The sequence below is a fragment of the Xyrauchen texanus genome, chromosome 10 (genome assembly GCF_025860055.1).
Source record: "Xyrauchen texanus isolate HMW12.3.18 chromosome 10, RBS_HiC_50CHRs, whole genome shotgun sequence".
Classification (NCBI taxonomy): Eukaryota; Metazoa; Chordata; class Actinopteri; order Cypriniformes; family Catostomidae; genus Xyrauchen; species Xyrauchen texanus.
The window spans coordinates 15,000,827-15,066,189 of record NC_068285.1 but is presented as its reverse complement, the minus strand read 5'-3'; the positions used below and the strand labels follow the sequence as shown (position 1 = coordinate 15,066,189).

The 65,363-nt window shown below is 43.6% G+C and overlaps 1 protein-coding gene across 2 annotated transcripts; it reads left to right on the top strand.

The window, feature by feature from the left end:
• Nucleotides 1–14,169: 14,169 nt before the first annotated feature.
• Nucleotides 14,170–55,054, top strand: LOC127651012 (uncharacterized). 2 transcript variants are annotated; one of them, XM_052136710.1, is made up of 2 exons: nucleotides 14,170–14,661; nucleotides 52,546–55,054. In XM_052136710.1, the coding sequence occupies exon 2, from the start codon at nucleotides 52,692–52,694 to the stop codon at nucleotides 54,198–54,200; it is 1,509 nt and encodes a 502-aa protein (XP_051992670.1). In that variant the 5' UTR covers nucleotides 14,170–14,661; nucleotides 52,546–52,691; the 3' UTR covers nucleotides 54,201–55,054. The 2 variants fall into 2 exon arrangements, with proteins under 2 accessions (XP_051992670.1, XP_051992669.1); XM_052136709.1 differs by lacking the exon at nucleotides 14,170–14,661 and adding an exon at nucleotides 51,231–51,359.
• Nucleotides 55,055–65,363: the final 10,309 nt, after the last annotated feature.

Below are 65,363 nucleotides of genomic sequence, written 5' to 3'. Positions count from 1 at the left end.
ACACACACCTTTAAAAATGGTTGGAGAAGCATAGTTCAATGAGACTCCATTTCAGAAAACCGTATTTTATGAAAAACGGTTCACACAAAGACTAAAAAACAATCAGTCATTAAAAAGCAGCCTTTCGTGGAGTCCAAGGGGAGCATCTAATACACCAACAGCCCAGTCTGTCTTGTGTCAATGCATGACATGTCGCACAGTTCAGCTGGTAGTTCAAGACAACCAGTATCCAGTGCCACAGCAGATATAGAAGAAAGCTTGGGTCTCCAATTGAACTAGTGTCCCCTTATGGTCTCACAGCACTCACCCATAAACCAGGTGTAGACAAATATATCTCACAGTATTTCGGTAGAGTACATCAGAAGAGTATTTCTAAGCAAACCAGTCAACAATCGCCACAGTAGGGAGGAAGCAACCACATCAATCAGAGAAAAGAAAGGACAGTATAGCAATAGCATTGGGTGCAGCGTGTCTGGAAACACATCAATGCTCAACCTGTCAATTGGAAGAGCAGTTTTGTGTGTGTTCCTGAAGGTCCTATTTAAAAGGCTGAGAGCAAATAACTGCCACCTGCCCTAAGGTGCTCCAGGAGAGATGCTTATTGGAAGTCTGCTGTCATTGGGGTTGAGGTGACAAGTATTAACAGTCAGTTATCAGCTCAATTGAGCCCTAATTAGAGTGGAAAACACACCACAGCAAATCAGTGCACACCACAAACATCACACGTGAAACACAAAATAAACACAAAAAGAAAAAATACACGCACAACATACAAAAATGTAACTTAGAATAAATGGGATTTCACCCATATGACATATAGAGCGCAACAGTGCCCATCCATTTTTTTAGCCATTTGAGTTCCGGAAGTATTTTTCCCATACATTTTTTCTAGTCCTTTCATTATGTAGTATTATACATACAGAAGAATTGAAACAATATGACTTGAATCTAGGATTTTCAACCTTTGCAATCCTGGAATTTTTCACTGTCATAAATCAAACGGGGTTAAAGCAGACTACTCTTTGAAAGGCTTACAAAAGACCATCAGACTCGAATACCAAGACATTTCATCTTAATCCAGGAACATTTTACACAAAGTCACAATACTTTACCGATTTAGCCCTCTAGAATGTACAGAATGCATTTAAATCCACGATTTAAACAAGACCTAGGCTTGCTAGGTAATTCTGAAATAGCTTTGAACTGTGGTAACTTGTATAACTGACAAATTAATGATTATAGGCTGATGTACCTCTTTAAAATGTGTGTAATATGTCATCCATGTTGTATAACCAATTAATTAACCAGTATTATTTTGTAACCAGGGATTTTCATGTTTTGTTACCAACACGTATAACATCCATGAACAAAATGTAATGTTTAGTATGTAAGCGTTCGCTGGCATATGCAGAGAAAGCTGATGACAATGAATATCATGTCTCTTGTACCATTCTCAAGATATAAAAGCTCATGATTAAATATGCACTATTTTTGAGCAGGAGATTTTTAAGACTCTGGAACAAAGGACCATAAATCGACTGTCGGAAAAGACAGCCCAGTGGACCATGTGACTCTGAAAAGTCACTTCTGATTGGCACAGGACACCTTTGGGGATGCGGCCAATTTCAGTTCAAATATTTCCAAACAGGAAGAAGACGGTCTCTTCTTCCTCTCTTCTCTTCTGATCTTGAGGCTCTTTGCTCTTCCTCTCTTCTGCCTGCACATGCTTCGTCTGGTCGCTCCGCTGACAGCCAGGTCCTCGCCATGTGAGGTCCAAGGAAGCTCGGACTCGACGTCCCGAGAAAGCTCGTCACTCTCTATGGTCCACAAACCCATGAGAAGGCCTCACTTCAAAGCCAAAATTATCATTCATACAGCCAATAACTTCGATCATACAGAGATTAAAAACATTGACGGAAAGAACTTTCAAACAAGCACCAAGAACCAAGCAACACAAAGAATGCAAGGAAACACCACAAAGACACGCAAGTACATCTCCAATATTGTGCTCAAAGTGCTGGTGTATTAATTAAATAATTTGGGTAATCCGATAGCAAATCAATGTAGACTCAAAGGATAAATGGCTCTTAAGGTATCGTCAAAAATAAAGATAATTTTCACTGTATTGATCATTTATTTCACATTCTGTCAATCTTTTCACCAACCTGTCTCATGTATGTATGTGTTAGATTAGATTTATGTTTAGAATAGTAATAATTTGCATACATATTTCGTGACCCTAAATTCCCTTCTAAATTTAGCATACCAGATATCCTTACATATAATGGTGTGAGAATGAGATCAATTTAAAGTTCCCTCCTAAATGTCCCATACCAAATATTCTACAATTATATCCTTTATTACAGAGTATTAAACTACAGTATATGAACCAAACCAACCTGTTCATGACCTCAAGACTAGATTCATGAAATGCATTACTAAGTGGATATCCTGTAGGCAGGGCCGGTCAATCCATTAGGCATCATAGACAACCGCCTAGGGCGTCTCCATATTTGGGGCGCCGCCCCACCGCCTCCCACAGAACCCGATTAACAGTACTGAGCCACGTTTAATGTTCCCCGTGTCTTTTATTACCTCAGAAATGTTTGTTTGGTCAAATTGGTTTGTTGGCGCCCCCTAGTGCTGGTGTAAATATGCGGCAGTGTGTGTGTGTTTGTTTTTTATGTATTTTTTTATAAAATTCATACTTAGCAGTCATCACCGTTGGTGTGTGTGTGATTTTTTTTATTTTTTTTATGGTATTATGGACTTTTTTGCTAATGCTGCTGACGTATTACCGGCAGTAGCAATCAATATTGTTAGTTGAGATGCAAAATGAAGCACCAAAAACCATCGGGAGCTCAATTTCGAAAAAAGCGTAAAAAAACAAAAGTAAGCTTATTACAATTTCTATATCATTTGTCATTTTTGTGGTGTTAAATTATTTAGATTATGGATTTACAATGAAATAACAATGAAGTAAACGTGCCATGCCTGCCATGGTTAACGAGCCAGTGCCAATGCCTGCCACATTTAAAGAGCCAGCGCCATTGCCATTAGCCTCGACCATCCCAGAGCCAGTGCCTGTAGCCACGAACGTCCCCATAACCATGCTCCCAGCTGTCCAGAAAAGGACATCTTTTCCCCTGTCTCTGCAAAGGAAATGTGTTATAACATGAACATGGAGGCAGTCCTTTCACAGAAGAGGCAGAGGTCTACAAGGAGGCACTTTTCATATGAGGCTCCTGATGAGCCAATCCAGGATGCTTTAAAAAGTGTGGAGGTGACATTCTTTAACCAGGTTGTTGATGTTGGCTCAAAGTTTGGAGTGATCTTTAACTTCCAAAGTCTACCAGATAATGATGTGATTAAGCAAGCAGAATCCCTTGGACAAACCTTTGAAGCTTTGACGGTCAGTCTGATATTGATGGGAAGGAGCATGCTCATGAATTGAAAAGCCTACCTGACTTGCCATCAAGCAACATGACCACCTTGGAGATGCTGAACTTCATAAAAGAGAAGCAGCTATCAGAAATGTACCCAAACCTGTGGGTTGCTCTTCGGATAGCAGTGACTCGTTTGTATTTATATTTATGTTTATTATAAATAAAAAAATAAAAATGTCATAAATAAACTTCAGTTGGTTTCAAATGCAGCAGCGAGAGTGCTAACTATACCCAAGAGATATGATCATATTAGCCCATTTTATCTGTTACATTGGCTAACTGTTTAGTTTATTATTAATTTTTAAATTCTGTTCATTACTTGCAAATCTATGAAAGGTTTAGCTCCAAAGTACATTTGTGACTTCTATCATGCTATAATCAGTGGCGGAACTAGAGTTTTATATTTGGGGTGGCCAGGGGGTGGCCACTGCTACTTTCGGGGGTCCACACACACAAACACGTGCACGCACACACACACACAATGTTGGTTTTCCATGTTTTATAGGGAATTTCCATAATGATTTTTATACTGTTCAAACTGTATTTTCTATCCCCTAAACCTATCCATCACTTAAATATATAAATGTAAAAAAATGTGGTATGTATGATTTACAAGCTGTTATTGATAGTAATACACACACACACACACACACACACACACACATGTTTGTTTTCCTATCCTTATGAGGACTTTCCATAGACATAATGATTTTTATACCGTGCAAACTATAGATTCTATCCCCTAAACCTAACATAACCCCTAACCCTAATCATCACAGGAAACTTTCTGCATTTTTACATTTTCAATAAAACATTGTTTAGTATGATTTTTAAGCGATTTGAAATATGGGGACACTAGTCTATGTCCTCATAAAGCACATTTATAGCATAATAACCTTGTAATTACCAGTTTATAACTTACAAAATTGTCCTGGTATATCACAAAAACGCACACACACACACACACACACACACACACACACACACACACACACACACACACACACACACACACACACACACACACACTCACACAGTACTCACATAGAGGAAAGTATTGGGTCACTCTGTTTGTGTCTACAAGTGTTGAACATCCTAAATATTTTCAGAAAATAAAGCTTAAGTACCAAGGAGACAAGATACAGTGTGTCTGTTACATTAAATGCTGAGTTTATGAACAAAAAACCTCACATTTACAAAAAAATACATAAAAGAATTTCACACAGTACTTACAGAGAGGAAAGAATTTACAAGTGTTTATAAGTGTTGAACATCTCCTGGCAGCTCTGGCTCACTGTCTATCTCAGAACAAGAGGTCTCTGTGTCATCCCTTGATATATCTTTTTATAACACAAGAACAATTTGTGTATAATCACAATATAAATGCCACAGCCATCAACAACAAGAACACACATGAACCAACATTTTAAACGTCCAAACCTGTATGACTGACTTTCTTCTGCTGAACACAAAATATTATATTTTGAAGCATGCTGGTAACCAAACAGTTTTGGTTCCCAATCACTTCCATAGTATAGAAAAAATAATACAATGGAATTTGACGGGAACCCAAAACTATTTGGTTACCAACATGCTTCAAAATATCTTCTTTGTGTTCTGCAGAAGAAGGTCATACAGGTTTGGAATGGCATGAGGGTGAGTAAATGATTATTATATTATTTTGGGTGAACTATCATTTTAATCTGACATAATACAGGGAACCCATGATTATTTAATACAGAATTACTAGATAATCGTTCATTAATGGGGTTCCCTGTATTTTCACTTTAGAATACTGTTCCAGGTTGTAAGTAATTCCCTCATAATTATGTGGTAATTCTTTATTAGTTGAAGTAGTTCATCAGGAGGATGACTGAATTCAATAGTTATTGATTAGTTAATTGTTACTTAACACAACTACAAAATGCTATTACATACTGATTAGTTAACACATCTTCCTTAGTAGTTAATAGTAGTGACTTAAGTGTTAATGAAGAATTGCCTATTAGTTCTGCAGTAATTCCTTATTAGTTATGCATTAAGTAAGATACAGTATTCTAAAGTGTTACCGGGTCGGTTTGTACCTGATCTCTTTAAAAATAACTCTCCCTTTAAAAATATATCTCTCCCTTTCTTTTCATGTTTAATTGATCCTGTGCAAAAATATTACCAATTACCAAAAATGTTATCTTATTTACAAATCCTCATTTTCACAACTACCAGTCTAAGTTACCAGTTTGATTATTGCCAGCCCTCCTCTGAACTGAAGTAACTGAACTAGCTAATCGATTTCAAACTGCTAAATGTTTACTCGCTGAAGCTGTATCCTACTTCCCCACATTAGCTAAACATTTGTATACTGTAACTTCCATACTGCACGATATATGCATGTATTACTAGCGCAGATGTAATTGTAAGGATTGTTATGCTAAATTGCGAAACGATCTCTCTAATTTGATTAACCTGTAGCCTATTGGGACCTAATTAACTCTCACAGCGTCTCATAAAATGTATTCAGCAAACAAACATGATGCTAAACCTTAACTTACTTCAAATATGACGTTTTCTTATTCTTCTGTATCTTGCAACTATATTCTCTCATCCTCGGCTCTTCGTTCGTTTGAAAACTGCGCGCGCTGCCAGCGAACGTTAAAAAAAAAAAAGTCTTCTTTTGTCAAGAGGTTAAATGAAATGTCAATCAGCATCAGCAACTGCCAGTAGCGAATAAAAGTTGGGGTGGCACCCGGGGTGGCGAATCAGATGTCAGGGGTGTCCAGTGCCATCCCGGACACCCCTCTGGCTCCGCCTCTGGCTATAATCCATTGCACTCACTACGATTGCAAAACTCTTGTCTGTTAACAATATCAAAATCCACAAAAGGAGGGAGATCATTTTCATATTTGGCTCCTTAACTCTGGAATAATCTTCATTGCACTGTTCAGAACTCAGACACACTCTCTCAGTTTAAGTCTAGACTAACTACTAATCGATTCAGCCAGGCATACACCTAATGTATCCCTCAATTCATAGTTATGCTGCTTTAGTTAGTTCTGCCAGAACCGAAAAACACTTCTCTTATTCTTTAACCCTGCTTAAAAGTGAATGGCACCTGTAATTTTATTACATTTCTTTACCTGCCTAAACCTCGGGATTATATCAAGGTTACCAGAGCCTGCCAAATCCATTAAATTTATTATATTCATGATGTTAGCCAGAGGGGAACTGGCCCCCACAGAGAGTCTGGTTTCTCCAAAGGTTATTTTTCTCCATTAACCAACATATTATGGAGTTTTGTGATCCTTGCCACAGTCGCCTTCAGCTTGCTCACTGGGGTTATTAATACAATTATTATTTAATTACTTATTTTTAAACACGATTAACAATCCAATTGTATCAAGACATTATAGAAATTACAGTTTTATCTTCTGTTGAAACGATGTATGTTGTGAAAGGCTCTATACAAATACAATTTACTTGACTTCTTAATCTTAATTATGTATACATTTATTTATTTATTTATTTATTTATTTATTTATTTATTTATTTTCCTTCACCTGTACTCATCTTTATGATTGTTTTCAAACATTGTTTGATCTTATTGGACATTTATATAGAAAAATCTCCACAGTTTTACCACAAAATTGTGGACTTTCAGACGGTTCCTTACCCACCGTAAGCAAATTTTCCAACTTATATTAATGTTAAATTGCAGATCTGGACCGATTTCACCATGACGCCATCTGACCAGCTTAAATACGGGACATATCGCAATATGGGATGCATCAGTTTATCTTTAAATACAGGACGATCCCGTATTTTACAGGGCGGACGCTGTCTTGTTTGTGCTGACGTTCGGTCACTTAGGTAAGGTGTAGGGATTGTGTGTGGCCGAACTCTCACACAAGTGTCTGTTCTCATCTTGTTTTTCGATTGGCTTGAGTGTATATCACCTCATTGTCTCTGCTATGTGCACTTATGCCAATCGGTTGTTTTGCCTGCTTGTGAGAGCACAGCTTTGTAATTTGCTTCTGTAGTGTTGCGTGCTTCTCGGTCTGATGTCACACCCCACCACCTGTTTGTTTGTGATTGTTTCATTGTTAACACCTGCCCTGGATTAACCCTCTTGTTTTCTCTCCCTATATTAGTCTCCACGTAATTGCTGTCTAGTACCAGTTCGTCTAGTTCTCTAGTCAGTTCTGCATGTGTGCTAGAATCCTTTTTATCCTGATCACCTTCCAATTTGGTTCGCCCCGTTTCCCTCTGCCATTCCCTGGATTACTTTTGCCCTTTGGGGTAGTTTATGTTTTTCCTGTCATGGGATTTTGTTTCATTAAAGTGTTTTATTTTTATTTTTTTTTACTCTGTATTTTGGTTCTTCCAACGAGTTTGCTTATTGTTGCGTCTCATTTGTGTTTGTGTGTGTGTATGTGTGTGTATGTGTGTGTGTGTGTGTGTGTGTGTGTGTGTGTGTGTGTGTGTGTGTGTGTGTGTGTGTGCACCTTTTATAGCCCCTTCCTCCGGCTGGGAGGTGAGCAGTGCGACCCTAAATAGGGCTGTTCAGTCAATCAGGGTGCTGCCGAACTCCGCTGCTGCTTCAAATCCATCGGAGAGCGACCACTTGCCCTGGGCCTCCTACGTGCATGTCGGTCAAGCTACCCAGCGTCTTTACAATGTTGAAACAAATTCAGCTGCGCTGAAGTGGACACGTCACACGCACGTCGGACGAGCGATTACCAAAGCGCATCTTCTATGGAGAACTGGAGAATGGAGCTCGATCACGCTGCGGGCAAAAGAGACGTTACAAGGATACGCTGAATACAACACTCAAGGATTTCAGGATTGACCCCAACAACTGGGAAGCAAACACGCAGGATTGCAACGCCTGGAGGACTGCTGTAAAATCAGGAGCCACCAACTTCGAGCCAGTCGGATTGCTGCAGCCAAAGAAAAATGACAAAAATTAAAAGGAGGAACCCGAATCCCAATCGCCACTGCAGCTGCACCACATCCGGTTGTGGTGCAGCTCGCAGCGCCGGCGTCGAGCTCCCCGCAGAAGATGGACGCCCCCTCATCTCACGGACCCCCTCGAGGACCTGGAAGGCTCCCAGGCGCTCCTGAGATGACCGACCCAGAGACCGAGACGTTACCTCCGGAGCTGGTAAGACCACTCCGTTCCCCGGTGGGGGGCCGGGAGGAAAATCTTTAGTTGAATTAATTTCATTTGCCGCACCCCTAACTGGGGCTGCGGTACTCACATTCTCAATAATAGAGCTATTTCCTTTTTTGTCTCTGGGTCACCTGGCCCGTAAATGCCGTTCTCACTTTGGCGCACTTTGCCGCCAGGCCTCAACAGTCCCGGCATGCTGGACGAGGCCACAGTCCGCCTTCAGCCCCACGACTGTCCCCCGGCCGGCCGGTTCTGACGAGTCTAGAGGACGCCTACAACCGGACCTCCTCCTCCAGTCACGAACCCACCCACTGCCTGGTGCGGAGCAAGGTAAGTGCTTTGAGTTTGTTCTCAGCACGTCCAAAATACTCGTCCCCTTGGTACCCCCAGCATGGAGTTTGGAGGCGTGGCTTTCACAGATCTATAATCTAGCACCAATCTTCCTCCAGTTGAGCCGAGTGAACCTCCCTTTAATTGAATACTCACGTATGTTTTGCACCATTGCCAGATGCACTGGATATGCGGACAGACACCTAAAGTCCATCTACCAGATCGGCCTCGTTGCCCATGGATGGGAGGAGTTGCCGGAGACTGGTGAGTACACTTGGATGGAGTACGTGGATATGATTTTGGAGAGGTTTGCTCCTGAGGGTACTCTCAATGAGCCAACGCCCACGCCTGCCACGGCCAACAAGCTGGAAGTCTCGTCCGTCCCAGAGCCAGCGTTGCCAGCCTCGTCTGTCCCAGAGCCGGCGTTGCCAGCTTCGTCCATCCCAGAGTCTGCGTTCTCAGCCTCGTCCGCCCGGAAGAGGAGGAGAAGAGGAAAGGCTTCTGCTCCCCAGTCTCCACCTGCCACGGTCAGCGAGCCAGAGCCCACGCCTGCCACGGTCAGCGAGCCAGAGCCCCCGCCTGCCATGGTCAGCGAGCCAGAGCCCACGCCTGCCACAGTCAGCGAGCCAGAGCCCACGCCTTCCACGGTCAGCGAGCCACCGCCTGTAGCCCCGACTGTCCCAGAGCCAGCGCCGGTAGCCCCGACTGTCCCAAAGCCAGCGCCTGTAGCCCCGACCGTCCCAGAGACAGCGCCTGTGGCCTCCTCCCAGGCCACCTGACCCGGTCCCTGTCCTGTGGCCTCATCCCAGGCTCTGTTTGCCCCTTGTGCCCTATTGGACTGCTCTGTTTGCCCCTTGTGCCCCCTTGGACTGCCTGTCTGCCCCTTGTGCCCCCTTTGCCTTCCGGCTCAGCTCTCTTTTCGTGACAACAGTGTGATAGAGCGAGTGCAATACCGCCCCTGCTGCCCCGATTCTCCAGCCAACCTCCCGCTCCATTGTTCCCTCACTCGTGAACAAGACCCCGAGGTACTTGAACTCCTTCACTTGGGGCAATACCTCCTTCCCCACCCGGAGTATGCACTCCATCGGTTTCCTGCTGAGAACCATGGCCTCAGATTTAGAGGTGCTAATCCTCATCCCAGCCGCTTCACACTCGACTGCCAAGTGAGAGCTGAAGGTCACGGACCAATGATGACATGAAGACCACATGTATTTGACTGTATTTGAACACGGTTATTGAATATTTCTGAGTAATATTCTGTTAGTGTACATTTTTTTCTGAATTTAATTATTTAGATGTGTATCTCACCAGTAGTTTATTTTAATTGTAGTTTCACTAGACGTTTAATAAGAGCCAGATCATCAGAGAGAGTGTTACGTGTCTATTTATTTATTTTTATGCACGCTTTGAGGCATCTAACAGCACCCCAGCCACGAACAATACACAATACACTCTTCGTACTGCAGTTTATGCTTGCTCAATAAAAAATCCCACAATGCACCATAAAAACCAGGGAGCATTGTTGCTCACTATGTTCCCTTACCGGAAACATCCTTGTGTCTTCTGAAGTCTCTCAAGTCCTTATATGATGAGTAAAACTATGAAGTCCAAGCATTATTTTCTCTTAAAAAGAGATGTTGTTTGTAATGTAATTAATGAATAATTACCATGAAAATTAAACAATCTTTTAAATATTTGAGTCGTTAAAAGAAGGTTTGAAATACACTCCTTTATATTTTTATTTCTTTATGCTTTTTATCTGTTATAATAACACTACGTTTGAATATCTGTCACGAAAATGAATGATAGTGTCATTTATAAAGGGATGGTGCTGATTAATAACAGTTGCGCTTCAATACGCAAGCTTGTTAATGTGTCACGGGTGATTGAGTCATAAGTGTCCCAATGTTCAGTGGATCAGTACCCTTACCGGTGCCCAAATTCGTGTTCACCATATACTGATTCATGACATAGGGAGCTGATTGAGACACAGAGCAAGTCCTCTTTGGCAGTGTGGACTTGCGCTATGTCTCCCTCCATGTTGCTGGAGAACTTGTGAGCGAGGGAGGGAAATGGCTATAAACCACTAGACTTGACTTCAACAAGACATGATAAAAACTGTAGATACAGACAGGGTATACAGTAAATATACATAGGTTGTCAGACTTATAATTGCACTAACAAGTACATTTAAAGACTTTCATGACACACAAAATGGAAACAAGCAACCTGGGACAATAAGTCCAATAATTTCAAGATAAAACTGACATTACTATCAGAAAACACTTTACACTTGAGAACAGTGGCCTCTTGTGGCCACTAAAGGTCTAACACATATTACACTCCTTGCAAGAAGCAGATTACAGTCAGACAGAGGTATAAAAAGTACTCAGAAATTATACTTAATGAAAGTATGGATACTGAGAGAAGATTGTACTCAATTAAAAGTCCAAGTATCTAGCCAAAAATATACTTGAGTGAAAAATTATTCACATTAAATTGTACTTAAGTATTAAAATAAAAGTCACTTTTTCCCTAATTAGAATGAAATCAAGAGTGGAGCGAGGATGTTGTTAAATTCGATTGATTTTAAAGTTGCTTTTATTTACTATCTCCAACTACTGTTATATTTCTACCCCAGCGGCATTTGCAACCTGGTCAAAGAATCATGTTGCAAAATTATTTTCATGTGGCCGGTTGTATGTAACATGGCAATTTCCTGGTAGAATGAACATTGAGGTGCTAAAACAACAATGTCTTTTATCCCATTTCACACAAATCACAAGTAAAACGGCAGATTATCAGTTCATAAACACTTAATTTTCAACTGTTCTTCACATAATGCAATCTAATGACATATAATCACTTTTACTATAGCACATGACTAATTTTAACCTTTGCATTACATATCCAACTACATTTACAAGCTTGTTTATGTGGGATAAAATTGTGTGTTTGCTCAACTGATAGAGTGTTGCGTATGCAATACAAAGGACTGGGGTACGAATTTAATTTTTCATCTCACATTTGCTTTTTATGACTCTATCGGTTTAGTTTAGGTTTAATGTTTAGTGTTGGGAGGCAGGTTTTGTTGATATAAATCTTGAGAGACCATTAACATTAAAACCTCATCTGTTCGGTAGAACATTTTACTTGCTTTTAGCACCACACAGTGGACATTTAATTTTTGAACTGCCCTGAGACATGTAATGAAACAGATACATTTTTTTGCAAAAACTTTGCCACAGTCATGCAGTGTTCTTTGCGTGGGAGTAGGGATTCACGAACTGCAATGTCAGAGCGTCCAGCCCATTGAGACATAGAGAAAGTCATCTTGGACTTACAGTGACACCTAGTGGTGTGGATGCTGTTCACAATTCACAATCAGCCATGATTCATTTAATACAAGACTGAAAGTGTCCAATAACAAGACGGTTACTAAGATTAAGCAACTAGTTTTCAGCTGGTCATGTGATTCTTTAATGGCAGCTCCCATGAGAGTTCACCTGTCCCATGTTGACTAAAACTTATAAGGTTACTGATGTGACTAGATTCCTCATCTCATTTAAGTGATCATGATTTTATACATGTTTCAAAATTACAATAAATTTCTTTAGGAGTAAAACATTTTTAATGGGAAAAAAATTACTGTTTGTACACTTTTAAATGTAAGAAAATAATTGTGATGGATATGCCTCAAGTAATATCAGTGTAGTTTTGTATTATTTTGTAATTATTGTACCATGCCTGTGGGTGTATTGGTTTTCCAAGCATAGGCCTTTAGGGATCCAATAAAATGGAACTGTAGGGCACTGCTTGTGTGTCACAGCACCGGTTGTGCGTCACTGCCTGAGGACCGCCCATTCCAGTTTTGATCCCTTCCGCTTTGGAGGTATGTGTGTTTGGCTAACTAGCTAACACTAATATGCTTGGTTTGAGGTAACCATTTTGTTTACGTGGTCAATTAGCTGCAGTACGGACAGTTTATCGCTGTGGTCGACTGGCGGCTGCCATTCCCTCAACGTTCTCCCTTCAACATTCTTCCTCCGCTTTGGAGTGCTTTACTAGCATATTGGTGCCTTTTTGTTATTCGCGTGGGTGTGCGATTTGTATCTACAGTTGGAGCTACAACATGAAAGTATGTGGAACTACCGCAATTTTGTCATATTTTTAAATAGTTATGTTGTAAACAATCCTTTGTTTCATTTATAGGAAGAACAATCAGGTTTTAGGAAACATCTTGCTGCTTGATCCGGCAGGGCAACATTCCCCGCAGAAACATCATGTGTTTTAGGAAACCTCTCGTCTGATTAAGGCTGCGGGGCAACATTCTCTGATGCTGCTGCTTTGTTTGTAGTTCTTTGTCTCTAGTTGTGGGTTTTTTCTTTATTTGTTTGGTTGTATGATGTTTAGCCTTGAGCTATTTTGAGTTTATTTTTTATTTTATTTTGTTTTCATCTAACCTATTTATTCTCTGGCTCTGTTCAACTTGAGTATTGTGTGAATAATCACCTCCATTCAAGTGCTATATTTGTGGGCCTGTGAGGTTATTTGTTTTGTTGATTTTATTGTGTTGAACCGTACATAGAGAGTGGTTGAACATAAACCCAGGTTTCATGTCTCCTTTTTTCCCTGCCTAACTACTGTGACCACTCTTGTGCTGTTGTAGTGTTTGTTTTTCATGATTTAACTAATTCATTATTTGTTTCACTTTTTTGTTTCTGTTTACAGGAGCCGAGACCCAGGACAGACAGCTAGCTAGCCTCCTTGTGCGGTGGTGGTCCTTCTGTCACTGAGTGATGTGTATTCACGCTTGACCTCCTACAGTTGAAGACAAAATTATTAGACCCCCTATGAAATTTCAATTCTTTTTCAAATATTTCTCAAGTGATGTTGAACAGAGCAAGGGGTTTTAACACAGTATTTCTTATTATTTTCCTCTGGAGAAAGCCTTATTTCAATTTGCCTGGAATAAAATAATTATTAAAAAAATACAACAAAACTGCTAAGGTCAATATTATTCACCCCCTTAAGAAATGATCTGTTTGATTGGCTACAGAACCAACCACTGTTATCCAATGATATGCCTAATTAACCTAACTCGCCTAATTAATCCCCCAAGCCTTTAAGTTGCACTTCAAACTGTGGATTTGTATCTTGCAAAACAACTAGTGAAGTAATATAAAACTGTCATCATGGCAAAGACAAAAGAAATTTGTTTAGACTTGAGAAATAGAATTGTTAATGCTCACAAAGCAGGAGAAGGATATACACATTTATCAAAGTGTTTTCAGGTGTCAAGAACGTCTAGGTTAAGTATGTAACCTCCGTTCCCGATGGAGGGAACGAGACGTTGTGTCAGAGAAGCGACACTAGGGGTCTCTCTTGAGCGCCGATATTCACCTCTGGACTATGAAAAAAGGCCAATGAGAGTTGGCAACCAGTATTTGCATGTCCCGCCCCCGGACATACGGGTATTAAATACGGGAGCTCTGTTAACTGTTTTGAAAGCATGAGTTTTGGATCAGAGAAACTTGTATATAGTGTTTCAAGAAAATGAGGAAAATCAAGAAAAATAGTTTAGGACAATTACAAAGTTTTCAGATGGCTGTGCTAATTGTTTTGAGAGCAGTGACCTGAGTTTGGAGATATGCATAAAATCAGTTAGTGAGGGGTAAGCGGATGGGATTTCTATTGATGGGTCAAACCCTTATGCAGGTATGCTGATGTTGGCTTCATGATTTTGCAAGCAAAATCTAAAATACAAACTTTTTTTTATTATTATTATTATTATTATATATATATTTCTTTTACATATTTTATTGCACATATATTGTCTTAAACAGATGAAACCTGCTGAGAAGACCAGCATTGTTAGTCACCAGCTTATGTTGTGTTTTGAGTGCTGGTATCCCATGGGATGCTGGTGTGCTGGTGTCCCCAACAGGCTTAACCAGCTTCATAAGAAAGTCCATGCTAGTCAACCAGCTTCACCAGCTACGTTTTGCTGGTGGAAAGCTACACTGACAATATATTTGGACTCATCATGGCACCATACTTGAAAAGTTCTGGATCATTAAAGTTTTTCCTCAATCGCTTTGGCTCAATTCTCGAATGAGAATAGTTTTTTCAAAACATTAAGTCTCTGATCAATTAGTTTCTTGTTCAGACCAGATTGAATTTCTTATTCATTTAAGCAAAATGCATGTGCTTCGGCACATGTGTGCAAAACAGTAAGTACAATTGTCTACAATTTGCACAATAACTAAACAAACAGGGTTTGCTGATCAAAACTGATGAGTTGATTCTCATTGAAATTGTCATTCTCTTCACAACTTCTAAACATTCTTCCATCGTGTGAGCCATCATATGCAAAATTATCCATTCAATTATCAAAATCTGTACAATTTATTGTTTTTTTTACAGAACTATCACTATCAGGTTTTGTCATTGTTGCAGGTGTTTTTTTTTTTGTTTTTTTTTGCATGGATGTAATTTTGTGCCAAATTTCTGTTCACAATATCTGACTTTACATGTAAGAAATGTGTACAAATGGACATGCAAATGTAAATTTTGTGTTTACATGTCACACATTACTACAAAAATAAATGTACTGTATACATACAAATGTGCATATCCTATTTCTGGGTACTACTGTATTGTACAGTTTTGACTTTGAAATGGGTAGCTGAAAAGCTCAGTGTGATACACAATTACGAGGAGGCTAAAGGCTTCAACCCCTTGTGTCAGTCACTCGTGCGCCTCTTGAGGCCATGGGAGTGAGGTTTACAGCTATCATGTACCAGCTGGCTCCCGTTACACTCACCCCCCTAAACCTCACTCCCATCCAGGTTACGGTTCACTGTAACTGGTCTTACTCAACCCGCTCTGAGCGGTATTTTGACCGGCCTGGGAGGCGGGCGCGCTAACAAGGAGACTAAAGGCTACAGCCCCTGTGTTGACTTGGCCTCCAAATCCCCCAGATCTCCATCTGATTGAGCATCTATGGGATGTGCTATAAATTACCAGGTCTAACACTTGGGACATTCTCCTTAGTGGACACTAGAGGTCGCTAGAAGGATTTGGACCAAGGGTTGTCAAAGTCAAAGACAGTGGGCATCCCTTGTGACATAATGTACACAATGAAATTCCAATTGCGGTCCATCTTAGTCAAACCAGTCAGAAGAGCTGTAACAGAGAGGAGGTGTATATGTGTGTGTGTGTGTATGTGGGCAGGTTTAAGTGGTTTACAAGGACTTATTTTAGGTTACAAAGTGGTAATTACAAGGGTATTATGCTATAATTGAGGTTTATGAGGACATTTCTAGTGTCCCCATAATTCAAATGGCTTAAAAAACATACTAAACTATGTTGTATTGAAAATTTAACATTTAATTTTTTTTGAGGGTTAGGTTTAGGGGTAGGGTTAAGGTAAGGGGATAGAATCTATAGTTTGTACAGTATACAAATCATTATATCTATGGAGAGTCCTCATAATGATAGCTGCACCAACATATGTGTGTGTGTGTGTGTGGGTGGGCAAAGTACTACTGAATAGAAACTCTTCTTGAATGTCCATGTTTTTCACTTACATCACATATGTTACACAAGTCAGTGGATTCGTCGATCTGGAGTGCAAACAATTGGCTGTGCCTTTTTAAATTGACAGTAGCAATTGCAGTGTTACCAGATCTTGTAAAACAACATCATGGTCTGGAAAAACAAGCCCAAAAGAAGCCACTTGCCTCACCAAAATAAGCAATTCATTTTGTGTGTGTGTGGTGGATTTATCAGCATAAAAATCACAACAAGCAGTTAATTAACAGTTAAATATAATTTTAATTACTGATCTGCTTCTCAGTCAAAACCCGGCAGCATCAAATCTGGTATGAATGCATAATTTCGAACAATAATTCAGTGAAGACTTGGAAAAAACTTTTAAATGTGCTTTTATCTCTAATAATGTTTTCCTTGTATCTGCATTAACCGTGCATGTGTATGTAGTAATTATACATAGTTGTTAAAAAGGTTTTCATTCAGAGAATGCGACATCCACAACGGGCAATTAGGCAAAGAAATGTGTGATGCAGCAGTTTCCTTCAGGATCAAAGCACATGTTTCATTTTTTCAGGCAACATGAAGTCGTGTAGTACCAAGAAGTTAACTGTGATAAACCTTTTGGTTCCATGAAAATATTTTCAGAACAAAATTAACTGGTTATAGCCGTATTTTGTTCGTTTTCAGTTTAGTTTTCGTTCCTTAAACCATTTTTAGTCCCTGGTCAAAATAGATAACATCCGAACTGTCCCCCTTTTTTAAATCAAAGACACTGTAAGTAACATGTGACATTTCAATTACATATTTACCACTGAACAAGAAATGTCCCCGTTTTTCATTTCAGAAATCTGATCACGTTAATATATAGCCTTTCCATGATTTGAAATAACACTTTTTTATGGGTAAAAGAAAAGATGTACTTTGCATGGGTGTGTGAGCAAAATGACAATCAACCTTGTAATTTTTCATTGGGATTACATTGGGCTGTACTGTATAATTCTGTTGAAATGTTGTTCACACCCAAGCCGAAACTGTAATAAAGTAATTATAAAACTTTTTGTTTTTTAGATGTCAGTTCAAGTTTGGAGGCATTTGCCACCCTCAAGCTCAAACTGCTATAAACTGGAACTGCCAGTGTAACTGGAAATTACGTAGATCTAAACCGAATATATTAGAGGATTGAGGCAGTTGTATTTAAAGTTTTTAGGCTACTTTTTTTCTTAACAAATGCCATAGTTGAAGTTTCTTGTATAGGAGTTCAGAGTAAGTTTCTCAAAGAACTGAAAGTGTGTCTAGAGTTTCTCCAGAAAGTTCTGGCAGTGTGGCAACCAAATGTTTCCTTGAGGATGTTTTACAGTGGCACGTTCCAATTCTTGTTATTATCACAATCAATGAATCTAGTGGTGGTGGTGGTTTAGTGGGCTTTGCGCATAACTTGTAATCAGAAGGTCGCTGGTTCGATCCCCTCAGCCACCACCATTGTGTCTTTGAGCAAGGCACTTAACCCCAGGTTGCTCCGGGGGGATTGTCCCAGTAATAAGTGTACTGTAATTTGCTTTGGATAAAAGCGTCTGCCAAATGAATTAATGTAAATCTATTCTTTAAATAAATTGCGGTTATTGAATTCTGAATTAATATAAACATAGGCTAACAATAATCACACAAATATTCATAATCAAATAAGATTTGGTTTATAAGTCATCATCTTACTGAACTTGACAATAAAGTTATTATCTAGTGTTACTATCAGAACTTCTGCTATTCCACTAGCAGATTTTAGAAGTAATTGTGATTGAATTTTTTTGGGTGTTTTAAAGAAAGGGTGGAGGCAAACAATGCAGCTAATTTTTGAATGCAACCTCTGTCTGAGGGCAAACAATATGAACTGACACACACACACACGGAATTTCGTCCTTTGTTTTCGAAGAAGACCAACTTCATCACCATCGTAGAGTAGGGAAGGGGAAGGGAAGATATGTTCATTGATCAGCAACATTTCGTCGTTGGTGAACGCACAAGTGTCTGACCAGCCCAATGCGTGCTCTGAATGTCCGGTTGCAGTGGGGGCAAACCGGATGTGGTGCAGCTGCAGTGGCGATTGGAATTCGGGTTCCTCCTTTTCTTTTTTGTAATTTTTCTTTGGCTGCAGCAAACCGACTGGTTCGAAGTTGGTGGCTCCTGATTTTACAGCAGTCCTCCATGCGTTGCAATCCTGCATGTTTACTTCCCAGTTGTTGGGGTCAATCCCGAAATCCTTGAGTGTTGTCTTCAGCGTTTCCTTGTAACGTCTCTTTTGCCCGCAGCGTGATCGAACTCCATTCTCCAGTTCTCCATAGAAGATGTGCTTTGGTAATCGCTCGTCCGACGTGCATGTGACGTGTCCACTTCAGCTCAGCTGAATTTGTTTCAACATTGTAAAGACGCTGGGTAGCTTCGTTCTCTCCAGGACTTCAGTGTCCGGGATTCTGTCCTGCCACGTGATGTTGAGGATGCGCCGCAGGCAGTTGAGATGGAAGTGGTTCAGTTTCCTGGCGTGTCGTTGATAGACGGTCCACGTTTCAGAGCCATACAGCATGGAGGACAGGACGACGGCCTTGTACATCCAAAACTTCACGGACAAGTTAATTCCATGGCGATTCCAAACCGATGAGCGTAAGCGTCCGAAGTTGCAGCTTGCTTTTGAAATTCTGGAAATAACTTCATTGTCGATCAACACGTGTCGAGAGACGGTGCTTCCAAGATAGGTACATTTCTCGACGGCAGATAGAACTTGATTGTTGATGCTCAATATCGGTTCTTCGTAGGGCGTGCTTCTGCGGTAACAAAGTTTGATGCCGGGGTTCTCGTCTTTGTAGGCGTCCCACAACATCATGGAGAAAACAAGACTGAAGAGCATTGGGGCGAGAACACATCCTTCTTTAACTCCGGTGGTGACAGGAAAGGATTCCGAAGCGACACCATTGTCGATAATGCAGGCGAACATACCGTCGTGTAGTCCACGGACGATTTGAATGTATTTGTCCGGACAGCCGTATTACCGTATGATTTTCCACAGGCCATCTCTGTTTACAGTGTCAAAGGCTTTTGTGAGGTCGATGAATGCTGTGAAGAGACTGACATTTTGCTCCTGAAATTTTTCTTGGAGTTGACGAACTGCGAAGATCATGTCCACGGTGCTCCTCGGTGCAAACTCTTTCGGGATATACCTGTCCCAGCATGCGAAGTCTGTTTCGGCTGGACGAGCGGATGAGGCCATTTTGGACCCAACGGTCTTTCAGGCGATACAGCGACGTGTCCGTGGTACGCGAAGAGCAGGACGAGGTACAAAGGATATCCTGGTCAACCACTGCGCCCGGTGCCATCTTCAGACATCTTGACTCCGTCTTGCCACTGAATCATGGTGGTCGCCGGGAAGAGAGAGTGAGGCCGATGCTGTGCAAGTCTTCCTCACTTTAATCTAATTCACGCGTGTGTCAACTTTGTTGCCCCCCCCCCCTTCAAAGTCCTGCGATGTGGGTGACCGACCAGGGCAAGTGGTCGCTCTCCGATGGATTTGAAGCAGCAGCGGAGTTCGGCAGCACCCTGATTGACTGAACAGCCCTATTTAGGGTCACACTGCTCACCTTCCAGCCAGAGGAAGGGGTTATAAAAGGTGCACACACACACATACACACACACTCACACAATCATAAAGACAAGTACAGGTGAAGGAAAATAAATAAATAAATAAATAATTAAATTTATACATAAATAAGATTAAGAAGTTAAGTCAATTTTATTTGTATAGAGCCTTTCACAACATACATCATTTCAACAGAAGATAAAACTGTAATTTCTATAATGTCTTAGAGTCATCATTGTGTAGTTTGATACAATTGGATTGTTAATCGTGTTTAAAAATAAGTAATTAAATAATAATTGTATTAATAACCCCAGTGAGCAAGCTGAAGGCGACTGTGGCAAGGAACACAAAACTCCATAAGATGTTGGTTAATGGAGAAAAATAACCTTTGGAGAAACCAGACTCACTGTGGGGGCCAGTTCCCCTCTGGCTAACATCATGGATATAATAAATTTAATGGATTTGGCAGGATCTGGTAACCTTGATATAATCCTGAGGTTTAGGCAGGTAAAGAAATGTAATAAAATTAGCACAGGTGCCATTCACTTTTAAGCAGGGTTAAAGAATATGAGAAGTATTTTTCGGTTCTGGCAGAACTAACTAAAGCAGCATATAACTATGACTTGAGGGATACATTAGGTGTATGCCTGGCTGAATCGATTAGTAGTTAGTCTAGACTTAAACTGAGAGAGTGTGTCTGAGTTCTGAACAGTGCAATGAAGATTATTCCAGAGTTAAGGAGCCAAATATGAAAATGATCTCCCTCCTTTTGTGGATTTTGATATTGTTAACAGACAAGAGTTTTGCGATTGTAGTGAGTGCAATGGATTATAGCCAGAGGCGTGTCCGGGATGGCACTGGACACCACTGACATCTGATTGGCCACCCCAGGTACCACCCCGACTTTTTATTCACTACTGGCAGTTGCTGATGCTGATTGACATCTCATTTAACCTCTTGTCAAAAGAAGACTTTTTTTTTTTACGTTCGCTGGCAGCACGCGCAGTTTTGAAACGGACGACGAGCCAAGGACGAGAGAATATAGCTGCAAGATACAGAAGAATAAGAAAACGTCATATTTGAAGTAAGTTAAGGTTTAGCATCATGTTTGTTTGCTGAATACATTTTATGAGACGTTGTGTGAGTTAATAAGGCCCCAATAGGCTACAGGTTAATCAGATTAGAGAGATCGTTTCGAAATTTAGCATAACAATCCTTACGATTACATCTGCGCTAGTAATACATGCATATATCGTGCAGTATGGAAGTTACAGTATACAAATGTTTAGCTAATGTGGGGAAGTAGGATACAGCTTCAGCGAGTAAACATTTAGCAGTTTGAAATCGATTAGCTAGTTCAGTTACTTCAGTTCAGCGGAGGGCTGGCAATAATCAAACTGGTAACTTAGACTGGTAGTTGATTTTAATGTACAGTTATGAAAATGAGGATTTGTAAATAAGATAACATTTTTGGTAATTGGATGTGACCATAGGCTGTCATATTTTTGCACAGGATCAATTAAACATGAAAAGAAAGGGAGAGATATATTTTTAAAGGGAGAGTTCTTTTTAAAGAGATCAGGTACAAACCGACGCGGTAACACTTTAGAATACTGTATCTTACTTAATGCATAACTAATAAGGAATTACTGCAGAACTAATAGGTAATTCTTCATTAACACTTAAGTCACTACTATTAACTACTAAGGAAGATGTGTTAACTAATCAGTATGTAATAGCATTTTGTAGTTGTGTTAAGTAACAATTAGCTAATCAATAACTATTGAATTCAGTCATCCTCCTGATGAACTACTTCAATTAATAAAGAATTACTTACAACCAGGAAAAGTATTCTAAAGTGAAAATACAGGGAACCCCATTAATGAATGATTATCTAGTAATTCTGTATTAAAAAATCATGGGTTCCCTGTATTTTCACTTTAGAATACTGTTCCCCTTCTGTCGCTCTCTCCACGTTGTGTCAGAGAAGCGACACTAGGGGTCTCTCTTGAGCGCCGATATTCACCTCTGGACTATGAAAAAAGGCCAATGAGAGTTGGCAACCAGTATTTGCATGTCCCGCCCCCGGACATACGGGTATTTAAGCGGCGCAAATACGGGAGTTCATTCAGAAAATTTCTTCGGAGCCGATGGTCGTGTTTGCAGACTGCTGCGTATTACACACCGAGTTCCTGCTATCCTCTGCTGCATGCTGTTGGATTCTATGGCGCACAACAGCGGCTTTCTCTTGTTTGCACGGCTGTGCACTTCCTGCCCCTGAGCGCATCGACAGTTGCAGATAAGAAAGATCTCTCACGAGTCTTTCATTCATAAAAGAGTGATTTTATTTAAAAGAGTAATTTCCTCTAAAAGAGCAAAACACAGCGGCGTTGAACGTCCTTCTCAGGACGTGTCTTTTTAAAGACGGTTTTCCGCCTCTGTGTAGTTTTTGGATGCGTTGATTCTCCCCACCTCTGACGGTCATAAAAACTGCCTTGCATTCCTGGGTTGCAATCACACGCAGGCAGCGTTTTTATGAATGGTCTATGTTCTCAGTGCGAGAACATAACCATGACAGCATTGCGGTCGTAGGCTTTTTCTTGTAGTGAGAAAAAACCGTTTCAGCCGCCCCCCGCGCCTTGCCTCCTTCCTACGGGATTGAGGCAGGCGCCGCGGGCGATGAAAACGATCTGGGGGCAATGACGGGCTCCGTTTTCGCCGGGTGAACCCCCTCGAAACCCCCCGCCTCCCCGGCATGCTTTCTTGTTTCCGTCCGAGCTCGGGATGAGCATTCTCTCCAATGGGTTATGTTTTCAGTGCGAGAACATAACCGCAGCAGCGTTGCGATCCCTGCTTTCTCTTGTAGTGAGAGAGAGCCACTTCAGCCACCCCCCACACCTCGCCTCCTTCCTACGGGATTGAGGCAGGCGCCGCGAGCGATGAAGAACGATCTGGGGAGAATAGCGGGCGCTTCGCGGGTAAATCCCTCGAAACCTCCCGCCTCCCTGGCACGCTTGCCGGCTTCCCGCGAGCTCTGGATTAGTGCGGCCGGCTTAACGGCTTGCCGTCCGGTCCCTTGAGCTCCCTGGCATTGGATGATGACATCACCGCTGCATCGGAGAGCGTAACAGCGGCGCTGGATGCGGATAACTCGCCTGGGCCGCCACCTTTGGGTCCCCGCCCAGTCTGAGCCTGACGCACGAAGGTCCGCTATGCTTAATTGGTAATTGGTTCCGTGGGCATGTGCGCCGCTCACAGCCGCGCCCCCCGGGCCCCTTCCCGGACGTGCATGACGAGCTGAGCAAGCCCAGCTTCCTCGCTCCTCCGCTCTCGCTACCCTCGGTGGTAGAACTGTCCCAGACCACTCCCCCCTGCACGCCATGGCCCCCTCCTGCAAGTCCACCGGGCCAGGGCACTTCAAAATTTGCACTTGGGTGGTCCTGTTTTTGACGTGCTGCAGGAACTGCACTCAAACAGGCGATGGACACTCCGTGGTCCAGAAACGCAACGATGGACAGGCAGTACAGGAGGCAGACAAAGCACGCATTCTCAAACGCCATCGTCTCCCAGTTCCGTCCATTCGGCGACGCTGCGTGACGACTTCGCCCAAAAAGGCAGTCCTCAGTGGTGAAGAAACAGACGAAGGCTATTTTCACACATCCTGCCCTGACGCAAACCTGCCGCCAGGGGCCATGCCCTGTCTGCTCGCCGAGGGCACCCTCCTGCGGCTTTCAAGGAAGAAAGAAAGTGGTGCTCCACCTCAACTAACAAGTGAGTGGGCCCGCTCTCAGCCCCAGTGTCGAGCTCCCCGCAGAAGTTGGACGCCCATCGTCTCACGGGCCCCCTTGTGGACCCAGAAGGCTCCCAGGCGCCCCGGAGGTGACCGACCCAGAGACCGAGACAGTAGCTCCGGAGCTGGTAAGACCACTCCGTCCCCCGGTGGAGGGCCGGAAGGAGAATTTATTTTTTGTTAAATTCTTTACACACTATAGAGCTATTTACTTGTTGTCTCTGGGTCACCTGGCCCGCAAAATGCCGTTCTCACGGCACTCTGCTTTCAGGCCTCGACAGTCCCGGCTTCCTGGACGCGGTGTCCCCGCCCTCAGCCCACGACTGTTCCCTGGCCGGCCGGTTCAGACGAGTTCAGAGGACGCCAGCAGACCTCCTCCTCAGTCACGAACCCGCCCCCTGCCGGGTGCGCGGAACAAGGTAAGTGCTTTGAGTTTATTCTCAGCACCAGAGCCTCGGGACGCCACAGCGCCTCCCGACGCCGCGTTACCTGTTCCGCACCGCTGTGAAGCCCCGCCGGGTACGTCCAAAATACTCGTCCCCTTGGTGCCCCTAGCACGGAGCTTAGAGGCGTGGCTTTCACTGCCCAGCTCGTCGCGGTGGCTGCACCGGACCATCCGACTCGGTTACGCAATTCAGTTTGCCAGGTCTCTGCCCCCCTTCGTGGGCGTTCGTTCCTCCGCAGTGCACGGCGAACATGCCCACTCCCTGCGCGAGGAAATCGCCTCCCTTCTAATCAAGGACGCGATAGAGCCTGTCCCTCCGACCGAAACGAAGAAGGGTTTCTACAGCCCTTACTTCATTGTACCCAAGAAAGGCGGCGGCATACGACCGATCTTGGACCTACGAGTTTTCAATCGGACCCTGTCCAAACTCCCGTTCAAAATGCTTACCCAGAAACAAATTCTATCTGGCGTCCAGCATCTAGATTGGTTTACAGCGGTAGACCTGAAGGACGCGTACTTCCACGTCTCAATTCGCCCTCGACATCGACCCTTTCTACGGTTCGCGTTCGACGGCAGGCGTATCAGTACAAGGTCCTCCCCTTCGGCCTGTCTCTGTCCCCTCGCGTCTTCACGAAGGTCGCAGAGGCGGCTCTTGCCCCGCTACGAGGAGCGGGCATACGCATACTCAATTACCTCGACGATTGGCTCATTTTGGCCTCCTCGCAGGAATCACTATGCGCACACAGAGACCAGGTGCTCGAGCACCTCGGCCGTTTAGGGTTTCAGGTCAACTGGGAAAAGAGCAAGCTCACCCCGGTCCAGAGCATCTCTTTTCTCGGTTTGGAGTTAGACTCAGTCTCAATGACAGCACGCCTCTCCAACGAGCGTGCTCAGTCAGTGCTGGAATGCCTCGCTTCTTTTGAACTAGGCACCGTGGTCCCTTTGAAACGTTTCCAACGGCTCCTGGGGCATATGGCATCCTCTGCGGCGGCCGCGCCGCTGGGGTTGATGCATATGAGACCACTTCAGCATTGGCTCCAGACTCGAGTCCCGAGACGAGCATGGCGCCACGGCACGCACGGCATGAAAGTCACCCCCGCCTGCCGCCAAACCTTCAAACCCTGGACAGACCTCTGCTTTCTACGGGCAGGAGTACCCTTGCAGCAGGTGTCCCGTCGCGTTCTGGTTACAACCGACGCCTTCAAATTGGGTTGGGGCGCCGTGTGCAACGGGCGCGCAGCCGCAGGCCGGTAGAACCGAGGCACGCTGTGCTGGCACATCAACTGCCTAGAGCTGCTGGCCGTTTTTCTTGCCCTGAAGAAATTTCTTCCGTTGATTCGTGGCAAGCATGTCCTAGTCAGGACAGACAGCACCACGGTGGTGGCCTACATAAACTGCCAAGGCAGAGTACGCACCCTCCACATGTCACAGCTCGCCCGTCGTCTCTGGGAGGCTGTCCCCCTCCACCCTCAAGGTGTATGTTGCCGCTATCGCAGCCCACCACGACACGGTAGACGGCATTGGCTCCAGACTCGAGTCCCGAGACGAGCATGGCGCCACGGCACGCACGGCGTGAAAGTCACCCCCGCCTGCCGCCAAACCTTCAAACCCTGGACAGACCTCTGCTTTCTACGGGCAGGAGTACCCTTGCAGCAGGTGTCCCGTCGCGTTCTGGTTACAACCGACGCCTTCAAATTGGGTTGGGGCGCCGTGTGCAACGGGCGTGCAGCCGCAGGCCGGTAGAACCGAGGCACGCTGTGCTGGCACATCAACTGCCTAGAGCTGCTGGCCGTTTTTCTTGCCCTGAAGAAATTTCTTCCGTTGATTCGTGGCAAGCATGTCCTAGTCAGGACAGACAGCACCACGGTGGTGGCCTACATAAACTGCCAAGGCAGAGTACGCACCCTCCACATGTCACAGCTCGCCCGTCATCTCCTCCTTTGGAGTCAGCAGCGACTGGAGTCACTGCGCGCCATTCACATCCCCGGCAACCTCAATGTGATAGCGGACGCGCTGTCAAGGCAAAACTTGCCCGGCGGAGAGTGGAGGCTCCACCCCCAATCGGTCCAGCTGATTTGGGACAGGTTCGGCAAGGCCCAGGTAGACCTGTTTGCCTCCCAAGAAACCTCCCACTGTCCGCTCTGGTATGCCCTCACAGAGGCTCCCCTGGGGACAGATGCTCTGGCGCACAGCTGGCCCGCGGGGCGGCGCAAGTACGCCTTTCCCCCAGTGAGCCTTCTTGCACAGGTGCTATGCAAGGTCAGGGAGGACAAGGAGCAAGTCACTCTGGTGGCCCCCTACTGGCCCAACCGGAGGTGGTTTTCGGATCTCACGCTCCTCATGACAGCCCCTCCTGGCGAATTCCCTGAGGAAGGACCTTCTTTCTCAGGGACGGGGCACACTCTGGCATCCGCATCCAGACCTCTGGAATCTCCACGTCTGGTCCCTGGACGGGACGCGGAGGATCTAGCCGGCCTACCTTTGGCCGTCATAGACACGATTAACCAAGCCAGAGCCCCTTCGACCAGGCATCTTTACGCCCTGAAGTGGCGTCTGTTCGCGGATTGGTGTTCTTCCCGAGCCGAAGACCCGCAGAAGTGCGCAGTTAGGTCAGTGCTCGTGTTTCTTCAGGAGAGGCTGGAGAGGAGGCTGTCCCCCTCCACCCTCAAGGTGTATGTTGCCGCTATCGCAGCCCACCACGACACGGTAGACGGCAAGTCTCTTGGTAAGCACGACTTAATCGTCAGGTTCCTAAAAGGTGCCCGGAGGATGACTCCCTCCCGGCCTAACCTGTTTCCCTCCTGGGATCTCTCGGTCGTCCTTATGGGCCTCCGGAGACCCCCCTTCGAGCCGCTTGACTCAGTTGGACTCAGGGCAATCTCTCTCTAGACCGCCCTGCTGATCGCGCTCGCTTCCATCAAGAGGGTCGGGGACCTGCATGCGTTCTCTGTTAGCGACGCTTGCCTGGAGTTCGGTCCGGCGGACACTTTCGTGATCCTAAGACCGCGACCGGGCTACGTGCCCAAGGTTCCTACCACACCCTTCAGGGATCAGGTGGTGAACCTGCAAGCGCTGCCCCGGGAGGAGGCAGACACAGCCTTTTCACTGCTCTGTCCAGTACGCGCCTTACGTATTTACCTGGACCGCACACAGAGCACCAGACGCTCTGAGCAGCTCTTCGTCTGCTTTGGGGGACAGCAGAAAGGGAATGCTGTCTCCAAGCAGAGACTCACCCACTGGGTTGTCGACGCCATTTCCCTGGCTTATCACACCCAGGCCATGCCCCCCCCTTTGCGGGTCCGAGCCCACTCCACCAGGAGTGTTGCGTCCTCGTGGGCACTGGCTAGGGGCACTGCCCTAGCAGACATTTGTAGAGCAGCGGGCTGGGCAACACCTAACACTTTGCGAGATTCTACAATCTCCAAGTTGAGTCAGTATCGTCCCGTGTTCTCTCAGGTACCGAGCCCGTAGAACTCGGTGGCACGTCCACGATCTGACCGGGTGAATCGCTTGCACCCAGCGCCCTTCCCCCTAACCAGGGGAAACAGTGTGCCTTCTTTCCCAGGAGATCCCAGGTTTGGGACACTGGTTGGCTCCTCCCTAGCCCTCGCGGGTCGCAGTTCTGCGGAGGAACTCGCCGACCCAAACCACTGCGGGTACCACTAGCTACCCTGTACTGGTATAGGGGCCCCACAGGTAAGGCCTCCTGTTCGGACTCCCCCTGTGTGTAAAACCACGGTTCTGTCCCCTCACGAGAGTTGACTCCGTGTTTCCCTTAGGCAGTTACAGCTGCCTCGGGTGCCGTGCTGTATGCTTCCCCTCTGCGAGGCTGGATCTACCACCGCACTACTGTTCCGCATAAGACCTAAGTATAGGCCATGCGATGTATTTGCCACTCAAAATTTGCCTCCCTCCCGGGTTGGTGTGGCCTCCGCAGGGTCTTCTCCGCCCTAATAAGGGCTAAGACCCCCTTCCCTCAATGCGTGTAAGGGCCCCGGCCGTAGTTGCTCTATGCGAGAAACATAGAGAGAAAAGAGGCCCAGCCAGGCTGGCCCGTTCCCATGTTGGCGGCCGTCACCTTGTTCCCCCCTCCAGGGTAACGATAAGGAATCTTGATGGCTTAAATGGGGCATTGGGGAAGGGTACGTGCAGCCTGATACAGTTGGTCGTTCTGCACGTAGGGATACCTGCTCGCTCCTGTATCAGCGGATCACGTACACGGCTCAGCGCATGGCTCTTTTTAAGTGGAACCCTAGTGTCGCTTCTCTGACACAACGTGGAGAGAGCGACAGAAGGGGAACGTCTAGGTTACGTATGTAACCTCCATTCACCGATGGAGGGAACGAGACGTTGTGTCTCCCCTGCCACGTCGCTGAGCTGAGCCACTGTTGTGGCCGGACCATTTCCGGCTCCTCAGAAAAATCCTGAATGAACTCCCGTATTTGCGCCGCTTAAATACCCGTATGTCCGGGGGCGGGACATGCAAATACTGGTTGCCAACTCTCATTGGCCTTTTTTCATAGTTCAGAGGTGAATATCGGCGCTCAAGAGAGACCCCTAGTGTTGCTTCTCTGACACAACGTCTCGTTCCCTCCATCGGGGAACGGAGGTTACATACGTAACCTAGACGTTTCAGGTTGTAAGTAATTCCCTCATAATTATGTGGTAATTCTTTATTAATTACTCAGGGGTTCCCTGTATGTTCCCTTCCCCTCAGTCATTGCCTTACATACAGGAATAATTTACCAAAATGTAATGTGATATGTGCTGAGGAAAACAAGAGACACACACACTATACTGTATATAAATCATAAACCTACCTGAGGTAAGACCCCAGCCTTTGCATCACCACTGGACCCCAGAGCAGCTCCCTGAGGCTAGTCAGAGTCAATGTGGTCAGACTTCAGGAACACCAACAGGTCAGAGCATCTACCAGACACAGACATTCAGTCACATGCCAAGTTCAGGAATTTACGTTGAGATGATTTTGTCAGATTAAAAGGATAGTTCACCCAAAAATAATATAATAATCATTTACTCACCCTCATGCCATTCCAAACCTGTATGACCTTCTTCTGCAGAACACAAAGAAGATATTTTGAAGCATGTTGGTAACCAAATAGTTTTGGGTTCCCGTCGACTTCCATTGTATTTTTTTTTCTATACTATGGAAGTGATTGGGAACCAAAACTGTTTGGTTACCAGCATGCTTCAAAATATAATATTTTGTGTTCAGCAGAAGAAAGTCAGTCATACAGGTTTGAACGTTTAAAATGTTGGTTCATGTGTGTTCGTGTTGTTGATGGCTGTGGCATTTATATTGTGATTATACACAAATTGTTCTTGTGTTATAAAAAGATATATCAAGGGATGACACAGAGACCTCTTGTTCTGAGATAGACAGTGAGCCAGAGCTGCCAGGAGATGTTCAACACTTATAAACACTTGTAAATTCTTTCCTCTCTGTAAGTACTGTGTGAAATTCTTTTATGTATTTTTTTTGTAAATGTGAGGTTTTTTTTGTAAATAAACTCAGCATTTAATGTAACAGACACATTGTACTGTATCTTGTCTCCTTGGTACTTAAGCTTTATTTTCTGGTGGCCATCCCCTGGCCACCCCAAATATAAAACTCTAGTTCCACCACTGATTAGAGAAGTCACAAATGATAGAAGTCACAAATGTACTTTGGAGCTAAACCTTTCAAAGATTTGTAAGTAATGAACAGAATTTTTAAATTAATATGAAAATAAACAGGTAGCCAATGTAACAGATAAAATGGGCTAATATGATCATATCTCTTGGGTATAGTTAGCAGTCTCGCTGCTGCATTTGAAACCAACTGAAGTTTATTTATGAAACCCACAGGCAGTGCCGGTCCTAGCCCATTTGGTGCCCTAGGTGCGATTCATTCTCAAAATTATACAACACTCTCATACTCAGTAATATTTTATTTACTTCAATAATAAAAATAATAAAATAAAACAAATGTATAAAAATAAATAGCCATTGTGAATAGGCATAACCACAAAAAAGAATATAAACACAAAATGTCCTGTCTGGAAATATTTGAAATGAAATTGGCCGCATACCCAAAGGTGTCCTGCGCCAATCAGAAGTGACTTTTCAGAGTCACATGGTCAACTGGGCTGTCTTTTATGGTCCTTTGTTCCAGAGTCTTAAAAATCTCCTACTCAAAAATACTGCATATTTAATCATGAGCTTTTATATCTTGAGAATGGTTCAAGAGACAAGATTTTCGTTGTCATCAGCTTTCTCTGCATACGCCAGCGAACGCTTACATACTAAACATTACATTTTGTTCATGGATGTTATACGTGTAGGTAACAAAACATGAAAATCCCTGGTTACAAAATAATACTGGTTAATTAATTGGTTATACAACATGGATGACATATTACACACATTTTAAAGAGGTATATCAGCCTATACTCATTAATTTGTCAGTTATACAAGTTACCACAGTTCAAAGCAATTTCAGAATTACCTAGCAAGACTAGGTCTTGTTTAAATTGTGGATTTAAATGCATTCTGTACATTCTAGAGGGCTAAATCAATAAAGTAATTGTTCCTGGATTAAGATGAAATGTCTTGGTATTCGAGTCGTGCAAATCTGATGGTCTTTTTGAAGCCTTTCAAAGAGTAGTCTGCTTTAACCCCTTTGATTTATGACGCTGAAGCATTCCAGGATTGCAAAGGTTGAAAATCCTAGATTCAAGTCATATCGTTTCAATTCTTCTGTATGTATAATACTACAAAATGAAAGGACGAGAAAAAATTAATGGGAAAAATACTTCTGCAACCCAGATGTCTAAAACAATGTATGGCACTGTTGCGCTCTATATGTCATATGGGAGAAATCCCATTCATTTATGAAGTTACATTTTTGTATGTTGTGCATGTTTTTTTCTTTTTGTGTTAATTTTGTGTTTCACGTGTGATTTTTGTTGTGTGCACTGATTTGCTGTGGTGTGGTTCAATTGAGCTGATAATTGAGTGTTAATGCTTGTAACCTCAACCCCAATGGCAGCAGACTTCCAATAAGCATCTCTCCTGGAGCACCTTAGGGCAGGTGCCAGCTATTTGCTCTCAGTCTTTTAAATAGGACCTTCAGGATTACACACACAACTTCTATTCCAATTGACAGGTTGAGCATTGATGTGTTTCCAGTCACGCTGCACCCAATGCTATTGCTATTGTGCTATTTTTGTTAGTTAGCCCGACTTTTACGGCACATGGACATTGAAGCAACCGGAGTTCGTGTTTACCATCGCCAGACACTACTAAAATATAAGATTCATGCAACAACCAAGCTGCGTGATGATCTGCAGGAGAAGCTACGCGACCTCGGCTTGCTACGCGACCAGTCCTCGGTGCCGTCTGTTGCCGGTGACCGAGGGAGAGGACATCATAAGCAGTGTGCGAGGCAGCGGAAGCGTGGCAAGAGGGCGGGGGTCCGTGCTAGGCTAAGAACAAACCCTAGCTGGCCGGCTCTCCCATCTATCCTGCTCTCAAATATTTGCTCCCTGGACAATAAACTGGACTACATCCGACTCCAGCAGACTACGCAGCGTGAGTTTATAGACTGCTGTTTTCACGGAGACGTGGTTCAGCGACAAAGTTCCGGACCAACATTCAGCTAGACAGGCTTGCATCGTTTCGTGCCAACAGAAATGCAGCTCTGTGCGGTAAGACTTGCGGTGGTGGCATCAACACGGAATGGTGCAAGAACTCTGTGCTAGTTTCTAGCTACTGGTCATCGCTGTTGGAGCTTGTGACTGTTAGATGCAGACCTTTTTATTTACCACGGGAATTCACCACAGTCATAGTAACCAGAATTTTCATTCCCCCCAGTGCTAATGTTAAGGAAGCGCTCTGTGAACTGTATGGGGCTATTAGCAAACTGCAGAACGCTCACTCTGATGGACTGTTTATTGTCGCCGGAGATTTCAACCACGTGAATCTCAAGACAGTGCTCCCTAAATTCCATTAGTATGTGGAATTTGCAACGAGAGGTGCAAACACGCTTGATCTTGTTTACACAATGATCCCAGGCGCATACCGGGCGGAGCCCCGCCTCCACCTTGGCTACTCAGACCACATCTCTGTTATGCTAATTCCAGCATACAGACCGCTCGTCAGGCGCACAAAACCTCTTCAGAAACAGGTGAAATCCTGGCCAGCAGGAGCCATCTCTGCTCTTCAGGACTGTTTTGAGTGTACTGACTGGCACATGTTCAGGGAGGCTGCAACATATGGCGACTCTACCAACTTGGAGAAATACACATCATCAGTGATCAGCTACATCAGCAAGTGCATTGACGATGTCACTTTCTCCAAGAACATCACCACACGCTCCAACCAGAAGCCGTTGATGACTGCGGTGGTGCGTGCGCTGCTGAGGACCTGAGACCCTGCCTTCAGAGCAGGTGACAAGGCAGCCCTAAGAACATCGAGGGCCAAACTGTCCCAGGCCATCAGGGAGGCAAAGCGAGCACACGCACAGTGAATCCATAGTCACTTCCAGGACAGCAGCGACACGCTGCACATGTGGCAGGGCATCCAGGCCATCACCAACTACAGGACAACATCAGTTGCCTGTGACAAAGATGCCTCCCTTCCAGATGCACTGAACAACTTCTACGCTCGGTTTGAGGAGCAGAACAACTTGGTGGCGAGGAAGACCACCCCTCCTCCCAACGACCAGGTGCTCTGTCTTACCATGGCCGATGTGAGAAAAACTCTATGCAGAGTCAACCCACGAAAGGCTGCTGGACCAGACAACATTTCTGGCAGAGTGCTCAGAGGATGTACAGACCAGATGGCAGAAGTCCTTACCGACATCTTCAACATCTCTCTGAGCAGCGCCGTCGTTTCAACGTCCTTCAAGGCCAACACCATCGTCCCCATGCCAAATAAGTCTTCAGTGTCCTGCCTCAAGGACTACCGTCCTGTCACATTCACACCCATCATCGTGAAGTGCTTTGAGAGGCTCCTCATGAGGCACGTTAAGACCCAGCTGCCCCCTCACTAGACCCACTGCAGTTCGCGTATCGTCATAACCATTCAACAGACGACGCCATCACCACCACCCTCCATCTAGCCCTCAACCACCTAGATAAAAATGACTCCTATGTTTGAATGCGGTTCATAGACTTCAGCTCAGCATTCAAAACAATCATTGCTCAGCACCTGATTGGAAAGCTGAACCTGTTGGGCCTGGACACCTCCCTCTGCAACTGGATCCTGGACTTCCTGACTGTTAGACCTCAGTCAGTCCGGATCGGTAACAGCATCTCCACCACCACCACCACAATGAGCACTGGGGCCCCCCAGGGCTGTGTGCTCAGTCCACTGCTGTTCACTCTGCTGACTCACGACTGTGCAGCAATGCACAGCTCGAACCACATTGTCAAGTTCGCCGATGACATGACCGTGGTGGGTCTCATCAGCAAGAACGAAGAGTCAGCATAAAGAGAGGAGGTGCAGCTGCTAACTGACTGGTGCAGAGCCAACAACCTTTCTCTGAATGTGGATGTGGCAGGGTGGAGGGCGGGGCCGGGTCGTGATCCTACACACCCGGTCCTGCCCTCCACCCTGCCACAGTGGACAAAACAAAAGAGATGGTTGTTGACTTCAGGATAGCACATATTGAACACTCTCCACTGAACATCAATGGCTCCTCTGTGGAGATCGTCAAGAGCACCAAATTCCTTGGTGTTCACCTGGCAGAGAACCTCACCTGCCCCCTCAACACCAGTTCTATTACCAAGAAAGCCCAGCAGCGTCTCTACTTTCTTCGAAGGTGGAAAAAAGTACATCTCCCACCCCCATCCTCACTACATTCTATAGAGGGACTATTGAGTGCATCCTGAGCAACTGCATCACTGCCTGGTTTGGGACTTGCACCGTTTTGGACCGCAAAGCCCTGCAGTGGATAGTGAGAACAGCTGAGAAGATCATAGGGGTCTCTCTCTTCCCTCCATCAAAGACATTTACATAAAACGCTGCATCCGCAAAGCAACCAGCATTGTGGATGACCCCACACACCCCTCACACAAACTCTTCATCCTCCTGCCATCTGGCAATAGGTACCGAAGCATTCAGGCCCTCACGGCCAGACTGTGTGACAGCTTCTTCCCGTGAGCCATCAGACTCCTAAATACTCAGGGACTGGACTGACACACACACACAAAGATAAAAACAAAGATCCCCCATTTAGCCTTAACAGACTGTATGGGCAAGTGCTGTTAGCGAGCACTTATTACACACACACACACACACACACACACACACACACACACACACCTTCCAACTTTTGCACATGTCCAGAGTTGCACTTTAATTCATTTTCACTTTATACCTGGCTGCTACCTCAATAACTGTTCATAGAACACTATTTCATAGTATGTTATGTTTACATTTAGCATTTTAGAAAGTGTCATCTTTTTGCACTACTTGATTACAAATGTGTACTGGTCGGCGCTGCACTGTCTCTCACTGTGCCTGTTGTCCAGTTCCTTTTAGTAATTTATTGTACTGTCCTGTACTTTTTGCACATGTTTGCACGTGCACTTTATGTAGAAATGTTATTTAGTCCGTGTAGTCTCATGTGGTTCTGTGTCTGTCCTATGTTGTTTTATGTAGCACCATGGTCCTGGAGGAACATTTTCTCGTTTCACTGTGTACTGTACTAACTGTATATGGTTGAACGACAATAAAAAACACTTGAACTTGAACTATACTGTCCTTTCTTTTCTCTGATTGATGTGGCTGCTTCCTCCCTACTGTGGTGATTGTTGACTGGTTTGCTTAGATATACTCTTCTGATGTACTCTACCGAAATACTGTGAGTTATATTTGTCTGCTCCTGGTTTATGGGTAAGTGCTGTGAGACCATAAGGGGAAACTATTTCAATTGGAGACCCAATCTTTCTTCTATATCTGCTGTGGCACTGGATACTGTCTTCTCTTTGCTTCTGTTCTAGAACTACCAGCTGAACTGTGTGACGTGTCATGCAATGACACAAGATAGACTGGGCTGTTGGTGTATTAGATGCTCCCCTTGAACCCCACGTCTTTGTGTGAACTGTTTTTAGTAAAATACGGTTTCCTGAAACAGAGTCTCATTGAACTGTGCTGCTCCCACCATTTTTGAAGGTGTGTTTATTTTTTGTTGTCACAGCTCCAATTGGGTGTAGTTTGCAACTAAATTGGGGACTCATTCCATATTTATGCAATACAAATGAGTGATACATGTCAATAACCTGAAGATGATACGGGTCCCTCACCTCTTTCCAATTACCAATGTTCTTTATTCCATGGTACACGATTTGTGCATTTCAATTTCACAAGATTTTATTGCATGAGATTTAATATTAAAGTTTTAATTATATTAAAGAATGACATTTGGAGTTCTGAACCTTTTTTTCTCTCTCTTGAGTCTGTGATTAGTCCAGGGTGTTTCCATGCCTTTGGCCTGTGTTGAGCATCCGAGTGCACATTCACCTCGCGTCTGGAAAAACAAACGAAACGCTGTTTATCCTTTTAGCAGGATTTTTATTTTGAACAAAACAAGCTTCACTCGAACATAACATCAGTTCGCTGTTCTCTTACTTAGAAGAATGATGACGTAATAAAGTAATGTCATCATGTACAAAAACCGTATATCTCCATACAGGTAGTCAATACCGTATTACAATGAGTAAGAGTGCAATACGTTTAACACCCCTACTCACTCTTAGCCCATTGTATTTTCTAAACAACAAAATAAACATTAAATACATTTTTCTCTTTTACATAAATCAGTGTATACATACATTTTACACTTTTATGTTCCAAACATGTCCCGAGTAAAACTCTTTAACTTCTGCTTGGTGGCTGGCTTTGTCATTATGTCAGCAACCATTGTCTCTGTAGGACAATATTCCAAGATAACCTTGCGATCATTTACAATTTCTCTTATGAAATGGTATTTGATATCAATGTGCTTGCATCTTTGCCTACAGATTGGGTTTTTGGCTAGTGCAATGGTACCTTGATTGTCTTCGTACGCCTTTGTTTGTGCATATTTGTATGTGTCCATACCCTTAAGCAACTGCTCTAAGTAGATACATTCCTGCATGGCTGATGCTAAAGACATGTATTCTGCTTCACAAGTAGATAGTGCTACTGTTGGTTGTTTTCTGGTTTTCCATGAAATCAAAGAGCTTTCTTTACTCAGATTAACACAGTATCCTGAAGTACTACGTCTGTCTTGTGTATCAGATGCCCAGTCAGCATCACTATACACTCTCAGACCTAGCCTCTCTGTGTCATTTCTCCTGAAGCATAATTGCTGTTCTGCTGTACCTTTAAGGTACCTGAACACATGTTTTACTGTGTTCCAGTGCTGTTCTGTTGGTTCAGCAAAATACTGAGATAGTTTACTGACGACAAAACTTAAATCTGGTCTTGTGCAAGTGGATAAGTAGATTAAAATTCCTACTGCCTCCCTGAACTTCTTTGGCTCTTTCATTTTTTCAGCATTTTCTGTAAAATCAAGCTTTGGTTCACATGGAGTTTCCCTAGATTTACAGTTCTGCATGTCGAAACGATCTAGTATTCTTCTCACATATCTTTCCTGTGACATTTTGACTAAACCCTCTGATTGTTCAAAATCTATGCCCAGGAACTGTTTCAACCTTCCCATGTCTTTCATTTTGAACCTTTGTGTGAGCATTTCTTTTACACTTTCCAGAATACTTTCACTGTTAGTAGCTATGATTAAATCATCAACCCATACTATCAGGAATACTTTCTCATTTGACTTTTCTTTTGTGTACACGCAGTTGTCAGCTGAATTTTGTGTAAAACCGTTCTCAGTCAAACATACATGTAACACAGCATTCCAGTTTCTGCCAGATTGCTTAAGGGATTTCTAGGGATTGATAGAGGGATTTCTTTAGCTTGCATACTAATTTTCCATCTTTTTCAGATTTTTGCTCATAACCTTCCGGTTGTTCCATATAGATTTTGTGATCTATTGGTGCATGTAAGTAAGCTGTCTCAACGTCCATCTGGTGCAAGATCAGGTTTTCTTGTGCTGCTTTCTGCAAAACCACTCTCACACTTGTCATGTCAGCTGTGGGTGAAAATGTCTCATCATAGTCAGTCCCTTGTTTCTGACTGTAGCCTTTTGCCACGAATCTTGCCTTGTATTTTTCAGATCCGTCAATGTCTCTTTTAAGTGCGTAAACCCATCTTCCTCCAACTGGTTGTTTTCCTGGTGGTCATTTAGTGAGTATGAATGTCTTGTTCTCCTCCAATGATCGCATTTCTTTGTCCATAGCATCCTTCCATTGCTTGGATTTCGTTGATGTTATGGCTTCCTGGTAGGTTTGAGGTATATCACATACTGCTCTATAGCAAAAATCTATGCATGTTTGCAGTTTGTCTTCTGCATCCTTAATTTCAAAATCCTGTAGGTAAGCTGGCTTCTTCCTGGTTCTTGGGGGGTTCTTTCTAATCATGAATTCTGTAGCTCTACCTGACTGATTGGGAGCAGCCTGTTCGGGCAAAGTCTCTGAAACATCACTTTGAAAACCATGATCTGGTTCATCCTCCACATTATCAGAAGCATTGACTTCACAGCTGAAGATCTTTGGATTCATGTTTTCATATCTCGTGTGTATTTCAGATGTTTGTGTTTCTCTTTCACTGGTCATCTGTGTTGTGAACTTCACCAATCTGTGTTTTTGGACTTTTTCGGTGTTTGGATAGTATACTAAATAGGCTGGGCTGTTCTTGTCGTAGCCTATGAAAACACCTTGTTCGCATCTTGAGTTCAGTTTGCTTTTCTCTTGTTTGTAAGCAAAACATATTGAGCCGAATTTCTGCATTTTGGAAACATCTGGCTTTTTGCCTGTGAATAACTCGTATGGTGTTTTCTTTGTGCGTCTACTGTAACACCTATTTCTCACGTAAGCTGATGTTTGCACTGCGTAGTTCCACAACTCATCTGGTAACTCACTCTCTATCAGCAAGCATCTGCTCATATCAAAAAGTGTTCTCCATCCTCTCTCCGCTGTGCCATTCTGATGTGGTGAATAAGGCGCAGATGTTTCGTGTCTAATCTTATTCCTTGTCAACAGCGTTTGGAAATCTCGACTCATGAATTCAGTGCCGTTATCTGAATGAATGCACTTGATTTCTCCAAAAGGTGCAATGTCAGCTAAAAACTTTTCTGTAGCTTGTATTGTGTCACCTTTAGTTTTCAAAAAGTACACGAACATAGTCCCTGAATAGTCATCTGTAAACGACTGTGCATATCTGTGTCCTTCTTTGCTCTGTGTTGGCATGGGGCCGGCCAGATCCGTGTGAATTAGTTCAAGAGGTTTCTTTGCCTTTCTGTCTGGCTCCCGGTTTCTGGGCTGCGTGAATTTTCCTTTTGTACACACTTCACATAGCTGTTCCTGTCTCACTTTGTTTCCTCTTATCTCCATGCCTGTTACTACACCTTGTAGCTTCTGTACATCTTCATGGTTACAATGTCCCAAAATTTCATGCCAGGTTTGTAAATCATGACACACTTTGCACTGATCAACGTCCTCTTCTAGTGTTGGCAAATAGTACAAGTTTCCACTTTCATGGATATCAAACCTGCTTCCGTTTTTGGTTATCAAGTGGCTGTCTCCTCTTTTGAAAATTACTGTTGCTCTTCCATTTGTTGCTCTAGCTACAGAGAAAATGTCATGTGGGTATGAAGGCATGTATAGTGCGTCCCGTAGCTGTGCAGTGTGCTGTTTTCCAGCGTCATCTATGAGATAAATCACTGCCGTTCCTCTTTGTTGCGCCATTCCACTGCACTTCGTTCCATCGGCTAATTCCACAGAATGATTCTCTGGTTGAAATGAGCTATCAAAACTTCGGAACTTTCTGATGTCGCTCACAATATGAGATGTTGCTCCAGCGTCTACCATGATGCCTTTCATCTTTACTTTGTTTTGCGGTTTTTCATATTCTGAGTGTTCAGCTTTGAAGAGATGATCTTGGTCATTATAGTGTTCGTCTGTAACCTTTCTGACACCATCTTGGTCGCCCTTTTTCTTGCACAGGAACTCCGCGTGTGTACTATTTTTACAATGATTGCACCACACTTTTTTGTAACATTTTCTCGCTCTGTGTCCCTTTATTCCACATTTGTAACATGTCACATTTGTGTCTTCATCTTTTCTTTCTTTAGTGTGGTACCTGACAGGACCTCTTCCTTGTCTCATCTGTGTCTTCATCACATTATCAGTGGATTCGGTTCCTTTCATTTTCTCTGCCTCTTCGTAAATCCGCAGTCTTCTCTTAAAATCTGTGAACGTAACGTTGTCCTCATTCTGTGTTATGTTGAACTTGTAAGACTGATAGATGACAAAAGCCTATCACTGATAAGACATGAAGCTGCTGACGATGGCAGGAAAGCCCTTAGAATACTAAAAGAGCATTATTCAGGGAAAAGCAAGCCACGTATAATAAATATGTACACATCGTTAACTCAGCTACGCATGGCAGACAACGAGAGTGTTACAGACTACTTGATAAGAGCAGAGAACATCATCACAGCACTGAGAGATGCAGGAGAAGCCATGAGTGATGGATTAACCATAGCAATGATTCTCCGTGGATTACCAGATTTTTTCAAGCCTCTAGCCGTCCACATAACCTGTTGAGCATCCGATTGCACATTCACCTCGCGTCTGGAAAAACAAACGAAACGCTGTTTATCCTTTTAGCAGGATTTTTATTTTGAACAAAACAAGCTTCACTCGAACATAACATCAGTTCGCTGTTCTCTTACTTAGAAGAATGATGACGTAATAACGTAACGTCATCATGTACAAAAACCGTATATCTCCATACAGGTAGTCAATACCGTATTACAATGAGTAAGAGTGCAATACGTTTAACAGCCTGGGACAGGCTCCAGTGACCCCGCATAGGATAAGCGGCCATAGAGAAGGGATGGATTAATTTTCTTGTGTATTACAACTCCTGAAACTAGGTTGGCCAGAACTAAAGAATTTCCCTTCCATTAACAATTCTTGGATGTGCATTCATTTGCTGACTCAGATAGAACACTGAACTAATATACAGTGTTTCCTGCAATGCTATTTAGGGTCACCACCACTGTATAGATCACCACAGTGATTTCTGGATCTTTTCAGTGAATCAAAACCATTCATCATTCCAGAGGTTACTGAATTAATCTCACTCGCTTAACTGGAAGTACATTTTCCCATGTCCAGGTCTGTTAGTGTGTTGTGTACAATATAAATCATAGTAACTTGATTTCAACAAATGTTGTTTACTGTACGTTTTCAACTGTTAAGCTATTTGAACATCGCTGGCAGAACTAACAGAATTTAAGCCATATTACTCCAATGTCTAAGATGTTGTGTCAGGGCATGCACACTGGAACATTTATTCATAAACCCAAGTAATTATTTGCATTAACATGCACACAAAGGCAGACTTTGTCTCATATCGGAGTCTGTACGTGTCGGCGCCTCTTCCATCAGTGCCTGGTGTTGCGCTCAGTCCATATTGGAGGAGACAACTAGAAAGCTCCTCTAAGTTAAACCGTGAAATTTTCATCTATATTGTATTCTAAATTGTAACGTTTGGTATTGTTAGTTAGATAGTAATGATAATGAATGCTCATTTTTTCTCTTTTCCCTCTCTCTCTCCCACTGTAGCAGACATCAAGTGGCAACCACTGTACGACACAGAGCCGCAGATGAATTGGTTGAAGTCTGGCTTTATTCTCTTTAAGTAGGATGATGCAAAATGAGTACACAATAAAAATTGTTCCCTTCACAAAAAGCTTCACTAGGATGCTGCTCTGAGAAAAGTGCTTTGGGAACAATCCTACATTGTGACCAGCTGTGAATATGTGTGTAACACGTCAATGAACATTGACTGGAATTTATAGCGTCGGCTGGTGAGATCATTGGATGCACCTCTGGCCAGGCTATAAATAGATGCGTCACCAGCGTGTCGTCAGATCCATTTTTTTCAGAGCCTATTCTGTGTGTGTGTGTCTCACAAGCCTGTCACAAACTTTTTTTTCCTCTGCTAGGAGTTAGAATTTGGTTAGGCAGTGAGCGTTGAACCTTTTCTCCTTTCTCTGCTTTCTATAAATATATATATAAATAGAGAGAGAATGACTGAGAATCAGAGCAAACGATGCTCTATTGCCGAGAGGGACATGCATCAGTTTTGCTTTGTTTGGGGGAAGAGCATGCTGCTCTCGCGTTGGATCGGGGCGGGTGCGAGCATTGCGATCTGCTTTCGGCGAAATGCTTTGCGCTCGCCTTGCTTACTTCCGAGAGTCAGCGCCCACTCTTTCATTGTGGGGGTCTCGCATATATCTGGCAGAGGAGCGAGAGACGGGTCCGTCCCTATCGCTCGCTCTCTCCCCAGATCCAGCTGATCCTTCTCGTAAGCCTCGGCGCCTCTTCGTTTCATGAGGGGGCGCTGAACCTCTATGCATTCCATACATAATAATAAAGCGGCTGAGAAATTACTCGAGGTGGTTACTCGGGTTGTGGCCAGACTACAGCTAGACTGGCCACGTGAACAAGAGACCCCCCCCCAAACGCTCCAAACTATGAGACAGATTTCTGTCTGGTGGCACAAAATATATAAATACAAAAATAAAGGAAGGGAACGCTATATTAGTCCCTTCCTTTCTTTGATGACCTCCATGATGAGCTTTCTCGCTCATGGAGGAACCCATATACTTCCCGTGTCCACGTACCCTCGATGTCTTTATACTCTACTATCGTGGGTGCTGAGACACGGGGGTATTCAATGATGCCGCCGGTCGAAGAGACGCTTGCGGGCTATCTCTCGCTGGGTTCGGCATCGTCTTTTAAAAAGCCCTCTCTCCCCACAAAGCCTTGTAGGATGACCTCCACTTTAGTGGGGAGGGCTTATCAAGCAACAGGTCAGGCTGGTGCTGCTCTGCACACAATGGCTGTATTACAGGCTTACCAGGCTGATCTGCTGGAGGACCTGAGTGCGGACAATGCGCTCGATGAGCAAGCTTTTTCTGAGCTTCGTTGAGCCACAGATCTTTCTCTCCACGCGGCCAAGCAAACAGCCCGTGCTATTGGCCGGTCTATGTCTGCCTTGGTCAGCGCGGAGAGGCACTTTTGGCTCAACCTATCGGGCATCAAGGACAAGGATAAAGTTTTCCTCCTTGTTGCCCCGGTTTTGCCTTCTGGTCTATTTGGAGACGCTATGAGATCTCGAAGTTCCAGGAGGCGAAAAGCCATGAGGAAGCCTTCGGGCAGTTCTTTCCTCACCGCACTCAGGGGGCGGGTCCGTCGGCCACCCAGTCATGCCTCGGTCCTGTTAGAAGGGAGGCTCGAAAGCAAAGCGTGGAGAGTCGTGCTCCCCCTTGCGGTGACTGGGGACAGTCTCGTCACCCTCAACAGCCCCCAAAGCAAGACCTCAGGACCCTAATTTCTAAAAGAAAGAAACCCTGATTGTCTTGTGCCTAGTCTTCTGGGGGTAGCCCCTTCGGGACGGGGCGCGTGCACCACTTCACCCCTCCCGGTACCCCGACAAAACCTCTCCATTCCCGCCGCCTTCGGTGAGTGGCAGGGCAGAGGGCGGGGCCGGGTCGTGATCCTACACACCCGGTCAGGGTATTAGACTAATCAAGCCTCCTGAGAGGGATAAAGGTCGACTGCAGAGGATTGTGCGGGAGAGAGAGATCGTTTACGGACATGCCCGTCATGTGTGTGTTGGTCTTTTAAGTTTGTCATTAAAACTATTATTTATATTATCAAGCCGGTTCTCGCCGCCTCCTTTCCATTGATCCCTTTATCCCTCTCAGGAGGCTTGATTAGCCTAATACGGGACCGGGTGTGTAGGATCACGACCCGGCCCCGCCCTCCGCCCTGCCACACAGTGTTTCGGGAGGTAGAGGTTCCCATCAAAAAGTTGGGTGTTTCGCTGCTTTATGCGTTTATCCAGGACGCGGAACACTCGACTCCCCCTCAACAGGAAGTGTTAAAAAATTAATACCCATCTCTGAGAACCTGGCAGCATAGAAACTTCTGCCAGATATTTTACGTGGGTCCTAAGATCAGTAGATAAGAGCTACAGAATTAAATTCGCTCACCGTCCTCCGTGTTTCAACAGCGTGGTCTCCAATACCGTAAACCGGATCAGGCATGTCTACTGTGGAACAAACTGCAAAATCTCTTGGTTAAAGGGGCCACAGAACATGTTCCCCTTCCAGAGAGAGAGTCAGGTTATTACAGAAAATACTTCCTGGTTCCCAAGGAGGGTGGGGGGTTGCGTCTGACCTTAGATCTTAAGGCTTGAACTGCCCAGTCTGGGTGTTCAAGCCCAAGATGCTGTCTATCGAGACAATCATGTCACAAGCCCAACATCACGTTTGGCTGGTCACCATCGATCTCATGACGCACTTCTTCTCTTAGAAGTTCTGCCACAACACAGGAAGCACACAAATGCAGGATGCAGCGCTGGCTCCTTTGCGACTCCAGGGCATCCACATTCTGAATTACATAGACAACTGGCTGATCTAGCGCAGTTCCAGGAACTGGCAGCTCAGCACAGGGATATCATCTTAGCTCATCTAGTTTCTCTGGGGTTGAGGCTCAACGCCAAGAAAAGCGTCCTCTCTCCCACTCTGAACACTGTCCTTCGGGGGACCGTATGTATTTCGATCACAATCCAGGCACAACTGTCTCCCGCTAGAATCGAGTCCACTAAGAATACCCTGAGCGAAGTCAGGCTAGGTCAAGGATGTACTAGGTCTCAGGCCGACTGCATCCTCGGTGATCCCTCTGGACCTTCTGCTCATGAGTCCGTTTTTGTTGTGGCTCAAAGCCATTGGGGTTTCTTCCAAGGGCCAAATCCGCTAGGCTAATAAGGGTTAGACGCCGTGGGCTTCGTTCCCTTTCTATGTGGTTCAGACCCCGGTTTCTTACCTCGGATCCCACTCTAGGTGCGTCTCGTTGTCGCAGGCTGCTAACGACAGACGCCTCCCTGATGGGCTGGGTAGCGGTCTTAAGTGGTCGTCCAGCTTAAAGGGAATAGGAGGGTCCTCATCTCGGTTGTCACCGTAACTGTCTCGAGGTGATGGCTGTATTTCTGGCCCTGAAATACTTCCTCCTGAGGCTGCCATGTCTTGGTGCGGGTAGGCAATACAGTGGTAGTCTCTTACATAAACCATCAGGATCCACGTTCATGTCAGCTGAATTTCTGGCATGTTGGATTCTCCTTGGGGCCCAGGGCAGCTGCTGTCACTCAGGGCAGTTTATATCCCTGGATGCCCGTATATGTAGGCAGATTTACTGTCCAGACAGAAAATACAGATGTGGGAGTGCGAAACTCCACCCTGAGGTAGTGGGTGAGATTTTTCCTGGGCAGAAGAGGACCTCTTTGCCTCTATGAACAGTGCAATGTCTCCTCTACTTCTCCCCGAGTCACCCAGCCCCCTTGTGTCTGGACGTAAAGGCACATACATGACCCGGAATGCGTCTGTATGCGTTTCTTACCCCATTTTTTCTGCTCCTGGGAGTCTTGGCCAAGGTTCGCCAGCAAGGGTCTTGCACCCTACTGATAGCGCCACGCTGGCCGAACAGGGTATGGTTCTCGGAGCTAGGAAAGACCTTCTTTCTCAGGCACAGGGGACTGTATTTCATCCCCGGCCCGAATTGTGGAACCTTCTCATGCTTGGCCCCTGTTGGGTACCAACTGAGGTACACAGGGATTTCTCCTGAGGTTATTGAGACCATTTTAAGTGCTAGGGCTCCCTCCATTTGAAACAAATTTGGGTAGATTTTTCAGGGCAGAAGAGGACCTCTTCGCCTCTATGAACAGTGCAATGTCTCCTCTACTTCTCCCCGAGTCACCCAGTCCCCCCCTCTGGGGCTGAACAAGGTGGCGCATACATGGCCCAGAATGCGCCTGTACGCGTTTCCCTTTATTAAAAGTTCATATTGCAGAACCAGTTAACTGCCTTCTGAGAGCTTCAGTTCTGGACTCTCTCCAGGAAGAACCGTCAGCACACTCTCAGGGTCTATGTGGCCGCCACTTCGGCTTGCCATGCCTTGATGGAAGGAGTGCCCTTCAGAGGCACCCTATACTCGCTCGCTTCATCCGTGGAGCCATGCAACTGTGGCCTCCTGTTAGGACCATGACCTCTTCATAGGACTTGGCAATAGTCCTTGAGGGTCTGGTTGAGACCTCCTTTGAACCTCTAGAGACAGACTTCTGACTCTCAAGATGGTTTTTCTTATGGCGATTATCTCTAGAGAGAATTGGGGACCAACAGGCTCCGTCTGTTTTGCCAGCCTGTTTAGAGTTTGCCCCAGGAATGACCAAAGCAATTTTGCACCCTCATCCTGACTACCTGCCTCTAAGCCTTCTGCTCCCTGACGTTTGCAACACCGGAACAGCAAGGACTTCACAGACTGTGTCCAGTCTGTACCCTTTAGACTTACGTCCACCACACTAGCCAGTGGCATAGTTAAGGGCAACTATTCGTTTGCCATGGAAGCCGCAACTGGGGGACGGCCACCTCCAAGCAGACTATGTCGCATTGGGTGAGGGATGTTATTGCCCTGGCCTATGAGGCACGCGGTCGAGCTTCGCCAGTAGGTATCAGGGCTCACTCCACCAGAGGGGTCGCCTCCTCTACAGTCTTGGCTAGAGGGGTCCCTCTGCAAAAAATATATCTGACGACACGCTGGTGATGCGTCTATTTATAGCCTGGCCACAGGTGCATCTAATAATCTCACCAGCCGAGGCTATAAATTCCAGTCAATGTTCATTGACGTGTTACACACATATTCACAGCTGGTCTCAACAATGTAGGATTGTTCCCAAAGCGCTTTTCTCAGCGCAGTATCTCGTTCCGTCGGGAATAAGGGTTACACTACGTAACCCGAAATGTTTTTATCACCCCTGCATGAAAACACGCACGAGAGGCCCTTTATATAGCATGATTAAAAATACTATTTGTACCAAAAGTTCGCTAAAACACTCGTACATCATCATTATGCACTCACACAGCATTTTGGGTGATATAAACACTATTTTAACAGTGACTAATTGTTAATAAAATGGCAAATCATGAGAGAGCAGAGCAAACGTGGCTTACCCCATCAACATCCACCATGTTTCTGATAAAGGAAACAGCCTCCTGTTTGTAAAAACAGCCGCTAAATGTTTGTAGAGAAACAAAAAAAATGTGGATGTTATTGAAATGATGCGATTTAAAATTTTAATATGGCCTTGTTCACCTCGCCCCAAAATCTCCTTTATTGTGTGGCCAATAGTGCTGCGTTCTTGCATTTGGTTTGCGTTATTTTTAAGCTTAGGTCTATTGCGTCCGTCTTCGTGTCTTGATGCTTTTTCTCGCTCATTGTGTGTGCGCTGTGTTAAGACGGTGTGTCATGTTGAAAGTTCAACTTTTAAAAATGCATCTTGAGACCTGCGTGTTGAATATTCCGTTGTTCTGTCTTGCTATTTAAAGCAAATTAACACATCATGTGACTGGCCACACAGTTAAAGTTGATTTAGGGAAGTATTGGGTACTTTTATCGTTCAGGACTATTATCAACATTAATCAAGTTTATTTTCTTTCAATGTTCACTTGATCCTGGTGGCCCTGCACTTACTGACAATGACAACTTCAATCTGTCACACATTGTTATGCTCCAGTTCCTCTATTCTTGCCATGCCCAAATAAAAATGGGGGAAAATGATATAGTATTAATTATATATACTTGATGAATGGTGGTGGCGTAGTGGGCTAAATCACATAACTGTTAATCAGAAGGTTGCTGGTTCAATCCCCACAGCCACCACCACTGTGTCCTTGAGCAAGACACTTAATTCCAGGTTGCTCCGGGGGGATTGTCCCTGTAATAAGTGCACTGTAAGTTGCTTTGGATAAAAGTGTCTGCCAAATGCATAAATGTAAATGTAAATGATGATAGAAAAAATTGCATGACAATTACAGCTAGTTAATGTACAACTTAAATTTTGACAATAATATACAATACCTCAGCTACCATTTACACAAATCTTTAAATTAGTGTACACAGCTATTGCAGTATCTTACTGTAATCAGATTTTCACATTAACCAGCTGGCAACAGTGTTGACGGTATGTTACTGTAAAAAAGCACAGTGTGGTCTAACAATGCAGGATATTCTTCAAAAATCAACTGTTTGTGTTCCACATACAAAATAGTCATATGGATTGGGAACAACATAAGGGTGTATTTCTTTCATGGAACACAATAAGAGATGTTTAGCAAAATGTTCTCACTGCTCTTTTCCAGAACAATAAACTAGATGCTGACCTGGAGCTGTCAAGCTCAGAAAAATCACCATAAAAGTAGTCCATATGACTTGCGGAAATAATTATTCTAATTTTCCCTAATTTTACTCTTATAGGATTTGGATGTAGATGCAGACTTCAGATTGGTGTTGTCCCTGAAGACATGACTGCCCAAAATCCACAGCTGTCTAGCTTTTATTTATAGAAAAATAAACTGAATTTCAAACTTGTGTTAAGTGCCTTCTGTGTTAGTTTTACTGAAGATGTTTGTTTTATTTGAAGAAAAATGGGAAACTGATTGCACTGTTTTTCTAGTCACCACAACTTTAAATGTAATATTACAATTTACTAAGCCTTAAGTAAGACACATTCTTGTGTATATTAAAATAGATCTCTTTTTTTTTTTTTACTTGCTCAGGAATAGTATGTTCACTTTTACTTTTAGCTGATTAGTAACTTAACCTAAATATTACCTTTTAAGTTTGCTTTGCAAAAATAAGGTAATCAGTTTCCAAACTTTGAGTAATCTTAACATATTCGAATTTACAGTGTATTCGAAAGTGCAAAATGGAGTATGCAACGAATGCGTTGTGGCACGCACGCACGCACACACCCACCCATCATTGGTATGTGTGCGTCATATAAACGGTATTTACAATCCTTAATTGTGGATCAGACATAATATCACAATAAATATTTTAAACTAAAGACAGAGCAAATAGAAGCATCTCCTCAAAATTGTATTCACAAACAAGGTACACATTTAAAAAAAAGTTGGGTCAGGGTCAGACAAATACAAGAGCTAAAACACAAAGAAAACCATTATACTCTATTACTCTAAAGCTACATACATCTATGATGGTTCCTTTTACAATGGAGAAGGGTTGGGTAACAGAACAATTTTCCATTGAAAGGAAAGAATATTAACCATTCTCTGACTCACAGTTCGCTTTATTACAGAGTAGAAAATGACTTACAATAGTGAAGAAACTGACAACCAATAAAACCCTGCTCTACTTATATGGCTAATCAATTCTGAAAATCACAAGGAAGCAAACATCTAAAACCAATAATACATATCACTATAATTAGATGTACAGTTGAAGTTAGAAATTTACATACACCTTAGCTAAATACATTTCTACTCAGTTTTTCACAATTCCTGACATTTAATCGTACAAAACATATCCTGTCTTAGGTCAGTTAGGATCAATACTTTATTTAAAGAATGTGAAATGTCAGAATAATAGTAGAGAGAATTATTTATTTCAGCTTTTATTTCTTTCATCACATTCTCAGTGGGTCAGAATTGTACATACACTTTGTAAGTATTTGGTAGCATTGCCTTTAAATTGTTTATCTTGGGTCAAACCTTTTGAGTAGCCTTAACAAGCTTCTCACAATATGTTGCTGGATTTTTTGGCCCATTCCTCCAGACAGGACTGGTGTAACTGAGTCCAGTTTGTAGGCCTCCTTGCTCGCAAACGCTTTTTCAGTTCTGCCTTCAAATATTCTATCAGTTTGAGGTCAGGGCTTTGTGATGGACACTCCAATACCTTGACTGTATTGTCCTTAAGCCAATTTGGAGGTATGCTTGGGGTCATTGTCCATTTGGAAGACCCATTTGTGGCCAAGCTTTAATCTTGAGATGTTGCTTCAATATATCCACAGTATTTTCCTTCCTCATGATGCCATCTATTTTGTGAAGTGCACCAGTCTTTCCTTCAGCAAAGCACCCCCACAGCATGATGCTGCCACCCCCATGCTTCACGGCTTGCAAGCCTCAACCTTTTTCCTCCAAACATAGCAATGGTCATTATGGCCAAACAGATACATTTTTGTTTCTTTAGACCAAAGGACATTTCTCCAAAAAGTAAGATCTTTGTCCCCATGTGCACTTGCGAACTGTAGTCTGGCTTTTTTAATTCAGTTTTGGAGCAGTGTCTACTTCCTAGCTGAGCAGCCTTTTAGGTTATATTGATATAGAACTTATTTTACTGTGGATATAGATACTTGTCTACCTGTTTCCTCCAGCATCTTCACAATTTGCTGTTGTACTGGGATTGATTTGCACTTTTCGCACCAAACTACTTTCATCTCTAGGAGACAGAATGCATCTCCTTCCTGAGCGGTGTGATGGCTGCATGGTCCCATGGTGTTTATACTTGCGTACTATTGCTTGTACAGATGAATGTGGGATGTGGTAGGATGAACCAGAACTTTTTTCTTAAGTCTTCCCTGATTTTGAAGGTACACCTTTAGTTCAGTACACCTCCGATCAGAAGCTAATTGTCTAAAGGCTTGACATTTTTCTGGAATTTTCCAACCTGTTTAATGGCACAGTTAACTAAGTGTATGTAAACTTCTGACCCACTGGAACTGTGATATAGTTAATTAAAAGTGAAACAATCTGTCTGTAAACAATTGTTGGAAAAATTACTCGTATCATGTTGATGACAATTTTGCTACTAAATTACTTGCCAAAACTATAGTTTGCTAATATTAAATCTGTGTTTAGAGTTTAATGACTTCAACCAAAGTGTATGTAAACTTCTGACTTCAATTGTATGTGAAAAGGAAAAAAACCTTTTCACATTTCAAAGCATTAACACAAATGACTAATGGTTAAAAGAGATAAGAAATAAATTCACTAATTATAGTTGATAGAAGAGTTAAAACAAAAATGAAAATGGTGTCACCATTCACTCTCCTTCAGGTCATTGCAAACATTTTTTCATCTGTAGAATACAAAAGGTTTATGTTTACTGGAATGCCAAGCTGCTCTTTTTTTCCCCATATAATGAAAGCAGACGCACAGATCTATTGTTCAGTACTTTCCATATGATCTCAGTGAAAATGGTGCACAAAGGGTTTGTTAGTCTAGGATAAATACACACACCCTTTCCACATTCAATGTTTTTATGTTATTGCATTTACTGATGACCTGGTTTTACTAAGAAAAAACTTTTAAACTTATATGAAGTTATTCTCAAACAATCCTTTGACATGAATTCTGCACTGTTTGTAGTCCACCAACTTTACAACAATTATTCAGTGTTCAGTGGATATTAGAATACTGTTACATGTACAACTGTACATTAATGCAAGCATGTAACTGCAACAGTTTTTTGTTTGTTTGTTAATTGGCACCATAAAGCTTAACACTTTTCCTGGAACATTCCTTTAATAACACACTCTCAACAAAAATCTGTATGGAAAACTGGGATCTATGATATTCAAAAGGAGGGCATAATCGTGTTTTTGTTTTTTGTGAATAGCTATAATCAGATTAAATAATGGATTATTTACTCTTTCATGATCCGTAAGTTTATTAGAAGCAATAATTTTTTAAGATTGACGCAGCTAGTATATGGTATACTCTTTGGGCCAGGAGAGGGGCAGGCCCACATCCAGGGGTGCATGAATAAAAGAAACAGCCCTGAAACATGTCTAACAATGATGTGGACAGGGAAATTCATTACATTAAACCTTAATCTATTATTGAAGAAGGATGGGAATAACAAAAAAGCCAAGACACTCCCTCAAGGCCGTTCTACTAACTATAAAAATGATAATCAAGCTCAAAATCATACAAGCTCTCAGACTCAAACTGAATGAATGTAAGTACTTTGTGTTATTTATATTTGTACACATCAGGAATAATGAATGTTTAATGTATGTTTAGAAAAGGTTAGTAATGGTGACTGGTCTGAAAAAGAGACAAATACACACTTTAAATTTAAAATTATTTATTTTACATTTCTACTCAATTTAGTTCAAATGTCCTTTTTCATTTTATTTTCTGAATCTATTAAAATGAAGGTATTAAGAATACTTGGCTAGTCCAGATATTAAAACAACATCTGTTCAACCTCTTTAATGAAGATTTAAAATGGTTAAGGATTACTACGGCATTTCCATTATAAATTAGATTGACTCTATCAGCACTTTTTATATTGAGTTTGCAAATCCCATCTGGTTTCCCGTTAAAGTAATTGTTGCCACTTTATTTGTTTTTAAAAACATGGTGGAAATTGTAAGACATTTCTGTGGAAACTAAGGGGTCATATCATACACATCACTTTATCCATTTTCCCCTGTGGTCCACTTATACCGTAATGATAGTCGAGGTTTCTTGATTTAATTTTCCTGACAATTGGCTGGAGAAAACTGGCTGTTTTTGCTACTGCACTTTTAAGACAAGATTGGCTAACCTCTTTGCTTGTGATGTGAGTCACAGTGTTTTCTTATGGGTTGTGGAATTGCTGCCAGGTCCTACACAGCTTCATCCTTTAACAGTCTATTTGCAAAGTCTGCATTACAACGTGACAGATCAACAAAATAATCTGAAGTGAAATGTGACCACAAACTGTTCAGATCAGACTGAAATGACCACGGACTTTGCTAAAAAATAATAGCTAGCTTCAATTCTTCTTCCACCTCAATTCTTCACCGGTCAAGTTGTTGAATATTAGAGGGAGATTTGAAAGCTAGAATAGCTTACGTATGTCTTTATAGTAATACTGAGTCAGTAAAATCTGGTATTACATGACATGATGCCCTAACCTCAGTATTATCTAAAATAAACGTTTGTGCATCAGTGCACCCCATCACAACTCACATGTTCATTTCTCAAAAGAATGTTATATTTGTTATTTCAACATTAAGTGCATGATTTTAAGCACTTGAGAGTTAAGGGCATGCAGCCAACTTTACTTTTCATTCAGCCTTACAGAGTCCAAAAAATTACCTGAAAAGACAAGTCCCAGTTGGCCATTAAAATGAACTTATTCTCCTTCACTGTAGGTTCCAAATTCTTCAATCTGTGGCTCCTCTGCAACAAATAATACACATGGATCCTAGCAGCAAGCTGTCCTTTTTGACATGGAATACAAATGGGTTCAAAAGCAAGACTGAGGAAATAAAGACAGAAATAGAGAGACATAACTGTGATGTTGTCTTCATTCAAGAGACACACATTAATTCAAATGACAAAACATGCTTTTGCAAGCCTTGACCATTGGGAATCATTTTATGCAAACTACAAACCAAAACAAAGAGGTGTGGCTATTTTGATAAGAAAAAAGGTTGTAGGAAAGATCCACACCATCAAGGATACTACTGGCTGCTACATTGCAGTAAAATGTACCATCAAAGGTCAGCTTTACACACTTGTGAGTGTATATAATCACCAAGTGGATTCAAGACCTCTGAATAGACTCCAAATCCTACTCGAGAATTTTGTAGAAGGAATCTTATTGATTGGAGGAAACTTCAACATTCCTCTGAATCCATATCTAGACAGAGATTCTTCAACAATAAATGAGCGACATTTAATGTTGAAACCAACTGTGGAGAAATTTATGACATCCTTTCATCTAGTGGATGTGTGGAGAAGGCTCAATCCAACAGCTCGGCAATATACTTATTCAAATGTTTTGAAAGGTTCAAAAAAGATCCAATCCAGACTGGACTATGTTTTTGTACCAGAGGAGTCGATGCAATGTGTAGAGAGCTGTACGATTTCTGAGGAAAACTGCTGTTCGGACCATCAGCCAGTTCTGTTTGAAATCAGGTGCAACACAAACAGGAAATCAACAAATCATCTGGATGTCAGTGGAAAAGATGAGAAAATGGACATATCTACATTTGTCTCTGATGTTTCAAACCAATGGCTAAGTTGCAAAGAGAAATTCTGGGATCAGAATATTGTTTTCACTTACAGCCAAGATGCATTTAAAATAATGAATGTTACAGATGTTCAAAACGCAATAGAGTCCTTGGCAGGGAATGAAAAAGTTGAACGGAAAGATGGTGTATCACTCTTATTCTATAAGAGTTATTATTATGCTCTAATTCCATATTTGTGTACTTTTTACCACAAAGTACTTGAGCAACCAATGACCATCCCGAAGTCTTTCAATGAGGGCTATGCTGTGTCTCAGCATCATTACATCTTTAATGTTGACTATCTGATTTTAGCCACAATCATGGCCAGATGGCTTAGTGATCACTTGGATTCACATTCAATAGACCACACTGTTGACAAGACAAAACAAAACGTGTTGTTCACCTTTAAAAAGGGATCAAAAAAGGTGTCATGGGATTTCTTAAAGAGCTGCTTTACTACAGAGCAACAGAGAGAGCCACGTTTACCCACTAAATTTAAGATTGATATTCTTGAAAATATCCTGCAAAACAGCTCTGATGGAAAGAACAAAATGCTCTACTGGGGTTGTCCTCTGACTCCAGTATTGATGAGACTGTGTCTCACACACACTGCTGAAAGATTTGTCAAAAATGTGAAGCAGCCAGAAGCAAAGATCCACATTTCCCAAGACAATGTCATTGTGAGTCTCTATGAGAAAGTCAGTAGTGATCTGCTGAAACAAGCAGAGACTGAATTACCCTGTGTGCACTGTAAATTTGTTGATGCGATCAAAGGGTCAGTGTTTGAGTAGCCACAAATTCATCAAACAGGTCGTTTTTAAAGCATAAACATTGAGTGCATTTTAATGTCTGCAAAATGTCCTGCCCAACTTGTTGAATTTCTTAAGCTGCAGTATCAAGTTGACTCAGTGTCTTTTAGGAAGTACAAATGTTTAAATAAAAAAAAAACTAAGAATTTGATTAATTTAAGGCTTTTAGGTCATTAGTATTGACATTAAAACACATACTCAAACATGCTCAAACCATTAAATTATGTGTTTACTGCATCTAACACTGGGTTATTCCTTAAGGTCTCTTTTTGTGTCCTCTGAATGTTATATACCATCATATAGTTAATACTGTGTAGATATTTGCAATTTCATAGATTGAAGAATTGAAGTATGATTTCATTTGTAATCAAAATTATCAAAAACACTGCTGTTTTTTCAGATGTAAACTATGGTGTCAAGAAATCAATAGTCTATATATAATCAATCTGAATCGTCTTCAGAGTTGTCAAAAATACATGAATTTGATTATTTAGAGTTTATATGAATCAATGACAAAGCACATAACTGAATATGTACTGAAGGATAGTGCATCAACTTATAGATCAGTATGTAATAAGACAATCAGTTCAACAGATTTAATAATGTTAGTTGTGAATACATGTTTAAGCAAATGTGTGCCAGTAGATGAATGATTCATTTATGATATTTGTGTGATTTAATAATTTTGTTTGGGTGGTTGATTTCCATTGATTTTATTTCATTTCTGTTGTCATCTTTATCATTGAAGAAAACCATGTTATATTATTGTGACTGCCATGATTTAGGCAACACATTGGGTCTTTACTTTTATATCTGGACTGGTCAATAAATGAATGGATACTACACCATTGGTTTTGTTTCCCATCTTTATTTCCCATTATACTGAGACAGTGCACAGGCTTAGCTGTCTGACTTAAAGGAAAACAGTTAAAATTCATTTGGACTAAAACCTGATTAACACACTTGAATTGATCTTGACTAAAATAACTATAGCAATGGTTCTAAAAACCCATTATATCTTGATTTAAAATGTTTGGTACCTGCTGTGGTTATTTCATTATATTCAGATAGACAGGTCCAGCAGCAAAGAGTTTCAAACATCTTCTTCTTCGGTTTTATGGCGGGTGGCACCAACATTAAGGTGCATTATCGCCACCTACTGTGTTGGAGTGTGGACCAGAGTTTACCCATTTCGTGAAAAAGAAAATATAATAATAAATAAATAAATTCTCTTAATTAACTCTGTTTTCTTGAGATAATGAAATACACTCTCTAATCCATGAATAAATAGATTGTGAATAATTAAAAATATTTTTTTGCCATCTCACCAATGGTGATGTTTCAAATATAAAATTTTTAAAGATGATAAAAGACTGTCACAATAAATCATCACTTTGCCCCTTGTTTTGTGGCTATGGACTTTTTGTTGTGATTTGCGGGCATTGCGTTAGGGGAAAGTAGGGCAAAATGCCACCCTGTTAAACAGGGAAATATTCATATTTATTTAAATAACCCAAAAAGGGCATACAGGTTCACTTGTTTCAAAAGAGGATCCAAGATGTGGATACCAAAAATACAAAATCTTTACTACAATTATCAACAGTAACTTTAAAACATTTAAAAGACTGTATGACCAGGCAGAAAAAATGCACACATGAACATGAACACTAACACTACAACACAAGAGGCTAGGATGACCACCCGTCCCGCGTAGCGCGTGCGCGCACAGCGTTTGAAGCCCAATTCATACGTCCCGCAAAATGAGACCGTGTCACGCATAATCAATGCTTGCTGGAGAGCAAGAATTGATTTTTTTTAATGATACGCGACCGGCCTAACCGGCCTCTCAGCTGCAGCGGAACGCTGTGTGTGTGTGTGATTCAGACCGGGCCAGACCAATACTTTCAATCTGAGGGGGGATACGAGCGGCCCCTCCCAACTTGGACTGATCCTCGTTTTTCCTGACATCCGATTGGCTCAAACTAGGCGCCGATCAAAGGAGTTTACTTTTGGTCATGTTTGGCGGGTCTGTGTGAATGCAACAGATACGAACGGTAAAAATGGCAATAAGAAGGAAAGAAGAGAAAGAAATGGGTGGGGCCGAAAAAATAAGTAAATAAATAAATAAAAATTTTGGCACAAGAGGCAGCTAAATGCGCCAAATTAACAGACCTTTTCCGTAGTGGAAAGAGTGCTGTGGCAGCCGGAGGTGCAGATGAGGAAGGACCCAGCAGCATGGACAGGACAGGTGCACGATTAGGGATATATTAGTGATTTATTATACACTGAAATTGTTTATATTTGCATTTAAATATAGGCATTTATTACATGGCTTGGTAGAATTCCAATGTAGGAAGAGAGAAGAGGAGGAGCAGGAGAAGAGAGGAGGAGCAGCAGAAGAGAGGAGGAGCAGCAGAAACCAGGAAACAGACAGGTAGAGGGGCAGTGTGCAAGGCTGGGTAGGCAATCATATTAGGCATATCAATCAATCAATCAAAGCTTTATTAAGGACACACACACACACAAAATAGAAAAATACAGCACAATATTACATATTTACATATAGGATAAAATGCCAATAGTTCCACATACTAGATAATAACCTGACTGAAGCACAGATTGAATTAGAAAATGTATTATTTTTAGTCATATTTATTACTGATGTTCTTCTCATGTTCTTCTCAGCTGTACAATCAGTAAGCAGAGGCAGGGTCCAGCACAGGGGAAACTGAGCCAGGGAGAGTTGAAAGTGAGAACACACACACACACACACACACACACACACAAATCTCTATTTAATGGGACTGCATTGTGGTTTTTGAGTATCTGAGTGGGTGTTTGTTAGTATTTGTAACCATTTTATCACTCCGACTGACTGTACACATGACATGCTGGTTGTTAGCAGTATATGAACTATACTGTGACTTATGTGTTGGAGATTAGGTTTTGATGACCTGGTTGTGTTCAGAGCAGTGGTGACTTGCTTATACAACCTGAAGAGGCAGGTGTCATCCTAAAATGTCTTGAAGGTCTTCAGTGTAATCTGATTCTCTTTATACCATAAAAACACTATTAGAATTAAAATATCTGCAAAAAATCCTTCTGCTCGTGCACCAAGGGCACTCGCGTAAAAGGCCTCTCCATCTTAAAGTCCCGGGCTGAATTTCAGTTCCAGTACGTCCCTGCTCGAGCCCCAGGCAGCCAAACGAACATTACTTGACAGTTCAGTAGTACGCTACTGTTACCACACCCACGTGACACACCCCTCAGATGCGCGCTTTCCAATTCAAAAAATGGAGAAAATTTTTTTTCCTGCGCCTGCCTTTACTAAAATGCAAGTTCACCATCCTTCCTCCCCCTTCTCGTTCCGTGAACCTCTGGAGTTGTGAGTTAAGACTTTTTTTTTTTACTGTTCCTGTGGTGTTGAGCAACTACAATTCCTGTTAATCCTATCATTTTATATTATAATTTATTTAAAGTGAATAAATTGTAATGAAAAATAAATAAAATTAAATAGCTAAAGTAAATCGTAAGTGGAAGTGCATCTGTCAATTCATTGAATGTTCAAAATATCATTAATCTTTATTTAGAAAAAAAAATACACATTGGTTGGCCTATTCATGAGGATTCATCAGCAATTACACATGTTTAGGGGAATAGGGCATTATTAATATACCATGTAAGGTGGTATGTGCTAGAAATGGGTAAACCACTATCAGTGAGTCTGCCCGTGGGGTGGGGGCACCGCCGCGCCAGGCAGTGTCCCACATTGTCCCTCAGAAACATACCCTTTGTCCCCCCTTGGGCTTATTAGCAGGTGGTCACCCTACAAGAGGCCGAGGCTTACAAGTGGCAGGTTGGCTAGCTGACGAGCACAAGGCTCCTATCATGAAATCTTACCACCCAGTGCAAGAATCTCACCACACACACATACAGTTGAAGACTTTTTATTATTAGCCCCATATGAAATATTTAGTTATTTTTCAAATAATTCCCAAGTGCTGTTTAATGGAGCAAATCTTTTTTCAACATAGCATTCCTTAACATAGTTTATTTAGGCAACTTAAGAGTGTTTATAATACAAATTGAAACAAAATTATAACCAAGAATAAAAAAAAATCTACAGGCCCTCTGATGTTAATAGTCAATAGTGCAACCCTTTTGCTTGATAACAGCCTTTAGTCATTTGTTGTAGTTCTCAACAAATTTTAGGCATTTCTCCTGATGAGTTGCAGCCAGTTCCTCCTTAACAAATCTCTCAAGCTCATCCAGATTTGTTGGCATGGACTCTGGACTTCAGTGTGGCCCACAGATTTTCTATGGGATTCAAGTCTGTGCTTTGTGCAGGCCAGTCAAGAACATTCACTTTGCTCATTTGGAGGTAGTTCTTCACCAGAAGTGAGGTATGCTTTGGGTCATTATCATGCTTGAAGACCAAATGCCAAGTTGTTGCAGATTGCCTGAGGTTGTCTTTCAAAAACTTCTCGTAGACTTCCTTTTTCATCATTCCTTCAACCCTGATGAGATTCCCAGTTCCAGACGCACTAAAACATAACCACAGCATTATACTTCCACGGCAGTTCCCCTTCTGTCACTCTCTCCACGTTTTGTCAGAGAAGCGACACTAGGGGTCTCTCTTGACCGCCGATATTCACCTCTGGACTATGAAAAAAGGCCAATGAGAGTTGGCAACCAGTATTTGCATGTCCCGCCCCCGGACATACGGGTATTTAAGCGGCGCAAATACGGGAGTTCATTCAGAAAATTTCTTCGGAGCCGATGGTCGTGCATGAACTCTGCTGCGAGTTACACACCAAGTTCCTGTTTAATCCTCTGACGCTCTGCATGCTGTTGGATCTGACGGCGCAAAACAGCGGCTTTCTCCTTCGTGCACGGCTGTGCATTCTTGCCCCTGGGCGCCGACAGCGCAGACAACTCAAAAGAGTTATTCTAAAAGAGTAATTTCGCTCTAAAGAGCAAAAACACAGTGGCGTTGAGCGTCCTTTTCAGGACGTGTCTTTTTAAAGACGATATTTCTGCCCCTGTGTAGTTTCTGGATGTGGTTGATGTCTCCCCACCTCTGATGGTCATAAAAACTGCCTTGCATTCCTGGGTTGCGATCACACGCAAGCAGCGCTTTTATGAATGGTCTATGTTTTCAGTGCGAGAACATAGCCATGACAGCATTGCGGTCGTAGGCTTTCTCTTGTAGTGAGAAAAAGCCGCTTCAGCTGCCCCCCGCGCCTCACCTCCTTCCCACGGGATTGAGGCAGGCGCCGCGGGCGATGAAAACGATCTGGGGACAATGACGGGCTGCGTTTCGCCGGGTGAACCCCCTCGAAACCCCCCGCCTCCCCGGCACGCTTGCTGGTTTCCGTCCGAGCTCTGGATGAGCATTCTCTCCAATGGGTTATGCTTTCAGTGTGAGAACATAGCCGCGGCAGCGTTGCGATCTCTGCTTTCTCTTGTAGTGAGAGAGAGCCATCTCAGCCGCCCCAGCGCCACGCCTCCTTCCTATGGGATTGAGGCAGGCGCCGCGGGCGATGGAGAACGATCTGGGGAGAATAACGGGACGCTTTCGCCTGGTAAATCCCCCCGAAAACCTCCCGCCTCCCCGGCACGCTTCCCTCGAGCTCAGGATTAGTGCGGTCCGCTTAACAGCCTACTGTCCGGTCCCTCGAGCTCCCCGGCATTGGATGATGACATCACCGCTGCATCGGAGAGCGTAGCAGCGGCGTCGGATGCGGATAACTCGCCTGGGCCGCCACCTCCGGTCTCCGCCCAGTCTGAGCCTGACGCTAAGAAGGTCCGCTATGCTTCCCGGGCTTAATTGGTTCCGCGGGCATGTGCGCCGCTCACAGCCGCCCCGGACTCCGTCCAAAATGCTCACCCAGAAACAAATTCTATCTGGCATCCGGCATCTAGATTGGTTCGCAGCGGTAGACCTGAAGGGCGGCGTACTACCACGTCTCAATTTGCCCGCGACATCGACCCTTCCTACGGTTCGCGTTCGACGGCCAGGCGTATCAGTACAAAGTCCTCCCTTCGGCCTGTCTCTGTCCCTCGCGTCTTCCACGAAAGTCGCAGAGGCAGCTCTTGCCCGCTCGAGTAGCCGGCATACGCATACTCAATTACCTCGACGACTGGCTCATACTGGCTCACTCTCGAGAGTTACTATGCGCACACAGAGACCAGGTGCTCAGGCACCTCAGCCGTTTGGGGCTTCAGGTCAACCGGGAAAGAGCAAGCTCTCCCGGTCCAGAGCATCTCTTTTCTCGGTCTGGAGTTAGACTCAGTCTCAATGACAGCACGTCTCTCCAACGAGCATGCTCAGTCAGTGCTGAAATGCCTCGCTTCCTTCAAGCCAGGTGCCGTGGTCCCACTAAAACGTTTCCAACAGCTCCTGGGGCATATGGCATCCTCCGCGGCGGCCACGCCGCTGGGGTTGATGCATATGAGACCACTTCAGCACTGGCTCCGGACTCGAGCCTCAAGACAAGCATGGCGCCGCGGTACGCAAAACGTAAAAGTTATTTCTGCCTGCCGCTAAACCTTCAAACCCTGGACAGACCTCTGTTTTCTAAGGGCAGGTGTACCCTTGCAGCAGGTGTCCCGACGCATTCTGGTCACAACCGACGCCTCCAAATTGGGTTGGGGCGCCGTGTGCAACGGACGCGCAGCCGCAGGCCGGTGGAACCGAGGCCCGCTGCGCTGGCACATCAACTGCCTAGAGCTGCTGACTGTTTTTCTGGCCTAGCCTACATAAACCGCCAAGGCGGAGTACGCTCCCTCCACATGTCACAGCTCGCCCGTCGTCTCCTCCTTTTGGAGTCAGCAGCGACTGGAGTCACTGCGCGCCACTCACATCCCCGGCAACCTCAATGTGATAGCGGATGCGCTGTCAAGACAAAGCTTGCCCGGCGGAGAGTGGAGACTCCACCCCCAGTCGGTCCAGCTGATTTGGGACCGGTTCGGCAAGGCTCAGGTAGACCTGTTTGCCTCCCAAGAAACCTCCCACTGCCCGCTCTGGTATGCCCGGACAGAGGCTCCCCTCGGGGCAGATGCGCTGGCACACAGCTGGCCCGCGGGGCTGCTCAAGTCACGCATTTCCCCAGTGAGCCTTCTTGCACAGGTGCTATGCAAGGTCAGGGAGGGCGAGGAGCAAGTCATTTTGGTAGCCCCCTACAGGCCTACCCGGACTTGGCTTTCAGACCTCACGCCTCACGACACCCCTCCTGGCGAATTCCCTGAGGAAGGACCTTCTTTCTCAGGGGCGGGGCACGCTCTGGCACCCGCACCCAGACCTCTGGAACCTCCACGTCTGGCCCTTGGGCCGGGATCGCGGAAGATCTAGCCGGCCTACCATCGACCGTCATAGATACAATCAATCAAGCCAGAGCCCCTCTACCAGGCATCTTTACGCTCTAAAGTGGCGTCTGTTCAGCGGACTGGTGTTCTTCCCGAGCGAAGACCCGCAGAAGTGCTCAGTTAGGTCAGTGCTCGTGTTTCTTCAGGAGAGGCTGGAGAGGAGGCTGTCCCCCTCCACCCTCAAGGTGTATGTCGCCGCTATAGCGGCCCATCACAACACGGTAGACGATAAGTCTCTTGGTAAGCACGCCTTAATCGTCAGGTCCCTAAAAGGTGCCCGGAGGATAACTCCCTCCCGGCCTAACCTGTTCCCCTCCTGGGATCTCTCGGTCGTCCCTACGGGACTCCAGAGACCCCCACCTGTCTGGACAAATACATTCAAATCGTCTGCGGACTACAAAACGGTATGCTCGCCCACGTTATCGACGATGGTGTCGCTTTGGAACCCTTTCCTGTCACCACTGGAGTTAAACAAGGATGTGTTCTTGCCCCAATGCTCTTCAGTCTTGTTTTCTCCATGATGTTGTGGGATGCCTACAAAGACGAGAACCCGGCATCAAACTCTGTTACCGCACAGATGGGAAACTGTTCAACCTGCGAAGGCTCCAAGCAGGTCTCCTTTGAACACGTGCGTGAGTTGCTCTTTGCCGATGACTGTGCTCTTAATGCCACCACCGCGATGGATATGCAAAGAAGCTTAGACTTGTTCACCGCCGTCTGTGACAACTTTGGACTAGCAATCAGTACAGAAAAGACAGTTGTGATGCATCAACCTGCTCCAAGCACGCCCTACGAAGAACCGGTATTGAGCATCAACAATCAAGTTCTATCTGCCGTAGAGAAATGTACCTATCTTGGAAGCACTTATAACTTCGGACGCTTACGCTCATCGGTTTGGAATCGCCGTGGAATTAACTTGCCCGTGAAGTTATGGATGTACAAGGTCGTCGTCCTGTCCTCCATGCTGTATGGCTCTGAAACGTGGACCCTCTATCAACGACACGCCAGGAAACTGAACCACTTCCATCTCAACTGCCTGCAGCGCATCCTCAACATCACGTGGCAGGACAGAATCCCGGACACTGAAGTCCTGGAGAGATCGAAGCTACCCAGCGTCTTTACAATGTTGAAACAAATTCAGCTGCGCTGGAGTGGACACGTCGCTTGCACGTCGGACGAGCGATTACCAAAGCGCATCTTCTATGGAGAACTGGAGAATGGAGCTCGATCACGCTGCGGGCAAAAGTGACGTTACAAGGATACGCTGAAGACAACACTCAAGGATTTTGTAATTGACCCCAACAACTGGGAAGCAAACACACAGGATTGCAACACCTGGAGGACTGCTGTAAAATCAGGAGCCACCAACTTCAAAGCCAGTCGGATTGCTGCAGCCAAAAAAAGCGACAAAAAAGAAAAGGAGGAACCCGAATCCCAATCGCCACTGCAGCTGTACCACATCCGGTTTGCCCCCACTGAAACCGGACATTCAGAGCACGCATTGGGCTGGTCGGACACTTGTGCGTTCACCAACGACGCAATGTTGCTGATCAATGAACATATCTTCCCCTCCTCTTCCCTAATCTACGATGGTGACGAAGTTGGTCTTCTTCGAAAACAAAGGACAAAATTCGTGTGTGTGTGTGTCAGTTCATATTGTTTGCCCTCAGACAGAGGTTGCATTCAAAAATTAGCTGCATTGTTTGCCTCCACCCTTTCTTTAAAACACCCAAAAATAAAAATCACAATTACTTCTAAAATCTGATAGTGGAATAGCAGAAGTTCTGATAGTAACACTAGAGAATACAAAGCATATCATTTTGTGAACTGCTGTGCATGACCATCAAGGTATACAAAAATACGACATAATTACAGGCATTATTGATTTCCTGATGTCACTGTAATTTTATAAATCACCTTTACCCTTCATTAATCCAGACCATTTCTCACCTTGTTAAACGAGATTATCGAACTAAATGAGCGACATGCCTCCTCTCCTTCATTCGGTCATAATATGATGCTGATCCTCACTCGTTCCTGAATCGAATAAGGAAATGGGGCATATTCTTTCAGTTGGTAAAACCAGTTGGCTGAAGCCACCCTAAATAGGGTCTAGTTACACCTATGTGTAACGGGAGCCAGCTAGTGATAGCTGTGCAGTATGTAAACTTTACTCCCCTGGCCTCAAGTGGCACACTAGCGACTGACACTAGGGGCTGTAGCCTTTAGTCTCCTTGTTAGCGGGCCCGCCTCCCAGGCCGGTCAAAATACCGCTCAGAGCGGGTTGAGTAAGACCAGTTACAGTGAACAGTAACCTGGATGGGAATGAGGTTTAGGGGGGTGAGTGTAACGGGAGCCAGCTGGTACGTGATAGCTGTAAACCTCACTCCCCTGGCCTCAAGAGGCGCACGAGTGACTGACACAAGGGGTTGAAGCCTTTAGCCTCCTCGTAATTGTGTATCACACTGAGCTTTTCAGCTACCCATTTCAAAGTCAAAACTGTACAATACTGTAGTACCCAGAAATAGGATATGCACATTTGTATGTATACAGTATATCTATTTTTGTAGTAATGTGTGACATGTAAACACAAAAATTACATTTGCATGTCCATTTGTACACATTTCTTACATGTAAAGTCAGATATTGTGAACAGAAATTTGGCACAAAATTACATCCATGCAAAAAAAAAAAAAAACACCTGCAACAATGACAAAACCTGTGATAGTTCTGTAAAAAAAAAACAATAAATTGTACAGATTTTTATAATTGAATGGATCATTTTGCATATAATGGCTCACACGATGGAAGAATGTTTAGAAGTTGTGAAGAGAATGACAATTTCACTGAGAATCAACTCATCCGTTTTGATCAGCAAACCCTGTTTGTTTAGTTATTGTGCAAATTGTAGACAATTGTACTTACTGTTTTGCACACATGTGCCGAAGCACATGCATTTTGCTTAAATGAATAAGAAATTCAATCTGGTGTGAACAAGAAACTAATTGTTCAGAGACTTGAGCCAAAGCGATTGAGGAAAAACTGTAATGATCCAGAACTTTTAAAGTATGGTGCCATGATGAGTCCAAATATATTTTCAGTGTAGCTTTCCACCAGCAAAATGTAGCTGGTGAAGCTGGTTGACTAGCATGGACTTTCTTATAAAGCTGGTTAAGCCTGTTGGGGACACCAGCACACCAGCATCCCATGCTGGCATACTAGCACTCAACATACACAACATAAGCTGGTGACTAACAATGCTGGTCTTCTCAGCAGGTTTCATCAGTGTAAGACAATATAGGTGCAATAAAATATGTAAAAGAAAATATATATATAATAATAATAATAATAAAAAATTGTATTTTAGATTTTGCTTGCAAAATCATGAAGCCAACATCAGCACACCTGCATAAGGGTTTGACCCATCAATAGATATCCCATCCACTTACCCCATCAATTATAGTTTTCTCGATTGATTTTATGCATATCTCCAAACTCAGGTCACTGCTCTCAAAACAATTAGCACAGCCATCTGAAAACTTTGTAATTGTCCTAAACTATTTTTCTTGATTTTCCTAATTTTCTTGAAACACTATATACAAGTTTCTCTGATCCAAAACTCGTTCTTTCAAAACAGTTAACACAGACAACAAAATTAAAGTCATATTCTCAAATGCACGTGTCAGGTTGCCAAATACCTTCATATTAATATCAGCTGTGTTAGTAATGCACACAACAAAGAAAATGCAATTTACAAAATTTTTCACACAACTATCA

Bases quoted from the DNA above. Each gene is read 5' to 3' on its own strand.
- LOC127651012 (XM_052136710.1), top strand. From the start codon at position 52,692: ATGTTGTCTTCATTCAAGAGACACACATTAATTCAAATGACAAAACAT.